This window comes from Pyrus communis, chromosome 6, assembly GCF_041283825.1.
Source record: "Pyrus communis isolate YQ-2024b chromosome 6, ASM4128382v1, whole genome shotgun sequence".
In the NCBI taxonomy this organism is placed as follows: Eukaryota; Viridiplantae; Streptophyta; class Magnoliopsida; order Rosales; family Rosaceae; genus Pyrus; species Pyrus communis.
In genome coordinates this window covers 3,945,223-4,005,869 of record NC_142570.1, presented here as the reverse complement: position 1 = coordinate 4,005,869, position 60,647 = coordinate 3,945,223, and the positions used below count along the sequence as shown (strand labels likewise).

Here is a 60,647-nt window from a genome sequence, read left to right as displayed (position 1 = left end):
AAGTTTCAAACTCGCATCTATATATAGTCATTGACTTACATTAATAGAGGAAGTGAAGGTTAGGGTTTCAAGAGGAGGAACGTGGTTGGGGAGAAGAAAGGCGAGCTAGGGTTTTGGGTTTGTGCAGCAGAGAGGCAAACCTATACCATGTAGAAATATGTGTAACTGTCACATCCCAGACTCCAACCTCTCGGATATTGTCCGCTTTGGCATTCTGGGCCTGGACTATGTCGCAGCCACCCAGCTACCGCACGGTTTTGTTCTTGTGGACCGTAGTCCACAAAAGGCCTCTCTGAAGTTAAAGCTCTGGGCATGGATATATAAGGCCCAAAGACCACGCCCTCACGGGCGATGTGGGATACTACAATCCACCCCCCTTAGGGAGTCCGACGTCCTCGTCGGCACACCACGACCGTGAGTCTGGCTCTGATACCAAATTGTCACATCCCAGACTCCAACCTCTCGGATATTGTCCGCTTTGGCATTCTGGGCCTGGACTATGTCGCAGCCACCCAGCTACCGCACGGTTTTGTTCTTGTGGACCGTAGTCCACAAAAGGCCTCTCTGAAGTTAAAGCTCTGGGCATGGATATATAAGGCCCAAAGACCACGCCCTCACGGGCGATGTGGGATACTACAGTAACCGTGGTGCAAACGTCCATTATCTATATATAAAGGGAGCACCCAAAATAGTGAAGCATTCAAATACCATATATTGTCCCTCAAGATTTCAAAAATTGCAATTGAATTAAAAAGAGTTAGCCAAAGGCGAATTTGAAGTATATTATTGCTAGCCCATTGTGAGGCTTAGCTTACTCCTCCACTCTCATAGTGTAGATAATATCGCTTCTTAAAAAAAATAAAAATTCAACGCATTTTGATTTTGGATGATTTAAACTTTAAAAATTTAGGGAAAAAAATAACAAAAATAGAAAACCCCCATTAGTGGGTGGTTTATGATTTGTGACATCTTGTCCCGAGATTTATTGTATTTTATTCTCAATAGTAGTGAAATTATCAAAATGCCCCTGAGATGCCACGTAAGCTTTCCACGTGGAATTCAATTTTCCTTTCACTTTTCAGTCTTATTTTACTATTTTCAAATAGTACTCACTTTTACGAACACCTGCCTGTAGACGGAACTCAATTTGGAGTTATAACGAACAAGTTATGTTCGAAACTGTGTAAAAATACTTAAGGCAAATCCTAAACTTGGAAATTTCCCTCATGCAGCACGCATCCTTGCTGGAACATTATTGAGTGTTGAGTGGGTCTTTGTGCAATGGGTAGTAGATCTTTGCAATTCTTATTCTCTAGATAAAAACTCACCTAATTCTAAACATCCAAATAAAATCCAAATTGAAAAAAGATTGCTAAGTAGAAAAGTAATTGACCTATTATTACAAAATATTTACAACTTGTGCCACAATATTCAAATCAAATCAATAAATGTTATTACTCACCTTAATTATAATGAACAAATAATTATTGCACATACTATTACCCCTAACATACACACCCACGCAGGCACACGCACGCGCGCACACACGTCAAAAGTATATAGTACTACTATAAGTTCAATGTATATATAATTTAACAATATGTACTACTATACGCTATATATACACACACACAGAGTACTAACATATATGTTAAAAAAATATTATATTTAATTAATTTACCTATATGTAAATTTATGATTAGCAAATAATATATATTTTGTAGTTAAATTAATAATGAATCAAATGACATTCTTTTATTTTGTAGGTAACTTATTTTTCATATATTATTACATATATTTGACACATTTTATTATTATAAGATATATGTACGAATAATAGGTAAATTAACTTCGAATCAAATAACCTTGCTTTATTTTGTAAGTAAATTAATTTTTGAATCAAATAGCATTCTTTTGTTATGTAGGTATTTTATTTTGTATGTATCAATGTCATATATATATGGCACATTTTATTATTATATGTATATATAATAGGTAAATTAGTATTAAATAAAATAAATATTGTTTTATTATGTAGGTAAATTATTTTACTTGAATTTTGCATATAATGAGTTTGTTATTACGTAGGTAAATTATTTTTCATGTATTTTACATATATTGGGTAATTTTTTTTTTTTAAGCAATCTAACATTTTAAATTTTTAATAGTAGGTGCCCTATTTGAATCAAAATGTTTTTTTTCCTTTTGTAGGTAAATTATTTTGCATGAATTTTACATATATCAGGCATTTATATATATATATATATATATATATATATATATGTATTTATGTGTGTGTGAAATAATTTACCTACATTAATATGTAAAATATAATTTTATTGACTTAATTAAGCATGTATGATAAAATATATTAGACATGTTTTATGTTATTATATATTAGGCAATGAATTTATAACATGATCGTTTTTTTTTTTTTTTGTAAAATCATTCATTCTTCCTTACAATTTGCATTGCATTAATTATGTACATGAAACATCCAAATAGGGTTTATCAAAAAAAAAAAAAAATTCAAATAGGGTAGTTTAGATGTGACAACCCGTTCCAAATTTTACGTTTTTATTTTATTTTAAAAGCATGAATTTACGAAATTGCCCTAGAGGCAAGGACTTTGACTTTCGTTGACCATCGACTTGAGAGATGTGGGACTTATTCTTTAAGCATATCCTCGTAGTACTCTTTGGTACGAACGTATAGGCAAAAGCCGTTTGCGAGTCCGGATTATAACGGTATAGTTACGGACGTTCGAAATTGGTTATTCAAGGTTTAGTGTTTATTTAAATTAAATCCCCACTTTGTGGGGGAAGCCCAAAATCAGAAATGGAGGGAGGAAAGAAAGAAAAAAAAAAAAAAAAGAAGAAATGGAGGTGGTTTCCGTCCACCCGCACCCACCGCAGGTCCATCTTCCAAGGCTGATTCCGGCCAACTCCGGTGGAGTTTTTGGATGCCACCACTACCATCTTGAAGCTCTCATTCCCCTCTACAAAACCCACCCAAGAACCACCTTGATTAACCATGGTATGAGGCGGTTTGAGGCCACGAAAGTTGACGAAAATCAATGGTGCTCCGGCTACCCTTTTCGATTTTCCGGCAAATCGGCAAAGCGATGGCCGATGCCACCACTTGGGCTTTGTAGCCCATCATCCCAAGAGCAAAACCCAACCAACCTTGACCCCGTTGGACCACCGTAGACGACGAATCGACGTCGGAAAGTTTTAGGCACCCACCGGCTTTGTGGGCAAAATTGACCATCTTCCGTCCACTTTTGGACTTCGTGGCAGGTATGAAAATTGCTCCACTCACTGAGATCTTCATTTCTGTGAAGTTTGAGAATTTTTGGAAATAGTTGGATTTTCCGGCGAGTCAGGGCGGCCGACCGCCACCCGCGGCGGCGAGTGGCCAGTGGGCCGCCAATGCTATTTTTAGGCTATGTCAAATGTCTTGAATTCAGTTTTGTATTTGAATGACGTAGGTTGATAGTTGGAACCTAAATTCGTTACGATACGTTACTTGATAAAAATGTGAATCGATGATCCGACCGTTGGATCGTCACTAAAATTGGATACATTATAATACATAATATTTAAAAATCATAGGAATTTATGGATCGGGAATCCGACTTACGGATCTTCCTGAATTGGATTTGTAAGTTAGTAAAATAAATGTTCACGGCCACTTGTTTTAGGCAATTGGCGGAGATCTGACCGTTGGATCGTAATGAAATTTTTATATGTTATTCTAGAAACATATTGTGGATCGTTGGGAGTTGCGGATTGGGAATCTGATATGCGGATCTTCCGGGTCAAGTTATACAGGGTTGTAAACCCTACCGTCGATCTTTGATCGACGGTTGACTTGTGATCAATGGGTCTCAAACTATTTTAGAATGTCATTGAGGTTATGTTTTATGTGAATTACGTATTCTTCGGATAAGAGTTCTGAGATGTGATTTGATAATTGGTCACAGGGACCAATCATCAGGACACCTCGATGTGTGCGCTAGAGAATCATAGCGTGGACTCTAGGTGAGTCGATCTTTTCCTTTTTATCGTACATATTGTTGAGAGTTCTATCGACGCTTTTAAATTGATTAGGTATATTACCTTCGTATAATTATTGTGAATGCTTGAAGTACCTATATGAACTACGAATGGCTTGATCCCTGTCTAGGGTACGTAGGCAGTCTAACGAGACGTTAGATGCAGCCATAAAATATTTGAGACAAAAGCCTTGTTTGGGAAATTGAGTAATGCGAAGGAAATTAGTAAATGCAAGTTTTAGTTTTATGAATTAGTTTGTTAAATTAGTGTTAATTGGGTTATCATGGATAATTATCCCTGAAAATAAGTAGTTTGGGTGTAGGGCGTTATTGATTGTACACTTCTCACTGTATTGTTTATAATTGAAAATGCTACGACATGGTTGAATATTAGATTGAATCATGGTATATCCATAGGTATATTACTTGCATATAATTATTGGGAATGCTTTCAAGTGCAAAGGTGAACTCAGGACACCCAGGTAAGTTCAGGTGAGTTTATGGTATTAGTTGAATCGATTGAGTTATAACATGACTACAGTTATGAGTTAGGCAACTTCGATACTGTCGTACTGGTTGCCATGAGTTCCACATGTTATATTGAGATGCATTGAGAGCTCATAAACTTGCACCCCGGTGTTAGTGCTCCCGCCCGTGGCCAGGGCACAGTCCTTCACGTGATGTTCACCTCCCGCACCTTACGCTCACCTTGGATTCAAGGTAGGTGCACAGTCTTGTCGTACAGACCACTTTAGGTGGTTCCAACTCGTAGGTGACCCGCGATTATTCGCCCAGTCTTCACGTGATCGTAGCACTTGAGCGTATTTATTTACACCCAGTCCTATCGTACAGACCACTTTAGGTGGTTCCGACTCGTGTGCAGGTATACTTATTTAGCTATTTGCTAGCCAGGATTGATGAGATATGGATAAGTCGTACAGGTCACTACAGGTGACTCCGACTTATATGCTAGCCATGATTGATGAGATTGAGATATGGATAAGTCGTACAGGTCACTATAGGTGACTCCGACTTATATGCTAGCCAGGATTGATGAGATATGGATAAGTTGTACAGGTCACTATAGGTGACTCCGACTTATATGCTAGCCATGATTGATGAGATTGAGATATGGATAAGTCGTACAGGTCACTATAGGTGACTCCGACTTATATGCTAGCCAGGATTGATGAGATATGGATAAGTCGTACAGGTCACTATAGGTGACTCCGACTTATATGCTAGCCATGATTGATGAGATATGGATAAGTTGTACATGTCATTTTAGATGACTCTGACTGATATATCACTTTGTATTGATTTAGTTCATTTGGCCTACTTATTAATGTATGGTGGAGTTGATGGCAAACCGTGGTTTTGGTCATTTCTGAGTATGGTTTGGATATATGTATATATGTTGTACTGTCTTATGGAAAACGATACGGGTTTTACATTTAGAGACATTACTTTTAGAGAGGTAATAACTTTGGAAAGCTTGGTTTTATTGCTTACTCACACCTTCTGTTTGGTGCCCTCCAGGTTTTAGCTGCTGAGTTTGTATCGACAAGAATCTGTGGCGAATCTTAGTATTGATGGATATTTTTGAGGGTATGATTCTTACCCATACTACTGTACCTTACTTATGCTCTGACATCACGTGTGAAAATGGGTTCGCTCCCACTCGTAGCGCACTCTGGTACTTAGACACTTTTAGATTCAAATTTATTCACTTTTTATACACTATCACATTTTATGGCTTCGTTACCTTCCAGGTGTCGGCCAGCACAGCTCGATTCAGGGTCCAAGTGGACTTTCTGGGTCGGGGTGTGTCATTAGACATTCAAAATTTTTAAATGTGTGAAGTCAAACATAATTAATGAATTTGCTGATGTGGAAACTAGTCAATGAGTTTTATTCAAGTAAAAAACTTATGTCGGGTTTTATGGAGAGAAAATTAAGTTTTAAGGGCTAAAGTTATATTTTCAGATAAAAAAATGGTTTATTTGGATTTTCAACATCCCATTTTTCCAACCCCATCTAACACCATCATTTCCCTCACTAACTTTCTCTCTCTTTTCCCTCTCACTTTCTTTTCCTTTTTGACCGATTCTCCTTCTCCCTCTCTCTCTTTACCTAGTCAACTTTTCCCTCATTATTTTCAGAACTCTCACCCTCTAAAACTCTTTTTCTCTCTTGACACTCATTCTCTTTAGCACCGAAAGAGAACCATCACTCTCACCACCAATCCATTCACAAATCGAACTCCAAAACCATGAAACCTTAATCTCTGGGATGAGAGGAACCTAGCCATACCATTGCATGTGCCATTGGAGCATTGGGCAGTGACCTGCTATGGGACTCGAGAGCTTTAAGCTCTCACCTTCAATATCAGGTGAGATTATTTCCTTCTCTTGAAGTTTATGTTGGATTTGAGCTTTAAATTGTGTGTTCTTAGCCTTGCAATTTCTTTGAAACCTTGTCCAGTTTCCGGTCACCTCATCCGAGCAAACTCCAGCGAGTTTGAGGTCTTTGGAGCTCATATTCTACTTGAAACAATCCCAATTACTTAAATACCTCTTTGCATGTGAAAATTAGTTGGAAATTACTAAGGTTTGACACGCATGCATACTGTTTTTCCCATTCCCAGAATCTAGCGAAGAAACCTGGGCCTTGCAAGCCATTTTCGAACCAATTGTGACCACAGACGAGAACCCCAATGGTATATTTTGATTCTTTGTTTATGGGGCTTTAATTTGATATATTGGGTTACTAGTTTTAGTTGAGTTTTGGGTCTGAACATAAGGTTTGGATCCTTCCCAGATTTTCTGACAAAAATCTGCAAAAGAAGAAGAGAAAAAAAAAAGGGGGCCCAAACATTTGGGCCGACCCGCAAGTGCAAACGGGTCAACCCGACCGGGTACACACAAAAAAGCCCAAAACCCAAACCTAGAACCATCCCAAACCCATGACCTTCCAACCCAGATCCAGATCTGAACCCGGGATCCGGCCTAACCCAAATTCCAAATATTCCTGGAATATTCCTTAAAATATTCTTTGGAATATTCCTTGTGTTGACTTTTTCGAAATTTTCTTGGAAACCTTCTTAGGCTAATTTCGACGTCCCCGAGTACGTTTTTGACATCCATTTAGTGAAATTTCAATGTTTTAACGTGATTGAACGTCGGGGTGTCTCGGTTGACTTTTTAGGGTTGATCGTTGACTTTTTCGATGCTTTGATTCCGAATCCACATTGTGTTTTCCCAAATTTAGTCGTTTAAGTTGAGTTTTACTAATAGGTCCCAATATTATGTTTAGGTGCGATTACTATCAGAGACTTTGGTGTATATGTGATTTTCCCAACTACCGCTTTTATATATTATGACGTGACATGCTATGTTTAGCTTTAGAAATAGACTCTTCGTACACTTTATGTTTTTAATATTATTTGTGAGCACAAACTTGTGACGTGACATCCTTGCGTTTTACCTGCTCATTATTACATGTTTGCAAGGTATCTCTTAGTTATTTGTATTGTCCTGGGCCAAAGACCAGCTTCACGTGTAGTTCACATGCACCGTTTAAATTCGCTTGGATCCATAGTTAGGTGCCAACCTGTCCTTTTGTATTGATGTGATGCGACTAGCACAACTCACATGATATAGTACTAGAATGTAAAATCTACATCTAGCCCGTTCCTTTGTTTGAATACCTCTGCAATGGACTTGTGTGCCTACATAAATTAATGAGCATTGATTTCTTATGATATCGATTTGAGATTTAATGTTGAGGAAACTTATTGTTGTACCCTACATCTTTTAACTCACTTTTGTTGCAGGGTACCGTATTTAGGGATGGGCAAAATACTCATGGGTTTGGGTAACCGCGGTTACCCGTCTATTTAAAGATCATGGTTATGGTTATAGGTAACTGTTTAGACGAATAAATGGTTATGGGTATAATTGTTTATCCATGAAATTTAAATGGGTGGTTATGGGTATTACCCACAGTTATAACGGGTATCCATCGGTTATGGCTTTTACCCGCGATTATACGGGTATCCATTTACCGATTTAATTTAATATATGTAAAAATTAAAAAAAAAAATTACTGCAGGATTTTGAGGATTTTAGAAGCAAGCTCTCTCTCTCTCTCTCTCTCTCTCTCTCTCTCTCTCTCCTTCCTCTAGTCCGGACCCTCTCTTTTCCAGCTCCGCTGCTCTTTCGCTTCGTCTTCTTCCTTCCTAGCGACTTGTGACCCGTCTCACATCTGGCCGTTGCCGATTTGCAAGCGCAGGAAAGTATATATGAAGAGGAAATAAATGCAAGATGGTTATGTTGTTGGTTTTCTTCTTTGCTAGTTTATATAAACGGTGGACACCTTTGTTTTCCCACTTGCTTTCTACAATGCAAGATTCTTTGCTTATATTACCAAAAAGATTTGGCTTGATGCTGCTATTTACTCTCCTTGAATGTGGTAAAAACTAATTTTCATTTTTGTTTTGTACTTTGGAGCTTTGAATCATCTAGTATTCAAGATAATGACTACTTTTTGTTTTTAGAAGCTTTAGTTTGTAATCATATGGATTATAATTAAAGACTTGCTTGGGTGTAGCAAAAAAATATCGTGCGTAAATTATTATTTCAATTATTGGAATTGCACGAAGATTTAAATGATTAAAATAGGGAAATGCATGCATATACCTATAACGGTGTTTAATTATTGAAAAACGAAAATTATGACAAATTTTTCTTTCGTAATTTTCAAGTTGTTGAAAAAAACATGTAGACGAGTGAAAAAAGGGGTAAATGGGTAAAAAAATGATAAACGGGTTCAAAAACGGGTAAATGGTTATGGTTAAATGGGTAAATTGTCACATCTCGGCCCAGGCCCCCACCACATCCAAGGCTCGACTCCACCGTAGCACGATATTGTCCGCTTTGGGCCCTTACCACGCCCTCATGGTTTTGTTTCTGGGAACTCAGACGAGAACTTCACAATGGGTCACCCATTATGGGATTGCTCTCACGCGCTACTCGCTTAACTTCGGAGTTCCGATGAACTCCGAAGCCAATGAGCTCCCAAAAGGCTTCGTGCTAAGTAGAGATGGGAATATACATATAAGGCTTACATGATCCACACCCTTGGGCGATGTGGGATGTCACAATCCACCCCCCTTAGGGGCCCGACGTCCTCGTCAGCACACATTCAGCCAGAGATTAGCTCTGATACCAAATTGTCACATCCCGGCCCAGGCCCCTACCACATCCCGGGTTCAACTCCACCGTAGCACGATATTGTCCGCTTTGGGCCCCGACCACGCCCTCACGGTTTTGTTTCTGGGAACTTACACAAGAACTTCCCAGTGGGTTACCCATCATGGGATTGCTCTCGCACGCTACTCGCTTAACTTCAGAGTCCCAATGAACTCCGAAGCCAATGAGCTCCCAAAAGGCATTGTGCTAAGTAGAGATGGGAATATACATATAAGGCTTATAAGATCCACACCCCTGGGCGATGTGGGATGTTACATAAATGGTTATGGTTAAATAGGTACACGATTATGGGTATGGATAACCATTTATAAACGGTTATGGTTATGGGTATAACCATTTATGCAATTACCCAACGGGTAAACGGTTATGCGGGTATGAACATAAACGGCTATGAGTAAATAACCGTGGTTACCTGCCCGCCATAACCCTTGCCCATACTTAACCGTATTGCATACTATTATTATAATATTTTTAAGAAACCATGTACTTATTTTACAACGAGGGGTTACACTTTTCGAAAATGTTTTACAAAACTTTATTTTGAAGCCCATTCACCCTTATTTTTTGCCCCTCCAAGATGTTAATGGCAGAGGATTTCGTGACAACGAGAATTGTTGGCAAAAGCTATTATGTAGGTGACTTTTCTTTTTGGTATAAATGTCATTACTCTTCTTTTACTGCAATTTATTTATGCTTTAACATCACTGGTGTGATATGGGTTCAATCCCTGCTCACATGCGCACTCTAAATTAGTCACTTTTAGGTTTTAATTTATTTACATTTTCCACATCATTATACTTTATGGCTTCGTCACCTTCTAGGTGTCGGCCAGCACATCACGATTTGGGTGTCTAAGTGAACATTCCGGCTCGGGGTGTGTCATGATTGACTTAATAAAATATATAAATAAATAACTTAAATTTGCTAATTTATTTTGTAAAAAAATAAAAAAAAATAAAAAAAAACCTTTAATTTAATGTACAAAATAAGTGTGTGACAAGATGCTAGTATATAATTAAGCAAGACTAGATTTAGTAGGATTCTAGCAACGATACTTATTACCAGATTTTAGTAGGGTGAGAGAAACAAACACAGAACCTCAAGCACCAAAGTAAATTTTTTTTAACTACTTGAACTACAAACCCCTTGCATACCCCATATAATACTTGAAAACAATATTATATTGGGGTTTATGTCTCCCACTGTTTTTTTTTTTTTTTTAAACTGAGACAACAATTACGGCATGCTTAATATGACCTCAACATGAGGTGATAATTAATGAATTTCTCATGCTCTTGATTTAATTTTCCATACAACCAATCACTTTAGTACCCTGCTTAGTTACAAGCCCACTACAAAGCTCGACATCTCCCACTATTATTATTTTTTTTTTCTAGTTATATAGTTTATGTATAACTAATCAGTTTTAATGTGCTAAATAATCATATGAAAACGTGTTTATTTCCCTGTCTACCATTAGGTTTAGTTTTTCTGCAACTATTTTTATTATGGGGTAGACTCCCGATTTAGTGCATATATTATTACTTAGTGAAAATTAGGTCCCTAAATTATTATTATTTTTATAAAATAAGTCACTAAATTCAATAAAACTGCTAATTTCATCCTTACTATCTTATTCAAAATTATTTTATGCAATTTTTCATCAACTTAAACCACATGATACATTCTAAAGGGTAATACTCTCATTTTCTTGCTTATAAGCCCTTAACGTTCCATATAGGTTGCAAAACTAACGCCTAATTTACTCTCCAAAGTTAACTTTATACACAATACCTTTGAGAAAACAAAGTCTTTGGACTCATGTAAAACTACCAATCTACTCTTCAAAATGTATCACATGCTAGTCATGTGACTTAAATTAACGAAAAATTAAATAAAATAGCTTAGTTTAAGGATTAAATTTTTCGTATAAATAATTTAGAGACCTAATTTTCACTCAGTTAATCATTTAAAAAGTAAAGCAGCAGTTCACCCTTTATTATATATATATATATATATATATATATATATATATATAGTTTTGTACGTGTAAGTGTATAACTAGTTTGTGTTTAGCCTCCTAGCTAATACTACCTCAGCTGCATTCCTGATTTGCAGAGAAAAATTACAGATGTCCAATATAACCCAAACACTTTATTTTCCAAAATTTTTTGAGAAAAAAAAAATGATAAGTGAAGCGTTTATCCTTTATTATATAAAAATATGAAAATAATAATGAAATTCTGACATGTGTTTCAACTGTCAGCAAATTTCTCACTTATCTCTCAAATATATACTGAGAGTCAAATATAACAACAAATAGTTTTGCTTCAGTAAGATATATATACTTATAGTTAGTTTTCTATATAGTTTAAAATTTTTATGTCCTATTGTTGTTTCTCCGTTACGATTTGTCTCCGAATTAAAATCAGGTATGGATCTTCTTTGTAATCCTGTACCCAAGTACACAAACTTTTGTAGAATCAAAACATATATAAACCTACTTTCCACTGTACCAATGGCTGGCTGTCTAAGTTGGACATTCAAAACCAGTAGTACGTACGGCAGCATGAGTGTTGAATAGTTAGGCAAATTTTGGATATGAGAGTCAAATCATTTAACACGTTTAGCTTCAAGATTTTTTTTCAGGAATTTTAACGAAAAGCATCCGGTACTGTTTATTTTAACGAAAAATCATATTTTTACTCTAAAAGTTAATCTTAGTACTATTCACTTATAACACCTTCTTGTCATTTTTTGTTAAAACTCAAAGTTTTCAAACCTTTTTTATTAGTTTTTTTTTTTTTTTTTTAGCTGACCGATGCATGCTAAATTTGAATTAACAATGAGATATCACATTCCCTGTTTGACAGATCGGATAAAGGATCGGATAAGATTAGTTATACAGACTCGGGTGTTTGGCGTTCACTCGTACTAAATAAACGCCGGATTAATTTAACCAGTCGGATAGGATAACACGGTATACACCCGCTTAATAAAACCAACCAAAACGCCCGGATTATTTAGTCGGGGAAGAAGAATACGGGAGAGAAAGGGAGGGAGTTTGGGGGGTGTGGCGGAGAGAGCTGGGGAACAATTATTTGGGATTCTTCTGCAGTCGGGGAAGAAGAAGGGAGAGAGAGGGAAGGTGTTTGGGGGGTGCGGAGAGATCTGGGAACAAAAAAATGATTTCACTTTTTAAAATTTTTTTTTTTTTTAAGTTTGATTCCTCCTATCTAGTATAATATCAAACACAGTATAAATAATACGGTCACTAGTCCGATACTGCACCAAACACCTGACTAATTTAGTCAGTACTATCCGGTGGCTATTTATCATATCTGACAGAAATAGTCAGTACAGTCCGAGCTGCCAAACGAGACCTACAGATTGAGACGTATGGTTATTGGCGCTTGGTTTCAAATAACCAAGAAAATAAGGTTGCTGCTTGACTAGTGCGATTCACACGGTGACCAAAGATTGCATAATTTCCATGCCTGGTACACGAGACATGCATGAGTGCTTCCCAGAAACAAAGCAACTTTATTCTTGCCCGAGTGATTCGAATTGGGTTAAACGACAACGTATATTTGAAAAGAAAACATTAAGTTAAATATACATGTGTGTGTAAAATATACATGTATGGACCAAATGGCTACAGAGTTTAATGGTTTATCAATAGCGCGGTGACGCTAGATAGCCGATGCATACTTTGGAAGTCATGGACAATGAGAGATTTTTTAGTGTAACCGGAACATGATAGTAGGATATGTATATTAAAAAGTTGATAATTTAAAACAATAAAATTTCTCACCACTTACATAAAAACACGTGGTGCACTACTCGTATTCCGATCATAATGAAAAATTTATTGTGAACGAGGATTTAAACCAGAGATATGGTCAACCTTCACAAATACTCCTTCCATGACGTTTGGAAACTCAATGTGACACCATCAACTACACAACTTTGGTTTTTTTTTTTTTTTTTGATGTTATGTTTACTTATATTAATATTGATATATTCATTGATAGTTCTATAAATTTGCACATCGATATCGATATTAGGTTGTCTTCGACGGGAATTATAGAAATTTGCAATAGGGGTGGGTATATTAACTCATTCAGATTTAGTCAAAATTATAAAGAAATCTCTCAAAAAAAAATCAAATGTTTGAAATTTGTTATGGGTTCTATCAAATTTTTTGAAGTGAATCGATAAATATCGTCGATATTTATTGATTTTATAGGGCGAAGTTTGCATTTCACCATCTTTCCATATCGATCTTAATCTTTGAATATTTTGACAGAACTATCAACGATTTCGTGAATATTTTGACACTGATTTGGTAGCAAATCGGTGGTCGTTGGAGATGCATCCACATTGGATCACTGCTGAAAAAACCAAAGCCAAGAAAAAAAATATATATCTACAGATTATTCGGTCCCCTTTGGAGATATCATCCTTCAAATGTTATGCCGTAATCACTCTTTCAAGTGAAAGCTTGATATTATTGAGGATCTAAGGTTGGTAAATCTCTGCTTTTTATATCAGAAATCTGCCAGACCACACCGTCCATATTACATATGCCTCACAAAATTAGCGTTGCTAAGCAACAAGCTTCTAGATATGCTATAATCACAATTTTTTTTTTTTTTTTTTTTGGGTCAAATGATGGATTTATTAGATTAGAGCATTTTCATAGGAGACGTCAAATCCAAAATATTAAATTTCAATTTAATGATTGACTTGAAAATTTGACATATTGTTAATATTTTACTTCCACCCGATATGCCACATTTTATTGTTTTATTTATTATTTTTTTTAAAACAAAAATAATAAAGTTGGGTTGTTGTTGGTTAATAATAAAATAATACTTAAATATGTTAGCATTTAAGGTAAGATACGTGAAATGCCTTTGGAAATAGCAAAAACCATATTTGAAGGTACTATCAAATTTGACATCATTCTATCCAAGTCAGATTAGCTTTCTTTTCCATGTCAGCTTTGACATCTCGGTTGGAGTAAATGGTATATCATTTGTTACTATTAGATGTTAGATTAAGGAGTCGACGTGGTTCGAACCCAGGTCATGGTGCAAAGGCAACATTCCTCTTCACCACTGTAGTAACTATCGTGCAAGGACAACATAATTATGCATAACTAAATATTTAGTTATTTGAGCCGTCTGTTCTGCGATTCAGTGGCACTCACCTTCTCTTAGATAAGACTATATAGTAATACCCGCGCGTTACTGCGGAATTAGAAATCGGCTGCAATATATGAATTTGAGCTAATAAGCTAATAATATATGTTGGGATAAAATTGATTAGTCTAAATAAAAATATCTTAGGATAGGAAAGAAATTTCTTTGCTGCAAAAAAAAATTTATTTTGTTATGTTACAAAGGTAATTCGCTCCAACTTCCTTGGTATCATTGCTCATCTCTGAGACAACTCTTTGACATTCCAAAGAACTAAAAACGAATGCAAAATTACCTAATCAAAATTAGAAGCAAACCGATTGAAACAATGAAAACATTTGCAGACATGTCGTATAAGTATTAAATGCGAAAGGGGAACAAACCTTTTGCACGGTGGTCTTGAAGCAAGTATGCATTGACAAAATCATCCATGTGATCCTTCAAATCCTCCAAGAAAGTGGCTTGCTCGTTCTTTCGGCATGAAGCGTGCACGGAAAAATGCACACAGAAAAGAGGCAACAACATAGTGCAGGTGAATTATTTGGGTTGAAAATAAAAAACAAAGTGGCTGAAAAACTCAAAAACATCGTAAACTGGACATCAACTACTTAGAATTTTAAACGGAAAATTGTAATACGATGTTCATGCATTTGTATAACTCTGACATATCCAATAAAACACACCAAAACAAAGAATGCAATTTCACACAACACAACAGAACACATTTTTCAAACAAAAATTAAATATCCAAAATTCAAATAATTTGTAAAACATGAAAAATTACAGGAATGAATGAAGGAGAAGGAGAAGCAATAAAACTTAACAGTCTGGGGGAAGCTGAGACAAAGGCAGGGCAATGGAAGTGTCTCTGAAAGTCTATAAATAAAATTTATCTTCTAGGTGGGGATTCAGTTTCAATTTAGCTACACACTCTGATGCAGTTTCCATGTTCCTTCCTTGGATTTCTAAACTCTTCCTCTTTCTCCAATGACCCAAAATTCCGAAATTTCCAACAGAAAAAAAAGGGTAAATTTATTAGGGATTTTGAGGTAATTGCCAAGATATTTAAAATCCAAGCACGAAAACTTTACAGAGATAAATTTATAAATTAACTAATTAGGTTTTGAATAAATGAAGCTAATTCCTTTATAGTAAAAAATTGTTGGTTAGAATACTACAATTTGATTAAATATATAATAAAAGAAAAATAGGAAAATGATGCTTACCAATATGGACATATGGATTGCTTTGAAAGGATGTAAATGCAAAGCTATCATCCCAATGGTTTTGTCTGCAATAAGAAGAGTAACTAACTTAAAAAGAAGCATCATTGCTACTTGCTAGTCTTCCTACACGATCTAAGAATATAATTAAATGATATGGGATCACATTGACCATAAACTATTACATGCAACTCAAAAAATAAAATGAAGATAGAGAAATTCATCGAAATACTCGAAAACGGTTGCCTGAAATACTCACTGAAAAGCATTTAGATATCTTTTAATAATTGCACAGTTAAAGCATCATAGATACGATATTCCTCTAGCCACCAGAACCTGGAACACATAACTAACGAGTGTTATAGAAACTTACCACAAAATTGTCAAAATAGAATATACGACCATAAGCTTCATCCAGTTTCATGGCATATCGTATTAGTTTATGAAATTCTCTTTGCAGTCTGTTCATTCAAAAAATCCAACTCAGAGTAAAAATCAACAACAATAACTCATAACAGCATAAAGTATAACCATTAAATTAAACTCAACATAATACAGAAACAATTTCGCTACCATACATAGAACTCCATAAATTCCTTACCACATAAACCTTGAGAGGTCCAATAGGTCTAGAAGTCTCGAAACCTTTTCCATATTTTGCTCCAGCCAGAAAACATCCTAAAATAGAGGGAAAAAAAAACATAAATTCATCAAAATTCCCTACCCATAACTAAGCTAAAAATGGAAAATATTCAAACCTCATAAGCTCTGGTTTCCTAAACGCCACATGGATTTACATTAGAAAACATTGGAGTAGCGGTATAAAAGTGAAAGATTTAAGACGTTTTAGTACAATGCAAGTGGTAGACATGTCAAAATTAAGTTTTATTTGATAATTATCAAGGAATATCATCTATAAATGACAAAAACAAATTATAGTTGTAGCAATGATTTCACCTTTGTTTATTTTTCTTTTAGAATAGGTCCTACATGTGTCTTAATCTCTTATAAACAGTTATTTGATTGAGTCTAAAAGCTTCAGTCAAACATTTCAACGATAAAAAATCTTCAATCCATTCAAATTATGTATTAAATTTTATTATCAAATATAGGAAACAATGAATAAAAGAAATCATATTCATACATGGATACACCAATACACAGAGACATTACATACACCATTTGATACAAAAAAATCAAGATGCTCAGACTCAACACATACACTATTCATAGATCCATGACTAAGAATTTCTCAGATCCCGGTTGAAATTAATTAAATAAAAAAAATTTCATGGAAGCGATTTATACCTCTGATATTCTGAGCTCCGTGTCCCTTGATTCCTTCGCCAGCTTGGTTCATCTTCTAATCCATTTATTGGGTCTTCATAGACTTCTCCAAGTACAACCTGCAGACAGAAACAATACCCATTATGCAAGTGTAGCATGCCAATTTGTAAATATAACGACCCGTATTTTCCAGTATTCAAAATCAAAAGTAGTTCATTGGTCCACATTATGCAAGCTTTGCGCCGAAAATGATATAGTGTAGCATGAAAACTCAAATCAAAGACTGAACCTAAACTCAAGTATCCACATTCATGCCGAAAACGATAAATGAAAGACGTACAAAATATCAAACCATGACAAAGATTTAAAATTTATTCCTAATCCATCAAACTTTTGAAATTTTTACAAATTGGGTTCAATTTACTACACAGAAAATCCAACAATACAGAAAAATCCATACCTTTAACCAAGAAAACCTTCACAATATAAGAGGTTAAGTCAATCCGCAACACAATAAATTGATCACATCAAACATAAGTAGATATAATCAAATCGAATTAGAGTATTGATGAAGAAGAAATGAAAAGAAGAGGGTTACTCTGCGCTCTGCGTTCAGTATCTTTCTGGAATCAAAACCTCCAAAAGACTAAAACGAAATTAGTGTGGAAAACCCATTTGGAATCCAAATTTACATCCCTGAATTAGTTGGAGCAATTCAATTGATAAACACCCATAACACAGTAAACCAAAAATGCATATGCAAACACAGAAAAAATAAAAAAGATCCAAAAAAAATTCAATTAAAAGAAAGGATTTGAGATATACATACCTTGAGTGTAGGCAGTGGTGGCTGGTGGCGTTGATTCTTTCTAGGAGAAAATGGGAAGAAGGATCTGCGAGAGAGTGAGAGAGTGGAGATTTTGTTGTATGTATGGTAATTAGTAAAGGCAAGAGGGATATGAGGAAAAATAGAGATGAAAAAAATAACAAGAGAAGGTTCGGAGGAGGAGCTGCCCAACGGAGGAGGAGGACGGAGGGAGGAGCCCAGAAGGGAGATGGAGGAGGAAGGAGGAGACGAACACATGTACATCAGGGGTTGTGGAACGCAGGGAAAAAGACTGAAGGTGGGTAGCATGGGCAAAACCGACAATTTACTGCACACGTAAGAAACAGCATGGTAAAGCCAAGAGAATCCGAAGGCATTTCCGCCCTTTCACTGTTCACGAACAGTGAAAAACAATGTTATGGGAAACCCAATTTTAGTATATGTATAATATTATAAATTTGAATTCCGTGAAGTATGAGTCTAAAATTTAATTATGACCGATATGATTTAAGTTAAAGTTTCGTTCTCCAATGCCATTCAATCATAAACATTGGGGTGTGATATCCACACATCCTATTTTACTTTTCACACATCTTTTTTTTTAAATTTCAGCAGTCAGATCGGATGAATTAAAGAAGATCAACGAACATAAATTATCAAAGGGTGTGTGAGAAGTAAAATGGGGTGTGTGGATAGCATACCCCTAAACATTAAAAAATAATAATCAATTCTTTGCAGCCTAATGGGCTGGGCCGAGTCAATCTACTGACATCCGATTCACTGCTTCTGCAGGTATACAATGAGGCCCAGTACCACTTTGTAGAATAGCAAGCCTGGAGCCCATTGTGAAGGCTATCAATTTAGACAATACAAAATTCACTTAGTCCGGAATCTTTCCGTAATTACAAAAATTTAATTTCTTATTGTGATTATTTTAGGTTTCTTTTAATATATGAATTTTACCAAAAACGCTGTATCAGATTAATTTAAGAAGTATTTTTGTTTTAACAACAAAATAATAAGAAATAACAAAGCTCCTTATAAACACATAAACTAATCACTCGTTATGCGGCACTTAATTTTCAACTTGTTGAATGATGTTCTCAATTCAAACCTCATAAACCACTATTGTTAATTCAAGAACAAAACCGAGACCTCCCATGTATTGTATTTTTGTGTCATCTAATCAACTCGTGAAAGGAAAAGCCGCATACGATCCATCTTACGCAAGAACCCTTCCCATTTAGGACACGGTTCTAATCATGTTTGGTATTTAGCTTTTGGATTAGTACCAAGTGGTGGTGTTGGTGGTCCAACTTCAATGAGTTCATGAACATGTAACCACTCTGAATCCAACCTCTCTACGTTTTTTGGATTATGATATTTTTGATCTTCCAAAGCGAAAGCGAAAGCATCAAACGAACGAGAGATTTTTCAATTTGCCGTGATATTAGGTGTCATAATACAAGTAATGGATACTTGAAAAAAAAAAAAAATTCAACCACTTGCATTGTGATACTTGATATATCATACTATGTTATCGGCACATTAAAAAATATCTCCAAACAAACAAGTAAACAACGCATCATTGGAAAAATCAATCTGAATACTAAAGACGAACAAGCAGGTTGGCTCGAATTTGCTAATAGAAACTTTCACCTTTAGTTTTTTTTTCTGTTTCTTTTTTGGTGATGACCTGGATTGAATTGAGTAATCAAACCTCAAATGTCAAAAGCGATCATTTTAGAAAGGGAATTGTTATTAGCACTTCAAAAATCTCATTCTACATTTCAAACTTTCTATATTAGGAAAGAAAAATACACTTGTGAGGAGTGTATCTTGAGATTTTTGGAGTGCCAATAACACTTCCCTTTAGAAAATTATACACTTTATGAGTTTTCCAAAAAATAAAACTTTATGTTAATTAATCACATCACAGTTTCATAAGTTCACGAAATTTAAATTATGAAATATTAATATTTTAGTTATTTTTAGCTGCCATTTGAATTATAGTCCAAACTTTCTAGCATTTTCAAGAAGAAAGAAAAGAAAATCCAATTTAGTCAACGATGATTAGCTCAATTGATAGGGTCTCTTACTTTGTGTGTCGTTCTATTAAAGTTTGCTCAATTGATAGGGTCTTTTACTTTGTGTGTCGTTCTATTAAAGTATGAATTCACTGACAGCAATTCTAGTTGGTGCGCGAACTGTAAATTTCTATACAAATCTATACTGATGGCAACTGATAGTTAACTGCCACACGTAAACCCTTTTAACATTGTAAGTATGTCCTGATGCTGATGTGTGAGTAACAAATCTCCCCCTAACTTTTTATTTATAAAGAAAATCCAATTTGGTTGCCCGGGAAGAAAAGCGAGAATAAAAGGGTTCAAGTGATACTTAATAAAATATTAAGAAGTGCGGTAAGATATTAAAATTACATGCTTTGGTATTTTTTTAAAGATTTATGGGATTATTACAAGTTGGATAAGGTTAAATACTTCACTCAATAGTTTTGCTTCATGTTCAAATTATATATAAAGATTCAACATCCTTTGTACCTACTCTTTTCTTGTTTACTTATTAGCTAATCTAGTTCTGAAAAAATAACATGTATTATTTTAGATTGCGATGTAACATATGTCATTTTAAGTGGTGACATCAAACAATCTTCTAATAACATTACTAATTCATAACATGACAAAATCGGTCAGATAACTCAAATTTGATATCCTTACTCAAAAGATTTGAGTAATTTTTTTAATACAAGCCATATCAAAAAAGGAAACTCAAGCCTAAACTTGAATCACAAACTCTCTGTAAATATAGTGACCAAGACTTTTTTTTTTTTTTTTGGAATAAATGATATTATAAATATTAAATGAGTGGAGGAGTGAGCTATGTCTCATAATGTTATAATGATAATATAATTCAAATTTATTTTTTTTACGAGAATCGAACTTAAGATTGTTGTACTAAAGGGCAAGAATTTTATTAACTTATCAACAAAAATAAAAATAAAGGCAAGAAAAATACACTTGTGAGGAGTGTATAATGAGATTTTTAGAGTGCCAAGTACACTCCTCACAAGTGTATTTTTCTTTCCAAATATAAAAAGTTTAGAGTGTAGAATAAGATTTTTAAAGTGACAATAACAATTCTCTAAAATAAATATATGTAAATAAAAGGATAGGTTTTGGGGGAGAGAGAGTGAGAGAGGGGAAGGAGGGGAGGTTGGGGCCTGGGGGGAGGAGACCAGGGTGGGTCAGAAGACTCAGAAGCACACGTTGATTGTAGGCAACACCATGTGCTCACATGTCACATGCCACTCTTCTTATTCATTCATTTCATTTGTTACCTCTCCCCTCCCCTCCCCTCTCCTCTCCTCTCTCTCTCTCTCTCTCTCTCTCTCTCTCTCTCTCTCTCTCATAGTCATAGTCAATACATCATTTCCTCCAAGTCAAAACACAAAACAAAACGGAACCGAACTCGTTCAATTTCTGAGCTTCTGAGGGTGAAAAAACCAGAAGCTGAAGCAAGAAAAAAAATGAAGGAAGGCTCAGATGGGTTTGTGAGGGCAGATCAGATTGATCTGAAGAGCTTGGATGAGCAGCTGGAGAGGCATCTCAACAGGGTCTTGACTTTGGAGAAGAGCAAGATCATGAGAGATCCTGAAACCAATTCCAACAACATCCACCTCACCACCACCTCCAACTCCAATTCAACCGCCGCCACAACTACCACCACCACCACCTCCACTTCCTCCATGACCCTCTCCATCCCCAGGCGCCACCGCCAGGAGTGGGAGATCGACCCCTCCAAGCTCCTCATCAAGTCCGTCATTGCTCGTGGCACCTTCGGCACCGTCCACCGTGGCATCTACGACGGTCAAGATGTCGCCGGTAATCCCCTCCTGTCATTTTAGCTCTTCTTTCATTTGGGGTCCTTTAGAAGTTGTCAAGTTCCTCACTTTTGTGATTTTCTCCCCAAAAATTCAATCTTTTTCTTTCAATTTTCGATACCCCTTTCTTACAATGTTATCTTTTTGTTGTATTTTGTTTCTGCAGTGTATTATGGATGTTTTTAGCAAAACCCATTTGGTTTTTTCCTTTACTTTAATTGAATTTTGGGAGATAATTGAAGATCTTAGTTAATTTCCACTTTGGGTTTTCTACTGTAAAATGTAGTTTAAACACAAAAGTAAGGTTGATTATGGTGTTGTCTTGCAATTATTCACTTTGTTTAGTCAGTTTAAATGTTGGATTATTTGAACTTTGTGGTTGATCTTGCAAGTCACTACAAGTTTCTTACTTTGTAGTTTATATACATTTAGGTATTATATATACGTGTGTGTGGCAAAATTCCGAATGCACATATTCAATGGACTGCAATGAAGGTTGCCAATTGTCCACTGTAATTGTACTTTTATGGTGTCCGTGACTCTTACACGGGTTTGTGTTGAATTTTCTGTTGAGAGCAACAACTTGGATAATGTTGCTGTATTCCTGACTTTCATGTGAGTTCTCCACCTGTTAGTTGAAACTTATTCAACAACCAAATAGGAAAAATGTTCATCCATACGTATTTATGTTAGCGATACTCCTTATTTGTCAACACATTATTGTAGTTGCTGTTGTCATCATCTTCTAATCCAACCAAATTATGACCTTTTCGGTTCTTTGTATTCTTCTCTTCCTTTTTTCGTTTTGTTGGTTCGTGATGATACACAATCGGGTTGCAAATTTTACCCTTATAATGACGGCTCCATTTTTTAATGCCAGTTAAATTGCTTGACTGGGGTGAAGAGGGTCACAGGACAGACTCCGAGATTGCTTCTCTAAGGGCAGCGTTTACTCAAGAAGTTGCTGTCTGGCATAAACTAGATCATCCTAATGTTACTAAGGTAACTTTCCACCTCTCTTTTTTAAGAATTTTCAGAAGTGTCATTTGGATTTGATCGATTCTTCTAACTTTTATGAATATCAAAACCCGAATGTCTTTGTTTTAAGAAAGCCTCTAGCATATGCAACATTAAAGACATTCACTATGTCACTTCACTAGGGTTGGTTTTTCTGCGGTTATCCATAGGATGTCCACGGACCACTCAAAGGTTTCTAACTTCCTAGTTATACAATTGTTCTCCAGTCAGCGTACCATTATCCTCCTTGATTTATCACAGCCTAAGGTTGCAACCGTACCCGAGACAGTTGCCTTCCTTTTCTTTGGTATCCTTCGGTTGCATCTCTCACCACCTGAGTGAGGTAGAAGCATTAGTTTTTGTATCATGAATTTTCAGAATTTACTTAGCAATATCAGGTAGCAAATAAGTTAAGCGATGATTTTTTAAATATCTGCACAGTAGTGAATACATGCTACATTTTCTTTTGTCCAGACGTCATACATACGACAATTTTCTATGCTATTTAACAGGCTATAAGAAGTTCAAAACCTTAATGCTGCTTCAGTACATTAAATGTGCGCATAAAATGTTTTTGATTATCTTTTGATTTCCAGAAATATGATACACATTGCAATTGCTTTCTAGTAGTTTGTATTATAGATTGAATCTTGCTAAACTTCTGATCTGTTGATGTTCAGTTTATTGGGGCGACAATGGGTTCATCAGATCTACAAATACAGACCGAAAATGGTCAAATTGGCATGCCAACTAATATCTGTTGTGTCGTTGTGGAATATCTTCCTGGGGGTGCTCTAAAATCGTACCTCATAAAGAATAGGAGAAGGAAGTTAGCTTTTAAAGTCGTTGTCCAGCTGGCACTAGATCTTGCTAGAGGGTATCCCTTTTCAGTTCTTATGCTACTATTAATTTCCCTTTTTCTTAGAGCATTGTAATTTAGTAGATAAAGAGTGAGCTTCAGGCTGCGTTATTGTCAAGCCAAGCACTTAGACTTACTTGTGCTGTACTTTATAGGTTGAGCTACCTACACTCACAGAAGATTGTCCACAGAGATGTAAAGACAGAGAACATGCTTCTGGACAAGACTCGTGCGGTCAAGATTGCTGATTTTGGTGTTGCTCGTGTTGAAGCTTCAAATCCCAATGACATGACTGGGGAGACTGGCACACTAGGTTACATGGCTCCTGAGGTATTTGGTCTACTTTAGTAGCTAAAATTATTCTGGCTACGACTTCACCACCTTACCAGCTACGTTTCTTGAATCTTAGGGAGTCGGTAATCACGTGTGTATGCGCATGTAGTTTTAATACGATTCTCTCATTGCATGAAAATGAAACTTTGGCATTTCCAAACCCTGTTTCGCTTGACATAACGGGGGCAGTTTTGCTAATATTTATGTGAGATAGGAAGCATACAATAAAAGAATTGTTTACTGGATGCTTAATGACTTGCCAAATGGATGGGTGACAGGTCCTCAATGGCAACCCGTATAACAGGAAATGTGATGTGTACAGTTTCGGCATCTGTTTATGGGAAATATATTGCTGTGATATGCCATATCCCGACCTTAGTTTCTCAGAAGTGACTTCAGCTGTGGTTCGCCAGGTTAACCATTCTCCCATCTCAACCATACGCTCAAGTTGTCATTTTTGTGTTACTTGAAATTAATCCTTTCATTTACGCCTCTCTGCAATTACAGAATTTGAGACCTGAGATACCAAGATGTTGTCCAAGTGCGCTTGCAAACGTAATGAAGCGATGCTGGGATGCGAACCCAGACAAGCGGCCGGAGATGGATGAGGTAGTCACAATGTTGGAGGCGATCGACACATCGAAAGGCGGAGGTATGATCCCTCAAGATCAGTCTCAGGGCTGTCTTTGCTTTCGAAAGAAAAGAGGACCGTGAAGATTTATTCATTGAAAGACCAATTGGGATATGATTGTTTTTAAGATCAAAAGAGTCCAATTTGTACTTAAGATAGCAAACAGAAGAAAAGATATCTGGAAAATCAAAAGGAGATGAACAGAAAGGTGGTGGTGGGTAATGGCTTCTGGGTATACATCGACGAGCAATGCTATTTCTCTTATTATCTTGGAGGATGTAAAGCTTTTATTTAATATTGTTCCCATTTTTTTTCCTTTTCCTTAAACGAATGTGTATTAATTTGACTGGCACTACCAGCTCCTTGTAAGATCCATTATATACTAGTTATATTGTCATGAATTTATGATTAAATTAACCATGTTTCTGTATCTATTTAATTTGACTGACATTGTGTACGATAGACATTCTTCAAGACCCTCGCAAAGCCGGGAGTTTTGTTGACTTGAGGTCGCCCTTAGTTTCTGGTGTGTGCTCCTTTGATGAATTATTTTGGTAATTGACTGCAGGAAAGTGCTTGTCCCAAAAAAAAAAACAAAGAAAAAAAAAATCAGCACAATGGATTGAGAAATAGATCTTTTTATATAACCAACATTGCAAATTACAATTTACAATTTACAATTCAAAATTTGAGAACAAATAATGGAATAAATGAATAAAAAGCTCAAGAATTAGTTGGTCCTACAAAAAGATAAAGAATATTGAAGCAAGAAGCTCTCTAATATCATTTCTTCTATATATCAGAGTTGAACTTGTTTTATTGGTTTTTCTTCCTCTTCCCAATTGGTGGTCTGGTAGTAGGTTGCATATAGAATGATCTGCACCAGGCCAGACAATGATCCCAAATTCATATTTTTCAAGCCAAGCCCACCGGGATAATTCGGAAGGCAAACTTTGCTTCATTTAAGCAAGTTGACTTTATTTTTGGATTGAGTGGAGCCCCAGACGAAGTTCTTATCCAACCTGTCAAGTTGATCACAAATGGTTGATGGTAATTTCACTATCTGCATAGTATATATTGGGATAGCGAAGGTGACAGACTGAACAAGAATGGCCGGACTAGCAAGAGATACTGAATTCACCTTCCAAGTAGAAAGTTGAGTTTGAGCCTTCTCTACCAGGCCTCTGTAGGTGTTTTTGTGATGCAAAAATGAATGAGCGGAACTCCCAAATACTTCCCCAATTCATCAGTTAGAGGGGAACCACAAACGCGACTAAGAACAAAAGCCATTCCACGATTAATATTAGCAGGATAATAAATTCTAGATTTTTCATAACTTATTTGCTGCCCAGAAGCCAAGCAAAATTTATCAAGGACAATGCTTGATTAGAATTGGAGCGGGGGTAAAAAACATTAAGAGTGGTCTTATTTCAAAGCACATTCTAAATTTTCTTATAAAAATAAAAAAAAGAAGAAGTTATTTTTACTATCTTTTTGTACCATCATTTGTATGAACTCACAAGTGTTGGTGGGCCTGCCTCGAGTGTGTTTAGTGGCCAACAATAAAAAATCCTCAAAACATTCGCATAATTTTTTGTGAATACAGTAACTCCTGATAACAACGGTATGATTGAGACTTGAGAATGTTTCTAAGATGAATGGTGGAGATTAGTTAGTTAATTATCAAGTTTGTTACTCTAACAGCATTGCTTTAGGGTGTAACAGTGTAGTGGCCAACATAAAAAAATCCTCAAAACATTCACATAATTTTTTGCGAATACGGTAACTTCTGATAATTAACAGTTGTATGGTTGAGATTGTTTCTAAGATGAACGGTGAAGATTAGTTGGTTAATTATCAAGTTAGTTACTCTAACAGCATTGCTTTGGAGCTAAGCAACTACTCTTTGTACAAAATAGGGTATGAGAGATCAGTGTAATTCTAAGAAGAATATTCAGTTGTGATAATACAGGCTATATATACAGCTCTCTCTCTCTCTCTCTCTCTCTCTCTCTCTTCATTTTTTTCTTTTCTCAGTTCAATACATTCAACATGGTTTATGGAGAAGCATCTCTAGAAAGTATTCCCAAACAAGCCAAAAATAGATGAGGCAGTCTTCATGTTACAGGCCTTTGACGCATCAAAAGGTCGGAGCTATGACATCTCAAGATTACCACAAAAAAAAAAAGAACATTTAAATGACTCATTGAAAGACATTATTTGAAAGAACTGTTTTGAAACATTTTTAGTTATAACATTGCCAAACGGATCCTAACAATTTCAAGTTTGCGAAGTACAACCGTTATATATAATTATGGAGCTCAAAAGCTTGTGTTTTAGTTTTTCTGAAGAACAAAAATTGGATAAAACTTATTTCAAAAAGGAAGCATCAACTGAGCTAATTTGAGGGTTCAAATTAATAGAACCGCTAATATGCAAATGACATTGATTACCTCAACTGATACAGTTAATTACAGCAGTAATATTCTGATACAGTTAATTACAGCAGTAAATATCTATCTCATGACTAACTTACAACATACAATTCAGGCAAAGACCTACAAAAATTGAGGAAATGGCTCAAGAACTAAACTAGTTGGCCATAAAAAATAAAACAAAATACAAATATTGATGCATGTCAACTAGTTTCTCTCTAAACAACTGACCTATTTAATGGGACAAAACTTTGTTGTTGTTTGTCAATTAATTTCTTTCTAAACATTAGACACTTGGACCTCCGGCCGCGGCCTGTCATTATCGTCGTCTTCCCATTGAGTGGTTCTGTAGAAGGTGGCGTACAAAATGAGCTGGACTGCGCCGGAAATCGTTCCCAAACCGTTTGGAATCTACCAAAGTTATTCAAACAAATATGTTAGAAACTTAAATATAAGTTTTTGATTATTTTTTTATATATTTGTATAGGAGAAGTTCTTTGATTTATCACTTGGCGCTCATATCGTCAATTAATATGCGTTGAAACTTAATTTGGTTTATAAAATTACCAGAATATTGGCATCGAATTTAAGGAGTGAGTAGACCAGCCAAACAACTCCATTGAAGAAGTTAGCAAGTGACAGGTAAAATGGCATATACTTCACGCTCTTTGTCTTGATCACCATACGCTGCCAGTCAGCAGAAGAAAAATACACAAATATATGTAATTTATTTACTCATAGATCAACGAAGTAGAGAGAAACTTGGGTAGGGCAACAATAGTCGCGCACTCTCACAAAGTAACGGGTCTCATTGTATTAGGCTATGGTCCGGTCTTATGTAATGCAATTATCAATGAACACCATCACAACCTTTCTGCTCTACTTAAGTTTTTCTCTAATGACAAGATTCAATATTAATTGAGGGTGCTTAGTAATTAATAGAAAAATATATATACATACCATGACTGTCAAGGGTGATAAATACATAAGGATGTTGAAGATAATGCAGATGATTCCAACTACCAAAGACCGGTGTCTAGTTGTATGGAAAATGTACATGGTAACCAAAACCACAATAACAAAGAAGATAACTTCAACCACAAGTGCTTTAAAGATCTTTAGCTGAAATCCAAGAAAAGGAAAGAAAAAAAATTAGGTTATAAGTTTTACCTCAATAACAAAGAAGATAACTTGAATAACAAAGAAGTATTAATACTCAATTAATTAATTTAACAACATAACGTTTTGGTACACAAAACTAACTCATTGTTAGTATGCTTTTAAATAGAGGTGAATCGTATCATTGTACGTAAAAGCTACCTATATTCGGAAGCATATCAACAAGTGCGTCAATTTTTTATTGTACGTAAAAGCTATACATTGCAATACATACTTACGCGTTGTGAGCCTAGAGAAAAGATGAGGAAGAGGAGAATGTAGACTAGTTCGATGACAACTCCAGCGCCATTGATTGATACCACAAGAATGCTGTCAGGATGGACAAAGGGCATGCCGTAGAAGACCCATAAGGCACAATTCAGCAATGTTACTACGTAGGGATCCGGCTTGAAATCTGATACTGTTTTTTGCTTTACTATTCTATAAAATGTTGGTCTGCGGTGTTTAATTCATTAATCAACACAGTTATATATTAATTAGTTTTGTTATTTCAAAGAATTAAGAGAGAGAGAGAGAGAGAGAGAGAGAGAGAGAGAGAGAGAGAGAGAGAGAGAGAGAGAGAGAGAGAGAGAGAATTACATTGGGGAGAGAAACATGATCAAAGAGATGATATTTCCTAGATACAAGGGATAAATGGAACAAGAAAACCATTAGAGATGTAGGATTTACTTGAAAAAAATGTCAAAGAAAAGAAATACTCGAAGAACTTAACCTAGATTTAAAGAAGATTATGTTTGGATAATTTTTTGTCAGAAGATAACACATTCAAACAAAAATCAACCTGATTATTATCTTTAGATGGGCACGTAATATAAACAGTGTTATAAAAATGTAGAGAACATTTCCGATGTATTTCTTTCAAATAATACATACAATATATGCATGCATCTTTGATTCTTTGTCAGGTCGTCCCATGCAATGAACTCGATACGTCACGATTGATAACGCAAAAATGAAAAAATGAAAATCGTACAAGTAAGAGGTAAAACACAACGCTGACCATAATTTCACTAACCGATAATGCCAATAACTGTTCTGACTAAACCTGTGTCCACCATTTATATGTTTAAAGAGTGCTACCTTTAATTACTAAACATCTTAATGAATCCAAATCTTGATTATTTAAAGGGTCAACCTGGCTATCCTATATGAATGGATGCATGAAGTTTTGGTCCACTAAAACTGGAGGGTCTCTAAATCTCTTGACTAAATTTTTCGTCGTTAGTTTTCTAATCAACAGCAATTAATATTTTCTTTTGTTAATTAATTAACGGTTCTGGATAATTCACCGTTGAATTAGGAGTGGTATGAGTGGCGATTCATCTTCTCACTGTATATCCGTTTTCCATATAGTGTATAGTGGCCATGGATTAAGGTTCCACAAAAAAGGGAAAACACAAAACCCCCTATTTCAGGTAGAGTATATGTTTAGAATAAATATCACATTGATGAGAGGAGACACTTTGCATGGGCTTTGCATGGGCTTGTAAGAGGTTGGGTTAGGGCTTGTAAGAGATTGGGTTACTCCTCATATTGCCAATTGGTTTTATAGTGGAATTTCAACTTTTTTCATGGTATCAGAGCAGGTTGTCCCACGTGTGAAGTCAAACGGTCACACGCACTCCACTTCACCTCGTTGTGTTGTCCATGTGTTAGGTTTGAAAATTCACGTTGAGAACGAATCTCACATTGATGAGAGAAGAGACATTGCACATGCTTATAAGAGGTTAGGGTACTCCCCATATTGTCAATTGGTTTTATGGTGGAACATCAACTTTTTTCTTGGTATCAGAGTAGGTTGTCTCACGTGTGAAGTCAAATGGTCACACGCGCTCCAAATCTCTTCTACTTTTCTCCCCTCCTCCCTCACTTTCCTCTATGGCTTTCTCTCTCTACAAAAAAGCTCTTCTATTTTTCTCCCCTCCTCTCTCACTTTTCTCTTTGGCTTTCTCTCTCTACAAAAAAGGCTTCATGGTTTTGTAGGGCTTGTAAGAGATTGGGCTACTCCTCATATTGCCAATTGGTTTTATAGTGAAATTTCAACTTTTTGCATGATATCAGAGCAGGTTGTCCCACATGTGAAGTCAAACGGTCACACGCACTCCACTTCACCTCGTTGTGTTGTCCACGTGTTAGGTTTGAAAATTCGCGTTGAGAATGAATCTCACATTGATGAGAGAAGAGACATTGCACAGGCTTATAAGAGGTTAGGGTACTCCCCATATTGCCAATTGGTTTTATGGTGGAACATCAACTTTTTTCTTGGTATCAGAGTAGGTTGTCTCACGTGTGAAGTCAAATGGTCACACGCGCTCCAAATCTCTTCTACTTTTCTCCCCTCCTCCCTCACTTTCCTCTATGGCTTTCTCTCTCTACAAAAAAGCTCTTCTATTTTTCTACCCTCCTCTCTCACTTTTCTCTTTGGCTTTCTGTCTCTACCAAAAGTCAATACAAGATGTTGACGTGATTTAATCGTGAACGTTCAAATAAATTGTAAGAGAAGGGAATGAGAATTTGGAGGAGAAATAATCCTACTCTTTTGGAGGAGAAATAATCCTACTCTAACTTCATGTCCGTTTTTCATTTTCAATATCAACGTGCATAAATTTTTTCTGTTCTCGGAATCCAAATTTGGACCATACTTTTAACATTTAGATAGAACATAGTTTCCACGTCTACTTAACATTTAGATAGAACATAGTTACCACGTCTACGCTAAATAATTAGTTGGTATACATGCACAATGTGTTACTTACGAGTCTGTCTGACTTCTATTCTTTCCCCTTGATCAAGGATACAGAATGTTAACTAATTAGTTGGTATGTTAATTAATCCTACCTACTTTTTTCAAAAGTAAAAACTATAACAAGCTCTTGTCTGTAAAATTTGAACCTAGAACATTTTTCCATAAACTAGAGGCTAAATGTCACAATCAAATGTCCATCGGCCCTAACAGAACCTTATATACTTGGTGCTTGGACTACAATTTGACAATTCACATGAATTCTATAAGACCCGTTTGTCATTTGTCATGTTATCAGACAGTTTAAGATTGATTTATGGCCTTAAAGTCTTGTGGATAATTACGGGCATAATAGTCATTGTGTGGTGAAAAATCTTGTTAATGTGAGAGCTTTGCATTGCATTGTAGCCACAATCTGAAGATATTTTGATGAAGACCTAGGGCATCATGGAGCACTATACAAGGAAGAGTATGGGCAAGGGAGAAAGCCCCAACAACTTCAATAAAAATCAAGATTATTCAATCTCTCTCACAAAAGCCTCCTATGAGCAAATCTCTCGAAGTCCCTCAAAGAGAAACCTCTAAAAGAAAGCAAGCTTTCATCAAAGCATTTCAAAGAGAAGAAGTACCACTCCTTCTCCAAGTCTCTGTCGAATCAAGTAGTTTCCGTGAAGACGTACCATATCTTCTCTAAGCTCTCTCTCTCAAAATTCAAGGCAAGCCTTCTTTGGCAAAGCTCTTGATTTAATTTGCTTTCGATCTTGTTATGTAGCTTCTCATTTTCAAGTTCCTCTCGTTATAACTATGTCTTTCAATACAATTTCTCTCTTTGAATCATTTTGTGACTTAGTTTCCTACAATACAAGAAAAATTGAAGTCCTTAGCATTCAAGGCAAAAAGAACTCAAAGTTGAGCCTCCCCACTCAATTACACAATGTTTTGATTAGGAGTCAATTAGATGCAATTTTCTAGTACCTGAAATCCGTCTACTATCGGCTTCTTATAGTGGCACACCCACATTCTCGCGATCTACACTGTATTTATTTTTCGGGCTCGAACTCTTGGTTTTTTAAGCTTTACATTTTAATCAACCTTCTGGTTTTGGAAACAAGCATAGTAGTGTGATATACAATTTTTTCTATTGATCCTTGTCAAACTTTTCATTTTTGCATGTAATTATCAACCCACTGTCACGCATGTGCTGTACCCGGATGATTTAAAGTTTTGATACATCCTGCGTGATTAAATATGACTACTTGAGAAACATTATTAATAAACTAGATTAAAAGTTAAAAGTAAGATGTTTATTTTTTATTTTTTGAACAAAAGTAAGATGTTTATCTAATTCCCCAACTACCATAATTTAATTATTGTTTCCCGGACTAAGTTGGGCTAAAAAGCTTGCATTACTCAACCTCCTCGACTGATTTTCTTTTTTTTTTGGTATATGTCGGTGTCATGACAAAATCAATTGATGTATAGGGTAGATTCTGGTGGTTGAAATCATAATTTAATTATGGGTAATAACATGGTCAGCTGGAACGTAGTTCTCCGGAATATGAGGAATGCTAACTGCTAAGTAGACTAATGTTTATATTAAATTTGCAAATTAAAAGATATGTCATCAATAAAAAAATAGTTTTCCTAGCATTATCCTGAAAATATATAAGGAAAACTAATAAAAAAAAGCTTGAAAACTTTGAGTTTTAATGATAAGGACAAAATAAAGGGTAAAGTGATTAGTACCAGGATTGATTTTTTTAGTGTAAAAATATGATTTTTCGTTAAAGTGAACAGTACCACATGTGATTAAAAAGAAAATCGATTTCAATTCTTATGGGAACTAACTATGCACAATCCTTTTCGCTTTTTCCGCCACCAATTGGAAACCTAAACCTGTTTGGCCTTAGTATTTTGATGAGCCAAATCACAAAATAATGTACCCTAGCTACTAATTAGACTAAGAGTTTAGGGTGTGATGTGATCTGACCATGAGGTGAGAATGAATTTTTCATCCTCTTGACTTATCTTTCATAGAATTAGTATTTTAATGCCTTACTTAATCGCAAGCTCACAATACAAAATTTAGAAATAATAAGCAATTTGTTTAGCAAACTCATGTCTTGTACAAGTTTGATTACACAAACATCGTTTTAAGAAAATCCAATTCGTTGATGAGCAAAATCTAATTTCTTTAGCGTTTGTTTAAAGCAACCGGATCAATGATAAGTTATCATCAAGAAATATAAGGAGTCATTTCTTTATACTTGCAAGTCACAATAGATATAAATGCAAAATTAAATCTCCAAAACCATTATGATAAAAGTTTGTGGACATATTTCAAACTATAATTAGGATTTAGCATTCTTGTCCCGACTTAAATATAAAGTATTGAGGGGTGGGTATACGGATCTTCAGAATTGTGAATTCGGACCGTGTAACCAAATCCAATGTAAAATCATCCGTTTCTTACTTTTGATTTTCAAATGGTCAGAGTTGGACCCAATTTGTATAAAACCAATTCCAAAATTGAGTTCATATTTCTTATGTGCGGGTTACCCGGCTCGGACCATTTGAGGGTTATCTTAGCACTTGTCATTTTAATAGTGGTTCACAACGATAAAATTTCTTCCTTTCAAACATTTGTTGGTATTGACTTTGTTAGACATAATTCTCTCACAACAAAAACACACATAGATTGTTTTGTATTGTTGTTTTGTTATACGACATATGATTGAAAACAGATTCGTTAACCCGTAAAAACCGAACCGTATCAAACAGATCCAAATAAGCCGGTTCCATTAATAAACGTACCTAATTTCACTTTGCAAGTTTCCCAGACAAGGCCAAACCTCCGGGCCCTCACACTTTTATGTTGTTTCCACTTTCTCTGCCCCTCTCTCTCAATCGGAGAGCTTAACCAAATTTTCATTATTTTTAAACCGTAGATTACTTCTTATTTTGGACTAATCCGCTCGATTAGTCTAAACTCTGATTAAAACATTTCTGCCTCAATTCTCAAGAGTCAAATGTGTCATTTTCTGTTCCTTTATAAAAAAAAGAAAAAAAAAATATTATGATTATTGATAAGGCCTTGAATCTGTATCCTCTCTCTATCTGTAACTTACTAGCACAAAGGGACAGAAGCAGCCCACTCGTAACTACAAAACTGCCACATAATTCAACCAAAACTCAAACCCCAAGACATATGCTAAGCTTCTGTTCTTTCCTTCTGTTTCAGTTTCTTCAAGCCACCTGAACCAGTCTGTTCAAAACTGCGTTTTTTCCAGATAAGATCGGTGGTTTTGATGCATGAGGTGGCCTTCAAAAGCTTCTGGGCTCGTGTAGGATTGCTTCTCTAGAAAGCACTTCTGCTAGAAGTGCGTTGGAATTTTTTTATTAGAAATCCGAATGCGTGCTTTCTAGAAAATCACTTGGAACGTCGCCTGAAGAAGCATTTGGTAATTGGTGGGAGCTGAGTTTCTCTGTCAAAAGCAGTCAGATGCGCTTTTAGCCATTCCAGGAGCTTACAGCTGATTGGGTTTTGTGTTGTATAGGTTTTGAGGTAAAAACATTCTTCTGGGATTTTGGTCTTCTAACAAAAGATCAAATCTTTCTGGGTTTTGTACAATTTCTAGGGTTATGGGAATGGAGATTTTAATCTCTGTGATCTTACTGTTCGTGGGGATTGTTGTTTTAGTGGTAATTCATGTTTGTATTGTTGGGAGAGCATTCAACAGAGCCAATAATCAAGGTGTTAATCTGGTTCAAAGAAGCAGCATTTTTGGGATCAGAAGGATGTCCAACGAGGAACTCAACATGCTGCCTTGCTTCGACTACAAGGCAGAAGAGAAAGGGACTACTACTAGCCCTGGGGATTGTGCAGTTTGCTTGGAAAGTTTCAAGGGAGGTGAAAAATGCAGGTTGTTGCCAAATTGCAAGCACAGCTTCCATGCTCAATGCATAGATTCATGGCTGCTCAAGACTCCGGTTTGTCCGGTGTGTCGGACTTGTGCTAAAACTCCGAAGATTGATGTGAGTTTGGGAGGGGAAAGCAGCGTTTCGGGCGCAATCGAAATGTCGTAGAAGGCAAGTTGTTTTATGTTTTGTTTTCATTGTTAATAGTGATGTTTTTGTAATAAGTTTCTTGCTTGCATATCCCTTTTCCTAAAGAATTCAATGCTGGTTCTGCTTAACGTGATTATATACCAAGTGATTTATATGTGGAAGAAAAAAAGGAATTTGGTTTTCACCGACAAGCTGATGGAGATTTGAAGGCACAATAGATTGCAAATCCTCGACGGTTGCCTTGCATTAGGGGGCAAAAGAACAAGTTTTGCTCCGTTGTTCTTCCTAAGCCTCGAGGACTTGCATAAACGGAGACACCAAGCTGGCGTTATTTCAAATCAATAATGCAATCGCACGTTGTTAAAACATATGAGGATGCATGATAGGGTTGGACAGCACCACCTTAGCTTCAATAATGCGATCTCACGTCGTTAAAACACATGAGGATGCGTGATAAGGTTGGGACAGCACCACCTTAGCTTCTCCATTTCATGTATTTAAAACAATCACTTTTTGCAAACCATGAAGACCCAAAGGGATGAGTTAATTTGGAAGAAGGGCGACGAACAAACCAATCAGTCAAGTACACAGCTACGAAGATATGTGATGAACGTTTCTTCCTTCTTGGTGGAATAGGCATGCCGCCGGACCTTAATGGCGGGTTTTCAGACAACATGAAGTTTCGGGTAAAAAAGAGTATTCCTATACCAACACCTTCATGATCACGCTACAGATACAAAAGCACCGTGTTTTCAACTCACAAAGACCAGGGATAAAATGACAGATCCTAACATGTTAGCTTCAAAAGTTTCGGGTATTTACACGTAAATCCCCTCTACTTTTATCTCTACGAAACATATAATGCAACACGCTCTCAAGATTTCACATTCACATAGACAAGCTTAACCTTTGTGATTCTAAGCAAAACTCAAACTTAGCTCAAACCACAAGATCTTGGGGCTTTAATACAAAAGAACATTGGAAAGGTCAACATGGTTTTACGTCTGTTAACAAGAAGATACTGTTTTGAAACGAAATATATCAAGACACTCTATCCCAACGAAAACTAACTAGGTAACAATGCAAAGATGCACAAACCAAATAAAACCTCAGACGTAGTCTGCAGACTAAGCTGAGCTCTTCTCAGTATTGTTCTCAAGTTCCCTCCTCAGCTGCAGGGAGAAGTCATCATTAACATCGTCATCATCCCAGTCGTCTTCCCACTGCTGTGTCACTTCCTTGCCTTCCTCTTTGTCCTCCCATTCTGTCATTGTTCGTAAACAAAACAAGACGAAGTTAGAACGAGGCATAACCCCTACCTGATCAGCATTGCAAGCATACACACACCAGTATGAACCATAAGTAAATGCAATGCAGGTTCTCTAAACCTAAACCCGTTATGCAGAGCAGCACCGTGCTTACGCAAATGAGATTTACAAGACAATACCGAACACAACTAGAACAGCTCAATCTCCAAAGTAGTGAACTAAAATTCGACAAGCATGAGGTCTAAAACAAATTTACCCAATTCGAATTCTTCGTCAAATTAACGAATTATCGAACTACAATGGCTCAGTATCCGAAATGGTGAAACAAAAATAACCAATTTCAACATCAAAAAATGAACTTCAACAGTTCTAGCATACTTGAGGATCAAAACTAAGAGACCCAGAAACTTAAATCCACCAACTAAATGGCTAATGCAAGCTGAGACATTGCAAAAAACTCCAAATCAAAAAAAAAAACACGTGCAATAACAGTCAATTTCAAAAATTTCCAATCGATTGAAACCCTCAGAATTAAATGAGAATGAATTGAAATTAAGGCTAAACAATTGACCCACGTATTGAAGTGCAAAATTAAATACCTTGGTTGATATCAAACTCCTCGAACTCGTCGTCGTCTTCGAACAGATCCATCTTCGCAACCTCCGTCACCGCCTGGGGCTCCGCCGCCATCTCAGTTCTCCAAGCGCGAATTAACACAGCAAAAGTCCGATTCAGCTTTCAAATTCCGCGAAATCAGAATAAAAAATATACAGAAAATTAAAGGACAAGTAGAACTTACAGACAGAGAGAGATTGGAGAATCTGAAAAATTGGGAATTAGGGATTTTACGTGGGAACCTTCTGGGTTTTTACGGTGAAGTCCCAACAGTCGAAGAGCTTAAAGCCGAAGGTGAGTTATAAACGGCGACGTATTGTGGGGGAAGGTCGGTTTCAGCTGCTCCCAACCTTGTTGAAACATAAAGTTAGATTAAATCAGATTGAATTGGGCTCTCTAAGATTAAGTCTTGGACCCATTTCTTTTTTACACAACAATAAATTTACATTAAGGGGTAGAAGAATATATTTGTTGCGAGACATCGTAGTACTAAGTGGCAGCTATGCTCGCGATACAGTTTGTCAAGCTGGTGATCGTTTTTTACCAACGGTACTATGTACTTCGAAGCTCTTGATACTTCCTGTTTATCCCCGGTGTGCTATCTCTTTTCGTCGCCCCTGATTATTATGTTGTTGATATTTAGTATTTGAACAATTTCACAATTGGGATTGATTTTCGTCTCATCATTTATATATTTTAAAACAAATCAAATCCTATCTACAACCACGAGAGGTTGTATAGGGTCACCGTTACACGGGATGGTATACCACATGTCACAATACAAATTATGAGATATGTGTGTTAAAAAGTTAATAACTTAATAAATAAAATTTATCACCACTTATATAAAAACACGTGGTGTCTCTCGTGTTCTAGTCAAAATGAAAAATTTCTCCTACCACAAGAAGAAAAACCAAAATCAACTGTATACAATGATATACAAGCAGCATGGTCACATATGGAACTTGAAAAAAAATTGAGTTGATTTCCTTGAGAATCAAAGAGTAAAAAGCCTAACTAAAAAAATCACTTTCAAATATTTACACCAATATATGAATGTATTTTAGATGCAAAATGCAAAATCGAGATGAATCACCGTTCCTGGACGTAATGTTTACGCCGAACTGCAGAACTCATCCATCTTGATGTACTAGCTTCACGAAAGTCATGGATAATTTTGATGAGGGAGCGCGATTTCTTGATCGCATAAGATGTTCCATCCGTCAAGAGCGAAAAGAGTCCAGGCATTAGTGATGATTCCGTTGCCAAAACAGCAACAACTTCCTCCCCGCCATTGATGCACAAAGACAGCAATGTTGAAACACAATACTCTTTTGCTTTTGGGGATGTCGAAGTTTGAAGAACGCGGATGATCAATTGCAAATCAATGGCGTGGAGGATTTCGTGTGATCCTACGACATTTTCAGCCAAAATTGCAAGAATTGATAACGCATCATCAACGAGCTGATCAGGGTTTTGTGACGAAGAAGATATTATGTCAACTAGCAATGGAACAATGCCCGCGTCCAGCACTTTCTGTTGATTCCTAGGAAGGAGGATCAGCCCGAAAATCGCAACCACGGAGTTCTTTTTCCCACACGTTGTTCCTTCCCTGATCAGCTCCACAAGAGCTGGGATGGCCTCAGGCATTTCTCCGATTAGTTTCCGAGACTCCCTCATCGAAGAGAGGTAAAACATCGTTGCAGCTGCGCTTTGTCTGGCTTCTAAACTCAACCCATTTTTAAGAACGGCAACAACGGATGGTAGGCCTCCCCATGACATTATCAATTTCATTCCGCTTGCGTATTTCGCGAGCTTCAACAAGGCTGCAATTGCATTCCCTTGCGTGGATGCATCAGCGGAATTCAATAGCCTCAGCAGAGGAGGGATACAGCCAGCCTGGATCAAACAAGACCTATTGAAAATGTTTGATTTGCCTAGCAATCGAATCTCATAAGCAGCCTTGTTTTTCTGTTCGCTTGTTCCGCAAGCAAGCCTTCCGCTGAGAAATCTCGACAGAAACCTCATTGCGTGTTTAGCAACCGGGCTACCAGGTGCGATCGTTTTTTCCTTGTCGGCGCTTTTGCTTCCTGGCCTGCCGAGAGAAATGCCGTTGCATTCACAAAGGTTTTTTATCAGCCTTCGGAGAATCGAATTCGGTACCAACTCTGTGTTCGCGATCATCTCTCCTGTTTTGGGGCAGAGCATGTGTCCGTCGTCTAGCCATTTTTGAATCGAATTTCGATCGTACGTCTGACCTGTAGATACAGTCACCGGATCAAGCATTAGCTCAAGGGAAATCGGGCACCTGAAATCTTCAGGGTTTAAGCAACGAAACATCTCCGCGTCGCACCTGGAATCGATTTGATTCGCGGGGTTTTGATGATCCAATGCTTCGAAAATCACTCCCCTGCTGTAGCTCATGAACCCCACCAAGCTACTTAGAAAAGGAACATCCATGTCCTCCCGGTCGAAACGCTTGATAGCAATTTGTTCTTCCAAGAATTTGATCTCCATGTTGCACGCGCTCCAGCTTTTAATTCGAAGGTAATCGAGGACTCGCTTTACGGCATTCAAATCGGGCTCGATTCCCTTTTCGAATTGGTTCAGAATCGCAAGCAATCGTTTCGAAGCCAATCTGTCACCAGCTTGGAGCTCCATGTTGGCCTTCCACGATTGCTTCGACACCAATTCAACCAATTCCTTAACTTCATCGCCAACATCGATCGCTTTCAACGGTAAAACATCGAGAGCCGTCGCCACAGCTCGAATCAGAAACCGAAATTGAGTCGCAAGAAACTCGCATTTCGTCAGCATCAAAACTCGACCATCTTCCCTAGTGCAATCCTCCAATAAAAATCGAATTTTTTGGAAGACGAAATGAAGCTCGGAGAAGCAGACGACAAGAGACGATTTCGGAAGAACCGAATTGCATTCACGTGCCTCCTCAAAGAACATGAGAAGAACACGAACTTGCCGAATTGCTTCCCGGCTGTTCCTCCATTGCGTCACACAGCATTTCGATTGGAAACTGCAGATGGTGTGGGAGAGAGCGATCAGAGACTCGAGAAGGGTCTCCAGAGAAATAGATTCGCAAGGTCGCACCGCCGGAAACGTGAGAATCCGGCGGTCGCTGCTATCGAATTTCGGGTTCATCGATGCAATTGTATGCGAAAAAACAGAGGATCTCTGTTTTTTCTCTGTTTTGGGACATAGACTTGGAGTAGAATTCGACTCGGAAGAGAAGTGTTTCTCCGTTTTGGCTCTGTTTTTGTTCACGGAATTAATGGGGGGAGGAGTAGCGAGCGTTGCAACAATATAGGGAGATAAAGGGCACGTGGCGGGATATTAGGAGTCCACGTTCCCAGGTTGACTCGGAGTGCACTTCACTGGATAGGCCTACATGGACACGTGGAGAGGTGGGGTTGGGTGATGCGGCTTCATGGATATTTGTCAATGTTGATTCAGTGTACTGTTTCGTGTCTACGGACAGTTTATCGTCGGCGGGAGAGTGAAGTCTGTGGGGACCACCAAGCCGACTTGGACACGTGGAAGTGGTATTGGATGACGTGTTGCGGTGGCAGCGGGGCACACAGAGGAACACCTGTGTGTGTTTCCTGTGTTTTACGAGTCAAAGTGGGTTTTGATTAGAGAGACTAATAGACGATTAATTAATGGAAAATTAGAGTTTAAAACTTAGCAAAGTTCATCTTCGTGCCGACCAGAATTTTGAGTTCAACATCAATTGAATTGTAATGGTTTTGTTGGCCCACGGGGTTCAATGGCGGGTGCATTTCTTCTATTCCGATTATGTTTTATGCCTTTTTGTTTCGTGTAATGATGATACAAATAGTCTAATTAAAGTTACGTTTCTGTTTATAATTCTCACGTTTTAAATTGTGTATGAGCTTCTTTAAATAGTTTACATCTTATAATACTTCTTCGCTTTGAAACATATTCTCCAACAATAAACATACGTGGTATACTTGACGTCGAGAAAATAGATAACTATTTTAATTGATATTGATTAATGTACTAGAAAGATATTAACTTAAACAATGTTTAAGATTGATGAAACTACTTAGGTGTAGTATTCAGAGTAGGATTTTCTTTTCTCAAATTTCTCTTCCATTTTCTTCTCTCCTCTTACATTTTGACTCTGTCTTTGTTTTTCTATAAAGAAATCAACAAAAGATATTGACGTTACTTAATCGTGACGTTCAAATATGAGATCCTATCAATTTCATCAGTTTTATTTCTTGAGCAATTTTATCACTTAAGCAATAAGTTAATACATAAACAATGAGCACGTTTCGCTAATCAAATTCTTGTTTGTGGCCACAAATCCTTTTAATTAAGTTGTAATTATCTTGCTTTTCCATCTAAAACGAATGATGATTTGACAAGTGGACCAACCATATTGCGACACATTGAACGCGCTGTCTCTGCATTGCAATAATTCTGGAGATACTATAAAACGCGTTCATTTGATTTTTGTTTATACTGTGATTGTGATTGGGATGTTCCAAAAAAAAAAATTAATAATTTATTCTTTGATGCTTTTCTCCTTGGAAAGAGGTTTGCTTTCTTGGAGTGATGCCTTCAGCCTGCCGGTCACTGTTTTGCAAAATAGTTAGGTCTACAAAGCTAAGTAATTATTCGATTACGTGATGTTATTAGTTTTCTGGTATTATGCATTTTATTGTTGATTACTATTATAGTTCAGATTAATGAGGAATGGGATATCAATTTTGTCGTTCCTTTGTATTATGGAAATTGATAACAATTATGGTGGTGCTATAAAGCTAGAAGAATAAAGAATTTAGCGAGAGAAATGAATTAATTTCATTAAGAGATGGAAGTTGCATAATAAAAGGCATTTTTGCATTGACATTTCGAGCGAGTTAAGTGTAATCATTTTTAACTAACTACATTCAGTTACAAATTGACCATCTAATCTACTGTTATCAAGTTTGACATGCGACTGTCATTGAAATTTTTCTCAAAAAAAAAATTTATCGTCGAACTGTGATTTTTCCAAAGAAATTACTCTTTATCTTTCACCAGCTTAACTTTTTTGGACATAAGATACATGCGAATTTAAGCCCTTGCGTCCAAATTTGATTCTACTTCTAGTATATACAATGATTTAGTATAAAATCTTATGTCAAAAAGATTTTTTTTTTTGGAAATTTGCAATTTTACAAAAAGATTTTTTTGTAAATCTGTCTTGGTTATTTGTAATTTGCAGTTTTATAATAGAGACTCAAACTGTTCACAATTTAGAAGGTTCGGGTAATTGAAAATGTCTCTTTGCGACGCAAAATTAAGGATAGACATTCCTCCGACTTTTGCAAAGCGAGGAGTATCGTTAACTTGCAGTTGCATGGTTTACAAAAATCACTAAAATTTAGAAGGACGAAACTTTTGAAGCTTTCCCACAAAACAGTATAACATCTTTCTGTCACCACAAACTCGTCAACTTCTTTCGATTACAAACAGACCTTATGTATCTTAATTATTTGAAACCACACAGATCGGAGCATATGGTTCGGTCGAGAGATTTTACAGCCATGCCGGATTCTTCAAAGGAGTGACAACAGCCTTCACCTGCAAGTAGTTGTGAAGGCTGTAGATTCCCTTTTCTCTGCCTATTCCACTCATCTTGTATCCGCCAAAAGGAATCGCAGCATCAAACACGTCGAAGCAGTTCACCCAGACGGTCCCAGCCCTCAATGCCCGTGTCAAGTAGTTGGCGGTGTTAATGTTCTTTGTGAATACTCCGGCAGCTAGACCATAGCGCGTTGCGTTTGCCCTTCGGACTACTTCATCGAGCTCCCTGGTAGAAAATGTGGAATTTTTAGGCATGTAGAATATTATAACTTTTGCAGAATGCAAGGACTTGATGCAGTGTGAGGTTTTTAACTCACTTGAATTTCAAAATCGACTGCACTGGGCCGAAGATCTCATCCTGTGCGATCAACATATCGTCCTGATTGAAATGAACAGTAATCGTGTTACGTATATGTTGAAGCGGCTAACTTTGGATGAAGAAATTATATACCTTAACGTTTGAGAAAACGGTAGGCTGGATGAAGTATCCCTTGGAGCCCAATCTTTCACCTCCACATTCAAGGGTAGCATTGCTATCAATGCCAGATCTTATGTATCTAAGGACCTTCTCAAACTGCTCGTTATCGATCTGTCAATTGTCGAAATGATTAGAAGCATCACTTAAAAACTGACATTCTTTATGTCACACATGAGTACATGAAACGAATAGAACATCGTTGAAATGCAAGTATTTGAGTACCTGAGGGCCTTGTTCAACACCCTTCTTAAAGGGATCGCCAACAACGCGTTTCACAGCGCGTGCCTTTGCCTTCGCTATGAACTCATCATACACACGCTCATGTACAAAAGTACGAGACCCAGCACAGCAACATTGCCCCTGCGTGTCATCCAAGCATTCGTTAATGATGTGTTTTGAACTTCTGATTGTACAGAACCCGGCTTCGTGGAAAACTAATTGAACCAACCTGATTAAAGAAGAGAGCAAAGTGTGCAAGCTCTACAGCATGATCAATGTCAGCGTCCTCGCATATTATGAAAGGTGATTTCCCACCGAGCTCTAATGTTACTGGCTTAAGATTGCTTCTTGCAGCCAATTCAAGAATAATCTTTCCAGTATCAGTTGATCCGGTGAAAGCTACCTGAAAAGGAACGCGGTAATGGTTTTAAGTAGCCTGCATATCCAGTGTACAGTGAGAAAGAAGGACAAATGTGCTCCAAATACCTTGTCCACATCCATATGACTGGCAAGAGCAGCACCAGCAGTTGGCCCATCTCCAGAAACTACGTTTAGAACACCCGGAGGAAGACCAGCCTGTCACAGATGAAGCTGAGTAATATTAGAACATGAACAACGACGGAAAAGAAATAAGGAATGTACACGCTTCATGTTGATGCAGAATAAAAAGTTAATTACACTATTGATTCATTTTTACGTATTTCTCTTGGCACATAGTTGCGTACGCGTGAGGGAGAGTGAGCAGCTCGAGAGGCATCAAGGGCCTACCTCTTGGAATAGCTTTGCCACATAGAGGGCAGTCAGAGGCGTCTGCTCAGCGCTCTTTAGGACAATAGTATTACCACAAGCCAGTGCAGGCCCAACTTTCCAGGCAAACATGAGTAAAGGAAAGTTCCACGGAATAATCTGTCCTGCAACACCGATTGGTTCGTGCAGTGTTTGCACGTGATAAGGTCCATCAGCCGGAACAGTTAGACCATGGATTTTGTCTGCCCATCCTGGATAATTTGAGGAAGAAATCGTAAGTAAAAACAATGTGATGAATGAAAAAGGAAAGCAAATCACTTCATTTCAGTGTTCTCACCGGCATAGTAGTGAAACAGACGAGCCAACATTGGTAGTTCGGCCGTCAGAGCTTGTTCATAAGGCTTCCCGTTATTCCATGTCTCTAGAGCTGCAAGCTCTTCACTGTTTTTCTCAACCAAATCAGCAAAGCGTAGTAATATCCGTGATCTTTCCTGATCAAACGATAAAAAGACGAAGTCTCAATGACGATGCACATCAATATCCTGACATATTTACATCCCTCATATGCTAATCCAGCAGGAAAGCGCAACAGAATAATGTACTACAAAATCTAGACCAATGCGAAGTTCGACAGTTCTTACATAAGCGCTCATCTTCGGCCATGGTCCCTCATCAAATGCCTTGCGAGCAGCAGCTACTGCACGGTTAATATCTTCTGCATCGCCCTCAGCCACATGAGCAATCACTTCGCCTGTACGAGGGTCGTACGCCGGAAATGTTTTTCCTGACACAAAAGAATTTCAAACATTAGCTCCATAACATGTTGTCTTTTCGGCAGTCTTCATCTTTTTGCAAGTTCCATTTACTCACACAGTTTTTGCAAAACAAAAGCGACCGTATGCAGGTTTCTTGGACTCGTACGAAGAAAAGGATTACCTGATGCAGCGTCGACGAATTTCCCATTGATTAGGTGCTGAGTGTGACTGATTTGAAAAGGTGGAATGATTAACTCCTCAGTTGCTGCAGCAGTGCTAAACCTGCTAACTCTTCTCCCTGAAGGATCGTGGGAGGAGTATTATTCGTCGTATTAAATCACGAAAATTATAAACTCCATGCATCTTTGGCTGTATGATGGCTCCACCATCATTCAAAAATTCCAGAAAGAGAGAGAGACACACACACGCATATACACACACACCCCAAATCACATACAGAAAATTACCTGCACATGTGGTTAGAACATAAAAACCATGGAATCGAATGAATAAAAAAGATTACCAGAAGAACAAGTGAAACAACGCTGTAAAAAGGTAAAAAGTAGAAAAAGGACAAAGGTGGGAAGAAGGTGTTACCTCCAGAGCGAAGCAGAGAAGCTGCAGACCCGGAAGAAGAAGAAGGAGAAGCGGCTGAGAGGGAGCGAGAGAGTAAGGAGGAGAGTCTCCGAGCTGCCATAACCACCCACAGATGCTGAGTGAGAAGAATACTCAAAGCCCAAAAGCCTTATCTTTTGAATTGTAATTCCAACCTTACAGAAAAACAGAGTCCTCTCTGTTGTGACTCAAAAGTTTCTCAGAAGACAAAAGTCGCCCTCTCACCCCTCCAACCGGGAAATTTTTAGTTGTGACGGGAACAAGTGATACACCATGTGTTTTAATAGGAGCAGTGAAAATTTTTATTTTTTTAAGTTATTAATTTTTTAGTACACATATTCCACTATTTATATAATAACACATAATGTACTATTTTATGTACCTGTCACACTAAAAAATATCTCCCTCTTACCCGCTGAGCGACACTATGGCACAATGACGTTAGTATAACACCAAAATCCAAATCAATTTAAAATTAGGAAATAATTATAAAATAGCAAAATAAATTGACTAAAAACCTAAAGGAATAAGTATCAACCATAATTGGCTGCTCAATTTTCAATAACCACCCCTGCTTTTATTCATTTGGCTTTGAACACGTGTCGAGTTTATGTTTATAATTGTAATTATTTAGACATGTGTCGAAATCTAATTAGATAAAGCAAGAGTGGCTACTGAAATTCAACAGCCAAGTATTTTTCAATAGTATTTGAGAAATGCTAATGTGAGACTATATTTTTTGCACAATTTTTACAATATTAACATGATAATTAACGTTAATTTGTACATTTAACTATCGATTTTTCTTTGTTTTAGCAATTTTCTCTTTATCACTATGTTTACCTTGAAGCGTAAGCTATATAGAAACAATAATTCATAGGATGTTGTTGGTCGATGACTTTTCAGAGTCAAAATAAAGCTAGAATTTAGTTCCAATTAATCAATTCATGCATATCCATATTTTAATGTCTCTATCTCTTTCTTATTTGGAAAATAAAACTAAACTCTAAAGCGGACACTCCAAAAAGACAGAGAGTCTCCAAAGGACCAAAGCCACGCATCCACGATAGACTTATCAATTAAGATCATCTCCAAGGGACTAAACGTGATTTTTGTCCATGTTTTAGTTCTCTAAATATTAATATTTTATAATCTGATTTTCTTTAGTCTTTTGCTTGGAAACTGATTTCATTTAATTTTGAAGCTAAATGTGACTTGTTGATGCAATGCACGACATTAAATATAGCTTTTATATTGAATTTGATTGTTTGTGGCTTTTCATCTTTCGGAGCTATGTTTTATTAGGTTTCTAGTAACTACAATCGTTAGTAATAAGTATTTATCCTACCTATGTATTGTAATGTCTCTATTTAAAGGACTCCATATGTATATTTAGGAAGACTTGGATGAATGAAAATTTATATCTGCCTTGTGCATTTGAAGAGAGTGATTTCTCCTTCTAAAATCAAGCATTTGACTTGGTTGTGTGAGCGCATCCACGATTAGCAACGTGAGCAAGCTCCATTGCCCCTGGTTGAGTGATTTCCAGGTCATATATCCCTTTCTCCTGAAGACCTTTGGTTTTTTCTTGCGTCAAGTGGCATCAGAGCAGGTTATCCGTTGCGGTTGAAGACCATGGCAGTGATTTACAATCTGTTTGAAGAGCACAGTGTCGAAGAAACTAGTTTCGTCGATTGGAATTTACCACCAATTTACGATGAGTACATTGATTGATGAAGATGAAGTCAATAATCGTTTTTTGAATGAAGTTGATGAGGATGGTAGTGAGGTAAGCAAGTTATACTCCTCAAGTTTGTACAATTTCTTAGAAGATGATATTGTTATTCACATGATCAGTGAGATTCTTGAAGGTAGTTTCTTGAATGTTGAGCACCAAGTAAAGATTGTGGATGTGAAGGAAACTTTACAGTTTATGAGCGAGGTATTGTAATGTCTCTATTTAAAGGACTCCATATGTATGTTTAGGGAGACTTGGATGAATAAAAATTTATATTTGCCTTGTGTATTTGAAGAGAGTGATTTCTCCTTCTAAAATAAAGCATTTGGCTTGATAGTGTGAGCACATCCACGATTAGTGACATGAACGAGCTTCGTTACCCCTGGTTGATTGATTCCCAGGTCATATATCCCTGTCTCCTCGAGACCTTTGGTTCTTTCCTGCGTCACTTGTAAACCTTGATTAGTACACACTAATTTATAAAGAAAAATACTAAGGGAAGGGCATTATGAGGCTGAATCGTGTTGATTCATCAGACACCCATTTATTAATTTACTCTCTCACCAGTATAATTTTTCGTGAATTATTTGTACCTTACAGTTTAACACCAACTCTCATACCAACATATAAAACTCTGTCACCTCACAATTTTAACGTCAATTCCAGTGCCAAAATTATAAAATATTGTACAAAAAAACATAAAATAACAAATAATTTATAAAGAATCTCACTTTTGTGAGAACTTTTTAGCATTTCTCAGTTATAAAAAAAAAATTAAAAAAAAAAAAGTAGTTTATTTAATATTCTTCTCATCACCCACCCAAATAAGTTTGTTGGTATCTTTTCCCACATGCGTGAATTTCATGAATCCAAACTTTATTGGGCTTAGACAGATACACAAGTACATTGTTCTCTTGGTTTCGTCGGTCGTCTTGGAGTATGCCCCTTTGTTTCGTTTAAATTGGATATACGAGTAATGTATGTAGAATAAAAAAAATAGATGTATTCATCTAATTCATCATGTGGCTTGGAATTTAGATGCACAATGAGAATTTAAATCACAAGTGATATTACAAATGATATTACAAATTAAGCTACACAATGGGAATTTAAACATGAAACACAATAAGTTTAAAAAAATATATGCATTAATCATCAAAGCTATTTATCCTTTACAAAGTGCTTAAAATAATAGAAAAACTAACGAAAATTTCAAAAAAACTTCTTTTTTAATAAAAAAATTATTTTTAAAAATATAATAAATAATACCAAAAAAAATGTATAAATGTGATTTTTCATTAAAAATAAACAGTATCTAAAGTATTTTGTTAAACCCCTCTGAAATGATTGCATTTCGAAAAGAAACCATCATAATTATTGATAGGGAATCACTTTAACTTGGTGTGAAAGGATATGGTTGGTGCCAGTTGTTTATCAGAAGGGAAAAACAAACAGAGGAGGGCAACGTTGGCCTACCATCGAAAGGCTCATTTATTAATTTTATAATACCATCTAAGTTTTCTGTATGATTTTTCAATGTGGTTATAATAGAAAATGATACATTACGTATTATTATATAAATAGTAAGATATATTTGTTAAAAAATTAATAACTTTAAAAATAAAATTTCTTACAATTTATATAAAAATAAGTGATATACCACTCTTGTATTTTAGTAACAATGAAAATTTTCTCTCACTTAGGGACACAAGATTAAGGGGAGTTATTCGAGGGTAACATGATTGTGCAGGTCCAAAGTCCTATATATAAAGAAAATGTCATTCATCTGGTGGGTAATCAGTTGGGAATGACAATCCTCTGAGGCTCCTCTTTTGTGAGGATTCAAATGATCTTTTAATTGTGTCCGTTCGTTATAAATTATGCTATTATTTTTCGTCAAGTACTATTTATATTTAATTTTAAATATAAAATTTATAATAATTTTAGATCGCACAATATACGATAAATGGACACGATTAGAAGATCAATAGACGATCCTCACAAAAAGAATCCAAAGAAGATCCTCATTCATCAGTTGGTATAATAAAACACTAGAAGATCAGCACACACTTCGTTTGTGAACAATTTCATTTTCTTTTTTGTTTTTGATTAAGGAGTGTGATTAGTTTTTAAATTTTTTAAAAAGAGTATAAGACAATGATGATGAGATATCTTAATAAGGACATATTTTTCTTAATATTACATAATTACCATCTTGCCATTTTTATGTAAATATTGTGTATCAAAAGTCAAGGTAAAATAGGAAAAATGCGGATATGATTGTCATTCTTTCAAAAGATACAAAATTACTATTTTGTCATCCTTATGTGTATCAAAAGTGAAGGCAAAATTGGAAGAAAAAAAAATGGCAAAAAGTTGACAATGAGGATTCTCTTAATAGAATAGAATAGATATAGTATTGTATTAGGTTACTGATATGGCATGGCAATGTTGGAAGTCACTATCATACTTCTTATTAATTCGGGTTTTTTCTCATTGTTTTTAGTGTTTTCTTCGAGTTAATATTTTATAAATCTTAGAAGAAAAAAAAATAGAATATGTAAATTAGGTAGTTATATGGTCAGTTATCTCTGGTGAATGTTCTTGCATGTGTATGTAGTTCAGTTGAATCGAATTATTGTGCACTTTGCTCTGATAAAAATCTTATGCATCCACTGCCCACCAAATTTGAAAATAAAGGCATGCATAGCAAACCAATAGGATCAATTGACAAAACCATACAAATAAATCCCCACCCTTCAATAAGTCAATGCCCCTCCGGTGGTGTTGGTGTTTTCAAAATTTGCATGCAGTAATATGACCACAGACGTTATGATCATCACACAAGTTAAAGAAAATTAAAGAGACTGTAATCCAAATCTGGTCAAAAGAAGAGAGTACCACGACACTTCATCAATGCAATATAGATTTAATCGAAGGGATCAATCACTTCTTGTCATTTCACGCAAAAAAATTCAACAAGTTGAGTTGAACGTAAACTGAGTTATTTCATGAGCCACAAATTACAGGATGTAGCCAATGGCAAGTGAAAGCACCTAAAATGCTACGTGACCTTTTTGGTATCTTCAACTAGGAGAACTCCATGATCACCACTAATTTCACTCTTCATTTGAAGCAAGTGAATTTACTACACTCTTGGCATTTGTTTCCACCATGACATCCCAAAATCTCGTACCTTGAGTAAACTTGAAACTTTCTATGACAATCATCAACTCTATTGTTCGGTTATATAATATGACAATATTTTTACAATAGGTCACAACTTAATATCAAACTCATTACTAAACGTGTTCTGACACTTTCCAAGTCAAATTTGACACTTGAGTCATGCACATATATATATTATGAAATTAGGGTTGTGATCACTACTTTACAATCTTTGTTGGACTCGCAGAATAATTGGTTTGGTTTTGGATTTTAGTTTGGTTGGTGGTCCCAAAGTTTTTCAATTGAAGTGAAAACAACAGGAAGGCAATTCTATCTAGGAGCCCAATTCAGCATCCAAAACAAGATAGAATAATGCTATGAGGATCCTGAAGTTTGATGCAACTTTCAACCATGAGAAGAGTGTACCTTATTCAGTAGTTGCAAGCAAAACCTAAAGCCAAAGGGGATTGAAATTGTTAAGTAACGTCATCCCCTCTCAATTACTTTGGCCCCGTGTTTGCTTTTCATTTCGATGTTTCTTGTAATTGAAGAACCATTTGTATTTTCAAGTTGTACCGATTTACACCATTGACAACTACGTTGAATTTGACGTTGGAGGCTATGAGGCTGGTTTCGAGGAATTGCAAAGCAAGTTTAGGGAGAAAGGGTACGGGAGGTGCCGCACTTAGTGGTTTGGAGTCTTTGCAACCCATACGAAATTGGGCTAGTGTTTGTTCCTTGTACACAACATGGGGTGACGATGTTGAAGGGCTATAAGTCTATAACAAACACTCGTCTGATCAAGTCCTTCCTAGACAACGATGGTGAATTAGCCACCACCGTGTCATGGAAGTTGCCATCGCCAAAGAAGTAACGCTATCAAACTCTGGTTGTAGTGGACTGACTGACTGGTTCATTCACTAGTCATCTAACTTGCTCAGTTCCATTGCATGTTTCCTTACATTTTACAAACTAGAAATTATCAGATTCGAATATGTAGCAATACAAACTCTCTCTCTCTCTCTCTCTCTAAATATATACATATTTAGAAATTACATTCTTGCGTCCAGCATTCGTCATGCCGTCCAATGGACAGCACATACCATGAAGCTCCAACAATCTGCACTGAAGAACAACAACCATTGTAACAATCAAACCAAATTAAATAAGGCGCGCCATAGTAAATTGAGGGATCAGTTATTATCCCGCATTTTATGTTGTCAGACCACCAATTTGGCGCCAAATATTCGAAGAAGAGCTTATCGAAACAATGATATCAAAATCAACAATCTAGCAACGTAAGATGTCATTGTCAAATTGTAAGTACGTACTAATAATTGAAAGGAAAAAAAATGGGACACAAACACACACATAGATATAACTAGCTGGCCAGGTTCTTACATGTGCAATTAGACAAAACAGAACGAGATTGCAAGCTGCCCCTAACCAAGCAGTCTTGGCTACAACGCCAGTCGATTTAGTAATTTGCCGGTTGAGAGGGAAAAGTTGAATAAATCGAGGAATATATTGCATGAGCACAATTAGAGAAAGGGTATGATTAGCATGAGCAGCTGTGGAGTTTTTCACTGCGGGAATTACAAACCAAATCATAATCTGCAAAACAAAATAAATTATATTCCATAATTGATGATATTCGTTGGACACTGCTCGGATACTTCCTGCAAATTATAGTTTAACACATATGCACAAATAACTTGTTAAAAACAGAAAAGTAAAAGTAATCGAAAAATCGAGATCCACCTCTACTGAAGAAATGTACACCAAATTTGTACGGGAAAGGATTCCCGCACACCTATTTTCTCATTTTGCACTGCACCTTTTGTATCTGTCATTTGATTCTCTTTTGATTTATTCAGGCAACAACTAAAAAAAGGTGAGAAAATGGTGTTAGGAATGTCGGTACTACAAGATAGAGAATGCACAACGTAAAGTAGAAAATGGACACCAAGAATTTATGTGGTTCGGCAATTTATGCCTACGTCCACGGAACAACGATCAATCTTCACGATATGAAAAGATGAGTACAACAAGAGTAGTCTTACCAAGCCAAAGACAAGGCTTGATGGATACAAGAAAGTACAACACACACTTTCTATCACTCTAAACTTCACTCACAATGTGTAGTGGAACACTCTCACTCTCACTCTTGGAGTGGAACTCTAGCTTTGGACTTGATCCTTTGCTACTCACACTTGGTTACTTGATTACAACACTACACCCATATTTATAGGTGAAGGCTTGGCATTCTACTAGTTTCTAGTTCCTTCTACAAACTAGAACTGGTTTCTAGTTTCTAGAATATTCTACCAACCTCTAACTTAGATAATTTTAGACTAGCCACAAAATTGTAACTTCTAGATCTTTCCATTTGCAACCAAGGAAGCTAGTACTCTCTAGCTTCTTCCCTCAACTTAATAACATGCTAGAATTGTCTAGCATGCTCCAGCCACCTCACTTGCTTACTAGAATAATCTAGAACATTCATCATGGGTTGGACCATATACCAACAAAAGGGAGTGTAGAAATCATTGTTGAGTAACTACCCGTGGGAGTGGTACGGAGGCGGCGAGATCGATAGAGAAGTCGCCTTTGAGGTAGCGGATGGCGATGGCCCTGGGGTCTTTAACGAGCTGGCCCCGCCCGAAAACCCTAAAACCAGGGTCTATATAAGCAATTCGAAATTTGATTTAGGATATGGATAATGTAGAAGAAGTCAGCGAGGTGACCAAGATGCCAAGGCCCATGTCGATCTGCATGCAAGCGGCTTGGTCGCTGGACGTGGTGGGCAAGAAGAAATAGAGGGGGTCAAGGAAAAGGCCGGCGATGCATATGACAAAGAAGATGTGGTTCCATTGGGTCACGCGTTCGGATCCTGGGTCGAGGATCTGGTACCACCACGGGATCTTCTTGTTGAGGGAAAATGGGGTCGAGAAGTTGTGGAATCGAGCCGAGGCAGCGGCTTATGGCTGGAAGCTGTGCATCATCTCTGGGCGTTTTGAGATTTAGCCATGAGAGCGAGAGAGAGAGAGAGAGAGAGAGAGAGAGAGAGATTTGTGGGGGAAATAAGAAAAAGAATAAGAGAGGAAGGCTGAGGTTTCGGGTTTTCATTAGGGGTGGGTTCGGTTCGGTTTTTTGCGAAAATCGGAAACCGAACCGAAATTACTGTTCTGTTCGGTTCGGTTCGGTTTCGGCCCGGTTCGGTTTTTTTTTTTTTTTTTTTTTTTCCAAGTAGCTTAAAAAAGGTATATGAAAACAACTTGCAGCCATTTTGTAATATCCACTATCCAATTTGTTTTACATGAACAGGAAAGAACCATTCAGATGCAGGCTTGCAGCAAAGAACCATTCAGATCCACTGATCCAGTTTGTTTTAACTTCAATCACAATCACCATTCAGATGCATAGTTTTACAACAGGCACAGTTTTACTGATGCAATTAATGACTTAGTTTATCCCAAACCAACCATTCATTCTGACTTAGTTTACAACAAGCACAGTTTTACAACATTCATTTTGATGTTAAAGTCTTTAACATCAATTATCAAATCAAAATCAACATGTATAACCAAGTTCCAACAAGGAAAGAACATATCGAAATCGAATATTACAAATTACAATTTCTGAAAGGTTCTCAAAACCAACAAGGAAATAACCAACATATCGAAATCGAATATTACAGTATAACCAACAGGTTCTCAAAATCCCAGAAAACCATCAAAATCTTCAATCACGATTCACGACAAAGAATAATTAATCAAATATTACAAATGTACAATTTCTGAATTCTGAAACATGGGTATTCTACTATTCTCTTATTCTGCATGCAATTTTAATGATTGGTAATTTGGTAAGCAGAAGCAGAAGCAGAAGCCCAGAAGCCCAGAATCAGTAAGCAGAAGCAGTCAAGCAGAAGCCCAGAATCGATAAGCAGAAGCAGAAGCCCAGATATGAGAGTATGAGAATGAGACCAACATTTTGCAGTCTTGAGACTCGAAGTCGACACGGCAAGAAGAAGCTCACGGCGAGATCAAAGACTGGCGCTGGCGGCGAGGGCAAGGTGTGACCGTGTGAGAGATTGAGACAATTTGAGAGCGAGAAAGGTCCGCCGGTCGCGAACTCGCAGTCGCTTGGGATTCAAGACTGAGAGAGACAGAGAGTGATTGAAGTTGAAGACCGAGAGAGAGAGAGAGGAGGCTAACCTTTTGCTGTCGACTGTCGAGACTTGAAAACGGCAAGAAAAATCTGACGGCAAGATGAGAGAGAGAGACTGATGACGAGGGCGAGCCGGCGAGGTGTGAGAGATTGAGAGTGAAAAGGGTCGCACCGTCGCGAGTCGCCTGAGAGATTGAGAGAGACAGAGCGAGAGAGAGAGGAGGCTCAGGACCTCAGGCTGCGCGAGACTGCGAGAGGGTTACTACTGGGTTTAAGCCCCTAGGGTTCATGAAAGAACTCTGAAGAAGAAGAACTGAAGGCAGGGAAGGGAACGAGAGAGAAGAGGCCAGGCCAGGGGAATGAAAAATAAGGAGGAGGGTTAGGGTTACAACTTACGTCGGCGGCGTTACATACAAGGTTAAGGGTTTTGTTAAAAAGATTAAAAAATTAAAAATAATCTCAAAAACCCATGCCTCCAGCTTGTAAAGTTTCACTGAAACCAACTTGGCAACAAGTTCTGTTTTGTTATGATTGTATGACTAAACTATTTATAAATATTCAAAAAAATTATATATATATATATCGGTTCGGTTCGGTTTCCGAGCCTCAAAAACCGAAACCGAACTGGTCAGATTCAGTTCGGTTCGGTTTGACAATTTCGGTTCGGTTTTTTTGCGATTCGGTTTTTTTCGACCTCGGTTCGGTTCGGTTGTCGGTTTTTTTCGATTTTCGGTTTTTTGAACCCACCCCTAGTTTTCATGACCGTTACATGAACGGGAAAAACGCGCCAAATGTTCATTGCTTTTTTTTTTTTTTGCTCTCTCTTTCTACTTTTCATTTTGTAATTTGTTGTCATTAAAACTAAAAAAAAATTGAGTTGAAGACTGAAACTTTTATTATCTCTCTCTTGCTTTTTTTTAAGCACATTTTGTAACGAATATCATAACACAATGTTTAAATTTGTTGAATTTGTGAAATAGAAAGGAATTTTAGAATGTTAAATAGAAGAACACATGTTTGTTTATATGAAAATACACGATATTATTCTATTGTTTATATGATTAAAGTAAATGGTGTGTGTCCCTTTTCCCCTTTCGATCCAAAAATTTACATTGCCCCTCTAATTAGATAACTTATTATCAGTATGTACTTTTGCTTTTCCACACAATTTTCTCGAAGTGTAGAACGATAGTTTTCCAAATTTCATATTGCTTTTTTGATCCGATGTTCTCACCATATACTAGATTAGAGGCCAACCACTATGTATGTGTATTGATAATGAGGGAATTTAAATTCAAAGGGGAAAATAGAAAGTGGGAGAGGAAAAGTGGAGGAGTAAAAATATAGCTAATTCTTTTATAGACATTATTTTTTAGGCAATTAGTTACAGTGATTATTTTTTACATTTTGTTGCAGAAATGATAAGTTTTTAGTAACGATAACATATTGATTATATTATATGACATTAACGACTGAACAACGATGATATAATAATGACATAATAAAAACTGATCATTTATGTAACCAAATGTCAAAAACTGATCATTCTAACTAATTTCTCTTCTTTTTTTTTTTTTTTTTTTTTGGTTCATTATCAAACTTATTAAGGATGAAAATAGTATAATTGACATTTTACACACTATAATTGCCAATGAGTATTTATTTACTAATAGTAAGTATAGAGAGATATACACCTACCATATTACATCCCAGAGTCTTCATTACTAAGGTATATATGAATCAGTAACACCATACAGCAGTCAGTGAGCTTATAAAAAAAATTCCTTATATCAAACTAGTATTATACTAGTAACCCAAATGATGCCATGTAGAACATAATTTCCCTTGCAAGAGAGTGTTCCTTGTATATAATTTAATTGGTTCCTCACCCTCATTAGGACCTATAAATATGCACATATGAGCAAATGGTTTAGCAACCCCACAGAAACACTATATAGCTTGGTTATTTGTCAAGCTGAGCCACCTCAGTTTTGACAAATAATTAACTACAACCCAGAGAACCCATTAGACAAAATTAGTTGGACAAATTGGTTTTGGTTTTGGTTTTGGTTTTGTTGCGTAGAGCAGACAACATATCTGAATATAATTTGTATGCTAAAATGCCAAAAGAAGCAGTTGTGGTGGTCAGAAATGGCGATAGTGAAGTCTCCCTTCCACCAATCTCAGCTGGAACTGAATACAATGTTAAAGAACTTGCAGATGATGATCTTACTGATGATCATCCAAAGGTTCCTGGAGGGTTTTCTGATTTTTGTCCGATATGGCCAGGTGGGTTTCATTTGACATGAAGTTTGATTTTTTTTTTTTTTTTTTTTTAATTTTACAATACATTTTTTTTTACTTTGTTTAATATGATTTTAAAAGTTGCATTGTGTTAATTTGTCAAATTTCATTACTTTACCGTAGTGAAAATCTGGAATAGTATTGTTTTCAATTCGAGTAACTCCTGCTTCAAACAAGGGAGTTATGTATATCAGTATATAGTATAATCCTGGTAAACAGTGGTGAGAAATTACCATGGACGAATTTATAAGCCTATTATGTTCCAAAGCCAATTTGTTCATAATATTTCTTAATCTTGTAGGGCAAGCAATATTTTTTATTTTTTTTTATATTTTTGTTCAAAGGTAAATTTTAATACAAACACACCTAATTCACAACCGGAAGTCCAGTTACACGTGAAGCACAATACAACATATGGACCCCATTGAAGGTAGGAAAATTCTTATTTCAAGTGAGGTCCGAGTGCCAAAGTACGATGGTATTTCAGGTAAATTAATTAACAGTCCACGCATATCATGTGAAAGAAAATTATTTCTCTTTGTTACATGGGTAATGTTATACAGACTCAATTTTAGATCAAATTTACAAATTGTGTGATATGTCATCAATAAAAAATAAGCACGTTAATGAATATTTAAATAATAATCTAAGCATCAACTACGTTGTATGATTTACCAAATTTGGTTTAAATAAATGGTCTCCAACATCAAGGATGAAGCTACAGAGAGACATGGAGGGGTGGCCACCCCTCCCCTCGCCAGAAATGAAGCCCAGGAGCGACGGTCTGCCACTCTGCTCTCGTAAAAAAACCCTGCAAGTCGTGAAACCTCTTCCTAATTGACCACAAAATCGAAAAGCACATTAAATAAACGCCTAAACGGGACCAAGCAAAGCTATAAAAATCTGAGCGAGTCTGACGAAAGCTAATTTCGCGCATCTGAAGACGCCGAAATCTAAATTTTTTTTTAAGTCGGCCTCGCGCCACAAAAAAGAAGACAACTCTGGTCCTATCATCATTTTAATTGCGCAATTTATTTACGATGGTCCTACTTTGGCAAGAAAAAAGTTTAAGATGGTCCCACCATCTTTTTATTGTTGCACGTTTTCTTTTAAATGGTTCCCCATCTTCCCTTTACTACAATTTATATCCCTTTGTTTTTCACTCTCTTAAACCCAATATCACTTTTAATTTTTTAAATTTTTTTAGTTTTAATTGTTTAATTATTCTTCTACACATATAAGGGGAGTATTCCAAACTAATGAAGCATTCAAACACCATAAACTTTCTTTTAAAAATTTCAAAAAATATATATAAAGAGAGCATTCCAAAATACTGAAGCATTCAAAATACCACGAATTGCCCTTCTAGAATTTTAAAAAGGGTTTTTATCACAAATAGTCCCTGAAATTGACCCACACCATCAAGATGGTTTCTGAAATTGAAAATTGATCAATGTAGTCCCTGAAAATAGGTGTTGCAAATCAATGTGGTTCTTCCATCACAATTCTGTCAAAAATTCTGTTATGTGTTGATATGGCACATAAATGGGTCCCACAAATCATTTTTTAATCACAAATGGTCCCTAAAATTGACTCACACCATCAAGATGGTCCCTAAAATTGACTCACACCATCAAAATGGTCCCTAAAATTGAAAATTGATCAATGTAGTTCCTAAAAATAGATATCTCAAATCAATGTAGTCATTCCGTTATAATTATGTCAAAAATTTTACTATGTGCTGATGTGGAACATAAATAGGCCCACAAGTTTGACTAAATAAAAAATAAATTAGAAATATGTGTAGTAATTTAATAATTCATTAAAAAAGTTGTCAACCCAAAAACTCAGTCCTACAATCACCTTCGATCCCAACCCATAACTTTTCTACCTTCATTTGTGATAGCCTTTATCGTCTCTTCTCTAGAAAAAAAAAATATTCTTAAGACACTCATTTTCACACCCTTCATTGAATTGGACTAAGATCGAGACTACCTTTGGTGACAACTTGGATTGGTGACAACTTTTGTGACTCTACGGTCAATATTTGGGCGATCGACAACCTCACAATCTTAACCTTGGAGAGCTTATTAGGCGCTTCTCCGATGATCTTGGTGATGTGGAGAATGGCGAGCTCTGCCTTGAGATAATCTCATTGTGCAAAGAAGTTTTTTGACAACTTTTTTAATTAATTATTGAACCCACATCAACACATGACATAATTTTTGACAGAATTATAACGGGATGACACATTGATTTGCAACACCTATTTTCAGGAACTACATTGATTGATTTTCAAGTTCAGGGACCATCTTGATGGGGGGTCAATTTCAAGGACCAACTTGATGGTGTGAGTCAATTTTCAGGACCTTTGTGATAAAAACTCTTATATCCTGTGGGCCCTATTTATGTGCCACGTCAACATGTAACAGAAGTTTTGACAAAATTGTGACGGAATGACCACATTTATTTGCGACACCTATTTTCAAGGATTACATTGATTATTTTCAATTTCAGGGACCATCTTGATGGTGTAGGTCAATTTCAGGAACCATTTGTGATATAAATCCTTTCAAAAATTACAATTGAGTCCAAATGAGTTAAAGTAATTCACTACATATTGAGCCTCAATATTTTAGCATCATTACTTAGTTCACTATGTCTATAAGAGGGAAATGAAACTCTTATTCTATAAAAGGGATCATTCACCCTCAACCCTAGCCCCTTTAGCAACAACAATATAACTCTCATTTCATATAGTGAAACTGGATCTACATCGGTATGGACGTAACCTCAACCTCAACTTGAAGTGAACCAAGATATATTGTTGTGCTCTTGTATGTGTATGATTTACGATCAAATTTACGTTGTTTCAAAATCAACCGATTTGGTAGATCGAATTAACAAATAAAGAGCTAGAATTAAGATGGCTATGAAGTTTTTTTTTTTTTTTTTTTTTCCAACAAATGATATTACCTACATGAAGAGCTGGGGGAGTAGGCTAAGTCTCATAATTGACTAGTAATAATGTGATTTAAGTTTTTCTTTGGTGAGAATCAAACTTAAGACCTCTCACTTATAAATGAAGAGAAATACTACTAGATCGTAGTACTAAATGTCAGATGGATATGCAGTTTGGTTAACTGAAAAAGTGTGCAATCAGTCTCCCAAATTTATGTTGGTGGACCATTTTCAAAGCTGGCAATTGTCCTTCACGTTCTATATGTAGGTACTGCAAGTCTGTCCCCGAAGGTATTTATGACGCGATAATAGTGGATGCATTTGATCCGATAAGTATATACAGGCTTCTCCTTGACTCTGTTTGTAACATATTTTTCTGGTTCGAATTTACAGTCTTTCAATATAAGTCTAACAGGAAATTAAACATTATTATTATATACGACATGATCGATATAATTTGTTATTTGCATGCATGCATGCATACAGAGCCAGGTCATGACATTTACAAGACTCCATTCCTTGATTTGGTGGCAAAAGCTCGGCGATCTGGCGGAGTCATGTGTATTCAGGCAGAGAGCATATGATTTGGTTCCTTAGACATTGGGCAACACATGGCAGAATGTCGCCAGATATTCAAGGGCTCTGTTCATTAAGCATGGACAATTGGTCCTGCATATCCAAGGCATGCATACATTATATACATACATATATGTCATTTTAGTTATGGTCTCTAATCAACTTAATTGTTAAACTAAAACCTTGTTTGTTTAAATAGTTTGATCGAGGTCCTTAACATCATTTAAAAGATTTAACTCATGCATTTATGCATTTAATTTCCCACAAATTATGAAATTTAAACAAATTCAAATAATATATTTAAAATATAATAAATATTTAAAATTAAATATTAAAGTAATATTGTTCTTCACAAAATTATAGCAAATAATGTACTCACAT

The 60,647-nt window shown here is 36.4% G+C and overlaps 7 protein-coding genes and 1 long non-coding RNA gene across 24 annotated transcripts; 3 read left to right on the top strand and 5 right to left on the bottom strand.

Annotated features, from left to right (window-relative positions):
- Positions 1–6,206: 6,206 nt before the first annotated feature.
- On the top strand, positions 6,207–13,206 carry LOC148696129 (uncharacterized). The gene is made up of 2 exons (XR_015963796.1): positions 6,207–6,449; positions 12,720–13,206. It is a non-coding gene; the product is annotated as an uncharacterized LOC148696129 (long non-coding RNA).
- Positions 13,207–14,680: 1,474 nt separating this feature from the next.
- LOC137711641 (uncharacterized) lies at positions 14,681–18,201 on the bottom strand. Of its 16 annotated transcripts, none has more exons than XR_015963379.1 (8): positions 17,874–18,185; positions 17,643–17,690; positions 17,066–17,163; positions 16,359–16,435; positions 16,017–16,093; positions 15,761–15,825; positions 14,918–15,512; positions 14,681–14,807 (listed from the first exon to the last, which is right to left on the bottom strand). XR_015963379.1 is itself a non-coding variant. In XM_088695449.1 (7 exons), the coding sequence occupies exons 3-7, from the start codon at positions 17,115–17,117 to the stop codon at positions 14,720–14,722; spliced, it is 438 nt and encodes a 145-aa protein (XP_088551575.1). In that variant the 5' UTR covers positions 17,118–17,163; positions 17,505–17,520; positions 17,874–18,201; the 3' UTR covers positions 14,681–14,719. The 16 variants fall into 16 exon arrangements, 4 of the variants coding, with proteins under 4 accessions (XP_088551575.1, XP_088551574.1, XP_088551573.1 ...); XR_015963384.1 differs by having other exon boundaries at positions 14,918–15,005; XR_015963378.1 differs by lacking the exon at positions 16,017–16,093 and adding an exon at positions 16,131–16,218 and having other exon boundaries at positions 16,331–16,435; positions 17,874–18,184.
- A 2,887-nt stretch (positions 18,202–21,088) lies between these two features.
- LOC137710510 (serine/threonine-protein kinase 52) lies at positions 21,089–25,024 on the top strand. Its single transcript, XM_068449552.2, has 6 exons — positions 21,089–21,772; positions 22,652–22,773; positions 23,469–23,665; positions 23,803–23,977; positions 24,259–24,393; positions 24,488–25,024. Exons 1-6 carry the CDS (start codon positions 21,193–21,195, stop codon positions 24,692–24,694), a joined length of 1,416 nt encoding a protein of 471 aa, XP_068305653.2. The 5' UTR covers positions 21,089–21,192; the 3' UTR covers positions 24,695–25,024.
- Positions 25,025–27,033: 2,009 nt separating this feature from the next.
- Positions 27,034–29,332, bottom strand: LOC137709842 (bidirectional sugar transporter SWEET5-like). Of its 2 annotated transcripts, none has more exons than XM_088696191.1 (6): positions 29,241–29,332; positions 28,805–28,841; positions 28,444–28,660; positions 28,007–28,168; positions 27,614–27,733; positions 27,034–27,457 (listed from the first exon to the last, which is right to left on the bottom strand). In XM_088696191.1, exons 1-6 carry the CDS (start codon positions 29,281–29,283, stop codon positions 27,326–27,328), a joined length of 711 nt encoding a protein of 236 aa, XP_088552317.1. In that variant the 5' UTR covers positions 29,284–29,332; the 3' UTR covers positions 27,034–27,325. The 2 variants fall into 2 exon arrangements, with proteins under 2 accessions (XP_088552317.1, XP_068304924.2); XM_068448823.2 differs by lacking the exon at positions 29,241–29,332 and adding an exon at positions 29,099–29,237.
- Positions 29,333–34,616: 5,284 nt separating this feature from the next.
- LOC137710183 (RING-H2 finger protein ATL64-like) lies at positions 34,617–35,054 on the top strand. Its single transcript, XM_068449131.2, has one exon. It carries the CDS (start codon positions 34,617–34,619, stop codon positions 35,052–35,054), a length of 438 nt encoding a protein of 145 aa, XP_068305232.2.
- Positions 35,055–35,970: 916 nt separating this feature from the next.
- On the bottom strand, positions 35,971–37,244 carry LOC137710828 (protein DELETION OF SUV3 SUPPRESSOR 1(I)). Its single transcript, XM_068449964.2, has 3 exons — positions 37,104–37,244; positions 36,904–37,001; positions 35,971–36,300 (listed from the first exon to the last, which is right to left on the bottom strand). The coding sequence occupies exons 2-3, from the start codon at positions 36,992–36,994 to the stop codon at positions 36,164–36,166; spliced, it is 228 nt and encodes a 75-aa protein (XP_068306065.1). The 5' UTR covers positions 36,995–37,001; positions 37,104–37,244; the 3' UTR covers positions 35,971–36,163.
- A 516-nt stretch (positions 37,245–37,760) lies between these two features.
- LOC137711476 (U-box domain-containing protein 19) lies at positions 37,761–40,203 on the bottom strand. The gene has a single exon (XM_068450723.2). It carries the CDS (start codon positions 40,073–40,075, stop codon positions 38,012–38,014), a length of 2,064 nt encoding a protein of 687 aa, XP_068306824.2. The 5' UTR covers positions 40,076–40,203; the 3' UTR covers positions 37,761–38,011.
- A 2,012-nt stretch (positions 40,204–42,215) lies between these two features.
- On the bottom strand, positions 42,216–45,760 carry LOC137710559 (aldehyde dehydrogenase family 2 member B4, mitochondrial). Its single transcript, XM_068449623.2, has 11 exons — positions 45,329–45,760; positions 44,913–45,029; positions 44,618–44,760; positions 44,314–44,467; positions 43,998–44,227; positions 43,716–43,805; positions 43,459–43,632; positions 43,233–43,370; positions 42,984–43,121; positions 42,850–42,911; positions 42,216–42,758 (listed from the first exon to the last, which is right to left on the bottom strand). The coding sequence occupies exons 1-11, from the start codon at positions 45,426–45,428 to the stop codon at positions 42,485–42,487; spliced, it is 1,620 nt and encodes a 539-aa protein (XP_068305724.2). The 5' UTR covers positions 45,429–45,760; the 3' UTR covers positions 42,216–42,484.
- Between the last annotated feature and the right edge of the window lie 14,887 nt (positions 45,761–60,647).

What these genes read in the sequence shown, in the direction of transcription:
- LOC137710828 (XM_068449964.2), bottom strand. Translation starts at nt 36,994, where the DNA reads ATGGCGGCGGAGCCCCAGGCGGTGACGGAGGTTGCGAAGATGGATCTG. An exon ending in GGAGTTTGATATCAACCAAG is followed by an intron (nt 36,301 to 36,903) that starts GTATTTAATTTT and finishes GAACAATGACAG; the next exon opens with AATGGGAGGACAAAGAGGAA.
- LOC137710510 (XM_068449552.2), top strand. Translation starts at nt 21,193, where the DNA reads ATGCCACTCTTCTTATTCATTCATTTCATTTGTTACCTCTCCCCTCCC. An exon ending in TAGGTTACATGGCTCCTGAG is followed by an intron (nt 23,978 to 24,258) that starts GTATTTGGTCTA and finishes GATGGGTGACAG; the next exon opens with GTCCTCAATGGCAACCCGTA. An exon ending in CTTCAGCTGTGGTTCGCCAG is followed by an intron (nt 24,394 to 24,487) that starts GTTAACCATTCT and finishes CTGCAATTACAG; the next exon opens with AATTTGAGACCTGAGATACC.
- LOC137709842 (XM_088696191.1), bottom strand. Translation starts at nt 29,283, where the DNA reads ATGGTGGACACAGGTTTAGTCAGAACAGTTATTGGCATTATCG. An exon ending in AACAGTTATTGGCATTATCG is followed by an intron (nt 28,842 to 29,240) that starts GTTAGTGAAATT and finishes CCTTGTATCTAG; the next exon opens with GAAATATCATCTCTTTGATC. An exon ending in ATCATGTTTCTCTCCCCAAT is followed by an intron (nt 28,661 to 28,804) that starts GTAATTCTCTCT and finishes TAAACACCGCAG; the next exon opens with ACCAACATTTTATAGAATAG.
- LOC137710559 (XM_068449623.2), bottom strand. Translation starts at nt 45,428, where the DNA reads ATGGCAGCTCGGAGACTCTCCTCCTTACTCTCTCGCTCCCTCTCAGCC. An exon ending in ATTCGTCGACGCTGCATCAG is followed by an intron (nt 44,761 to 44,912) that starts GTAATCCTTTTC and finishes CTTTTGTGTCAG; the next exon opens with GAAAAACATTTCCGGCGTAC. An exon ending in TGGCAAAGCTATTCCAAGAG is followed by an intron (nt 43,806 to 43,997) that starts GTAGGCCCTTGA and finishes CATCTGTGACAG; the next exon opens with GCTGGTCTTCCTCCGGGTGT.
- LOC137710183 (XM_068449131.2), top strand. Translation starts at nt 34,617, where the DNA reads ATGGAGATTTTAATCTCTGTGATCTTACTGTTCGTGGGGATTGTTGTT.
- LOC137711476 (XM_068450723.2), bottom strand. Translation starts at nt 40,075, where the DNA reads ATGAACCCGAAATTCGATAGCAGCGACCGCCGGATTCTCACGTTTCCG.
- LOC137711641 (XM_088695449.1), bottom strand. Translation starts at nt 17,117, where the DNA reads ATGAACCAAGCTGGCGAAGGAATCAAGGGACACGGAGCTCAGAATATC. An exon ending in CGGAGCTCAGAATATCAGAG is followed by an intron (nt 16,436 to 17,065) that starts GTATAAATCGCT and finishes CCTCTATTTTAG; the next exon opens with GATGTTTTCTGGCTGGAGCA. An exon ending in AGGAATTTATGGAGTTCTAT is followed by an intron (nt 16,219 to 16,335) that starts GTATGGTAGCGA and finishes TTGAATGAACAG; the next exon opens with ACTGCAAAGAGAATTTCATA.